Source organism: Stegostoma tigrinum, chromosome 3 (assembly GCF_030684315.1).
Source record: "Stegostoma tigrinum isolate sSteTig4 chromosome 3, sSteTig4.hap1, whole genome shotgun sequence".
Taxonomy (NCBI): domain Eukaryota; kingdom Metazoa; phylum Chordata; class Chondrichthyes; order Orectolobiformes; family Stegostomatidae; genus Stegostoma; species Stegostoma tigrinum.
Genome location: NC_081356.1, coordinates 25,979,445 through 26,051,533, shown reverse-complemented (window position 1 = coordinate 26,051,533; position 72,089 = coordinate 25,979,445).

Genomic DNA, 72,089 nt, shown 5'->3' with positions numbered 1-72,089 from the left:
TGAAGGTTATTAGTGAATCGAATGGGCTTTTCCGACAATTGACACTGATTTCACGGTCCTTGTTAGACCCTTAATTCCAGACTATTTATTGAATTCAAATTCCACCATCTGCAATGATGGGATTTGAAACTGGGACCCCAGGACTTTAGCTGAGTTTCTGGATTAATAGTCTAGCAATAATACCACCAGGCCATTGCCTCCCCACAACTAGGAAGGGTTTCTTCTAGAACAGGAGTACGTAAATCAACTCATAATCGTCAGTCAGTTTGTCTGTTTGTCACTCACAACATGGTCTGTACTAATTGGGAAAAGTTTGGAGTTTTTGAGCTTCTCATGGAGAATTAGTTCATGGAAATTTTTGGAGTAGTTTCTCTCTTAAAGGCCTGTACCTACTGGCAAAATAAACAAGTGCTTAAACCTTTTAAATTCCAGGTATGTCTAGTCAGGCCATTTTGTGAGGATATGTAAATTTTAACGATATGCTCCTGGCACTAACTGGTACACAGATTAGATAGTTCTCTTACAGCCTCGTAATTAGTGACACTCTTCTCAGGCAATAAGGTGTAAACTTACCCCGAAAGCTAATTCCTCTGTAATAAAGACTAATGTTGGACTGGCCACTGTAACAGCTGTGCCACTCATTTGAATGAGATAAAAATATGCTTCTCCCTTTACCTCATCAAACTAGGAATTCAGTGAGAAACCTGAGCTGCCTCTGCTATCAAATCTGAGCCAGTGCTGTCTTAATGGGACATGGTAGAGTTCCTATTCTTCGGCCCAACTGTCTTAGTTCAAATTCCTCTTCCTGCTATTGTTCTAGAAACTCACTTCTCTCCTTGTGCAGTCTTCCCGTTCACATTTCATTCTCTTTCTTTCTTGTTCCATTTATTTTTCTCAAATTTCTAGTTTCTACTGCTCCAATTTTAATCTCCCTTCCACTGCTCTGTCCATTTCGTCATCCTCAAATTCTAAATGTAAAACCGTAAAATTTCAGGTTCTCTTGCTTTCAATTGGAATTCAAATCCTGTGGGCCTCAATAATTCTTTTAACGGTTTCAGAGACAGATGATTTAAAGCTTCAAAGATAACTCCCCTTAATTCTGCTAGGAATGCACTGACAGCCAATTTTTATATTGGCACAAGATAAACTCTAGAAAGCCTTTTGCCACTTTTTAAAAAATTGAATTTACATAAAAATTTACTCACTCTAATTCATTAGTTTTGTCCATGAATTCAAATAATAGCAAGAGACCCTATTTGTTACAACTTGAACTTGGATGAAGTTTCCCAATTCATTATGGGATATCCCAAACTATTAAGCTCCAGGAGAGGAGAGGAACTGACTGCTGTTCGGTATTCACCCACAGTTTCAATTGGTTGCAGCAATGATAAATTTTAAAGAATCCCTTCCCTTGTGGATATCTTTCTCCCAAACTCAAATGAACTTATGTTTTGAAAGGAGACAGTTTAATTAGGTTTTCTCGAATTTTTTAGAATAAAAAGTTCATTCCCACCGCATGTGAGAAGAAATACGAATACAGTACAAATAGACACAGATTGGAATAAGAGCTGAGTTCAAAAAAATGGAAGTAAGGAAAATAGTTTAATGGATCAGTGTCTGAATTGTTTGAGTTGAGTGTATAGTTGAACATTGTGGCCATTGCAACAGAGGCTTTTGTCTCTGGTAATTGAACAGTTAGCTTTGCGCTTATTTGTTTTGCAGATTGGTTGAGATTCTGTAGCACTGATCACTTTCAACCATGATTGAATTCCAGCATTCAGGTGAGAAAGAGCAGTTTTTATTATCCTGTTTTCTTTTTCAATTAGGCTACAACACTCGGAATGAGGGAGGGTAGCTCTACCTACAGTGCAGGTTTGGTTAGTTCATAGTTCTTCAACTGTAACCTTCACAGCATGGTAATGCTATAACCCAGGCTGAAACGCATGAGAACATTCAGCCCTAATAGCATTCTGGTAGAGTTGAAACTGGCTTTTTAATTTCAGTCTTTGTGCTATCTCCAAATGGAAAAGGACAAATTGTGTTTTCAATTCGACACGCAAGGTGCAAGGGACAGTTTTCTGTGGAGCAGGGGCTTGTCAGCCCCTTATTGTTTTTGTAGTTACAAGACATCACAGGGCAGTCTGCTTTGACTTGCCTCCTAATCATTTTTGAAAGGCTGTTTGAAATTCCCTGCACATCCTTAGGTGTGAAGCTTCATGCCTGCGTCTATCTCTCTCCCTCTCTCTCCTCTCTCACCAACACGCCCCCCACCTCCCATCACCAGAAAGCCACTTGATTTACATCTTTAGCCATTTTTGGCAGTATTAGCCCTCTTTTCAAAAACATGCTTTGAAAGTATAAATTAAAAATTTTGATAGTACTTTGGGGTTCTGACCTATGGTTATGAGCAAACGTAGAAAAAAATCTTGTTGAGCATTTTCATTCTGACACATGTATTGTACCTTTAAGAAAGTTTAACTTTATGGAATTTCTGCAGGATTCTTTTTTACATATCAGCTCAGACTGGACATAATTGAATCAAATCACACGAGAAACTCATACAGTTTTCTGTGTAAGTTTATGCTCAAACATCTGTGATCTACATGAATTCAGTAATTCCTTCACCCAGACCAGGCACCAGCCATTATTGGCTTGCAAAGGAAAGTTTCCATTGATTGCACAACTCAGTAGTAACAGACATTCATTACATTACACTCAGATTTTTGGGAGCTCAGTGGACATATAATTTCTGTGTAAATGTCCTGACCAGTAGTAGATTTGTCACTCCCGGAGAAATCATCAATTATCTAAAAAGCTGAAGTCATTCATTTCGTGGCCCTTCAACTCCACCTTAATCATTCAACCACTCCCTCATACTGCTTAGTTTCATTGATTCACAAGCCAGCTTTTGTGCTCCTGAGATGCAGCTTGGCCTGCTGTATTCATCCAGCTTCACACTTTGTTATATTTGATTCACAAGCCATTTTGTTCCTGACTTTTACCAATGAGTTTCCATGAGAATCTTGGGTGAAACTACACTTTACCAAAACCATGTTCGCAGAATTCTGGAAACAATTTGCTTATTGCAGCTAGAGCCTAAACTCCAGGGGAATAAGTACAAAGGTCTATCTAGAGTAGAGAGCAAATACACCAGCAGGAAAATGGTTGTGAGATCAATAAAGAAAAGCAGTTGTGTCTGATCCAGGTGTTCTAAGCAGCTGTACATTAAACAGAAATTAAATTGCATTGTAAACTGCCCTGTTTACATTTGGACCAGTGATGCTGTCAGGAAGATACAGGGCAGACATAGGGCCAACAAGCCTAGCAACAGATGGCATTCATTCGTAATCATAAGTAGTGTTTCTCTACTATCCCAATATGGCTGACAGTAAGTGAAAGACACATATATCACTTACTTCTGAATTTGCTTTATACCATAAAAGAGTCCTTATTTTGCTGTCAGATTAGTGAAAGATAACAGTTATTAAGAGAATTAAAGGATTAGACTCAACAAAAGTCTTTCATATTTTCAGAAAAAATGTTAAATATAATGCTTCAACATGGTAATTCCAATTTTTATTTTAAATACCAAGTTAGAATTCTTTAAACAAATTCTTTGAATTCAAGTCAAGCCAGTTTCACTGCTGAATTATTAATGCAGGCTCTCTTTCCTCTCAACGAGAGTCTCCCTAGGGTTACTTTGTCAAAAAGGATTTGACTGTAACTACAGCCAATGCTAGAGAACTATTACATGGATGATTGAAACAAGCTGAGAAGTCAGAGAACATGTGCTTCCAAGGAAGGAATGTGATTAACAACACTGAAAGTGATGTCAGCACTTTTTAAAAGGTTGGAGGTATTTATGAGGCTGGCTTTGAGATCAGAACTTCAGCACGTATGACCATGGGCAACAGTTTACAATGTTTATTGGCTGTTCTTGGCCACCATCACTTGAAAGCACAACTTCTCAATAATACATGGTCTGCCTGCCTGTACATGTTATGTTTAATGCAAATTCAGCTCGAAATATTTGTATACTTTTAAGAGTTTAAGATGGGATACACTGCTGTTGCTCCCTTTGGGGCGTGTTACTCCAGAATTTCCCAGTTTGGATAGTTTCACTCTCACTGGCGTAGACATTGGTGTAAAATCGGTGTAAACAGCTGAACTTACTGGAAATTCCAGCACAGCCTTAAAGTGGATAGTTCAGCTGTACTGTTCAGCTGCAGACTAGCAGATAAACAGACCAGAGAGGAACAGCATGAGCAAAATACTGCAGTGGCCAGAAAATTTAAATACAAGTGAAAAAAAATGGAATCCTCAGAACTCCAGGTAGCACCAGTACAGAGAGAAAAAGAGTTACTGTGTGAGGTCCTTAAATCACCTTTCATAAAAATCCTTTTGGACAGGAACATACATGCTGCTGTTGTTTCAAAAACAAATAACTTTGCTGCATATTATATCAATATCATCGAATGATACAGCAGAGATGGAGGCCATTTAGTCCATTATGCCTGTGCTGGCTCTGTAGAAAAGTTACCCACCTAGCCCCAGTCTCTGTGTTTACTCCTGACTGCTCTGTGAAATTTACCTTTTTACCTAGTTCATTTCCCTTTTGCAAATTACTACTGACACTTCTTCCATTGACCTTTCAAGCAATTCACTGCAGATTACAAAACTCACCACACAAAATAACTTCTTCTCATCCAGAAATGAGGGTGGGGCATCGGTTTGAGGCCTTGGAGGAACGTAAACACATGGATGAGGATTTTTAATTTTTAAGTGTTGGTGGACCAAGAACCAACATAGATTGGTGAGAAGTGAGTTGAAAGATAAATAGTTATATAACTACCTAATAACAACAACAGAAGTTTATACTTATGAAATACATTTCATGTAATATTCCAAGCCACCTTACAAGAGCTTATCAAAACAAGATATGGTAGAAATGTCATATACAAGAGATTAGTTTAGGAGACCAATGAAATGTTTAAAGAAGCATCTTTAAAGAAAGAAAGAAAGGAAGAAAGGTTACAAGGAGACAATTCCAGCTTTTTGGTGTCTGGGCAACTGAAGTCAAGATGACTATGAAAGGATGACTAAAACTGGGGACATTCAAGAGGCCAGAATTGAGTAAGTGCAGATATTTTGGAGGGTGTACTGGGACAAAGGAACAAGGGCAAGCTTTTAAGTCCATCAAGCTATCAAATATGAGATCAGAAGACTGTCTACTAAAGATCAAAATGTGATACCTAGGCTATAATCTTAATCTTAGACAATGCCAAGGAGATGGATGGATTTGGTAGATAGAATAAAGTTTTGTGTTTGGTACTGAAAACAATTGGGTTGAAAATTATAAAGGGACAGTCTGTTCTTCTCCCACTACAGAAGGAAAGTTGCTTGCAAGTCATTGGATCACAACAGAAAGAACAGAGCTTTACAGTCATAGAGAACAGTGGGTGGTCTACATTGATTCATTGTGGCACTTCTACCCTTCACTTGGGAGGATATCTTGTCTTTGTGAGCTGCCAGCTAATCAGACTGTCCGGCAGCTCTGTCAAACCCAGCAGGAGAGAGCTCAGCACTGTAGACACGAATGACTCAAAGAAGATCATGTCTGATAACCAGAATTGAATCTCAAATGTGGGATAGATCCTAATTTATGGGGTAGGCTGAAGGGGGGAGATGTGTGGGCTTAGTTCTGTTGGGCATGTTTCGTGGACAGAAGAGTGGGGGGAGCATCTTGCAGTGGGTGGGTGTGTGGAGGTTGCACTGATGTTTACAGGGCACTCTGCTGAATGAGGTAACCCCTTCTTTCTCACCTTCAATTCATGCAGACCTTTGAAAATGGCCTGCCCAGTCCCAACCAGCAGCTCTCGCCAGTTGTGTGTTAGTGTGGGCAGCTTATTACCAAGATCCTTTGCTATTGACGATCCATAGTTACTGATTTATATTTGATGGGTGCGTGCCAATTTTGATGTCTGCCCTTGTATTGCAGGTCAACTGTGTCCACGAATGGGAGCATGGTGGGCTAGTCACCTAACTTATTTTACGTGCCCCCACAGGTAAATATACTTGATGGGGGAGCATAAGATCTAGTCTCATGATCTCAAACTATTCAATGTCAGAACTGATGCTTTCGGATGTTGCTGGTGAAGACCAGTACGTTGATGAGAAATTGGAGGAGGTCAAGGAATGATCAATGGGAACGTCTGAGCTAACAGTGCCAGCGTGGGAAGAGAAACCATTGCAAGTGGCCATGAGTGACAGTGGAGCCATTTGCATTGCACATTGTTCACAAACTTGCTTTCTTTCTCAATGGCCAATTGTCATTTTTAAATTGCTGCAGTCATACTCCTGGGATTGTTTCTATCCACCAATGGTTGAGCTGTCAGTCGAGGACTGATCCAAATACACAACACCATGAACAAATCTTAATCTGAGCTGACTTAACACTCATCAATCTTGTCTCACCAGTCACGACTCCCTCAGTCCACACGTAGAAACCAAACACAGAACCCATTAGTTCTTCAGTTTGAAGCCAGAAAATATCATAAAATGTAAGCTGATCATAAATGTAACAGGGCCAGGACAATCTTCAGACAGCTGACTTTGGTTGAATCAATGATTACAGTGCTCCATTGGAGATAACTATGCAGATTTATCTGGCTAAGTCTAAGGGCTGCTTCACTAAATTCTTGGGAGTGTGGATTGACTGGTGATTTTAATGACCTGAACCTCTAACTCACAATTAGAATCTGGAAGCCACTGGCTATAATGAAAAGAGATTAACATCTTGGTTATTTCCTCAGCCACAGGCAGACCGCTGTGTACCATCCCATTAAATGAATAACTTACAGGAATAAACTTTGAAGAAAATTTCTTATTAAAAATGGATCATGTCGAAGAGGACATTAACACATTGCTTGTTTAACAACCCATCAAACCTAGGGGCAATTCTTCCTATTACATATGAGATCAAGGAGCAAAATGAATAGAAAAAGTTCAAACAAACTTTGATAAGATATAACCTCACACTATAGAGTGATAGTTAGATGCTGCAAGTAACAGTTCTTCTTCTATTCTGTGTGATAAGGGAGAGAGAGAATGACAGAAGAGAGGCAGAAAAGGAGAGTGAATTCTCTCTTTAATGAAAACATTTATATTGCTATAACATCTTTTGTGATTTCTGGCTATTCCAGATAGCATTAAAGTCAATAAAATGCCTTTGAGGTGTGGTCATTATTACTGTATTGGAAATGTGCCAGTTAATTTTTGTCGTTGTTAGATCCCACCAACTGTTATGAGATAAGCCCATATAATCTATTCTTGTGTTTTTCATTGAAGGATAAATACTCCCAAGGACGCTAGAGAGAATTCCCTTTTATTCTGTGAAATAGCACCAGGGGATATGTTCCATCCAGCAGAAGAGCAGATGGTTTAGCAGTTTGTCAGGAAAATAGAGGAATATTGGTGGATGAAATATAATACATTTAAACGATGATATGTTGAAAATAGGCAGACAAAATAGTCCTAAATACACACCAGTTAAGGCAAAACTAGAGGAGAGCTAGGGATATTAGCAAACTGGTCATTCAGTTCCAATCAACAATAATTAGCACTGAACAAAACAAATAAAAATTTGAACAGTTTAACCAAAATAAGGCTGAGGAAGTTGTGCTTAACCTGTATAGTGTCCTGGTTAGGGTGGAGCACTTTGCTGGAGCTTGATCATCCATACAGGTCAGAAACATCTAAACTCTAGGGTAATACAGTGAGGAGTCACATGACTAAGCTTTGGTATCAAAATCCTGAATTATGAAGGAAGGCTGGAGAAATCTGGACTATTCAGCACATGGGAGGCAAAGAAAAAGCAACATTTATACTATAAGAGAGGAGAATACTAATTGGTTACAAGTAGTCACATGAGAGAATTGACACTTAGGCTCACTGTGTGTGATGCATTTGTAGGTATTGGAGATTACGTACAATAATGCTCATGAGTCATCCTTTGCAGACAGAAATGACAATAATATATTATATCTGTCACAACGTCACAAAATAGGTGATAGCCATTCTCTAGTGTATTTCCTGGTTAATGTCTCAATCAGAATCAAGCTGCTTTGTTTAAAATTTTACAAAGCTGGGCAATTAACAATCAGTATTAATTGGTGTACATTCACAGCAACACTTAACAATGAGAGTCCACTTGCTAACCAATCATTACTCTCCTCTGACACATTACAAATGTTGTTTTCCATTTCCTTTGGTATTTCTTGGGCTGGTGAGTGCAAGATGGCATGGACAAAATGTCTCTTTCAGCAATAATTAAGAAATTGATGATATTCAAATGATGGGTATCAATTGAGATTTCACCCATGTTCCCTTATTCAGAAGACCAAAAATGTATTTGTTGGCTGACAAGGTTTATACTTTAATACGTATCTCTGTAAACAATATGTAACAAATTGTGTTCCATTCCATCTTTCACTGCCTGCCTATATGGAATAGAAAATTGTATAGCCTTGTGACTTCTTAACAAAAATGTATGATTAAAGATATTGACTCAAATGGTTCCTCGGTGTTTGGCATATAGAAGCATGATTCACTGAATTTAAACTTTACTGATAGTCAAAAAAATCCCTTAAAACTATGTGAAGTTGCAGGATCATTCAATCCACATGATGACATTGAATTATTCACAACTCAAGTCAATGTTGGTGTATGTATTCTGGGCTGATACCATTTGAAGAGATACGTCTAGAGATCTAAATATAATAGTCATTATCTGTACTGGCATGTTTTTCTACGCCATTTCACACCAAGTACAGTATAAAACTGAAATAGGACTTTTATGATGCCTTTGCATAACATGTATGTGCTCTTGTGTCAATTATGTATGATAATATTGGTACAGATCAGTGTTTTGGTTTAAACTTTGTTGTCTTACTCATGAATAAAGAAATAAAGAATCGGCGTAACAATATCACTACTGAGGCTCAACTTCAGGTCAGTATTTGGTGGATGGGAAGTGTCAGCAATTCACTGGAACATGTGAATTTGATGAGCTGTATGTCTGCCCTGCACCATGATACCTGGAGTTTTCTAACCAAGCGCTTCCAATTTCATAATCTCCAACACCATTCATGACCTCATCACCTAAGGGGACCTCCCACCCACAGCCTCCAACCTCATTGTTCCCCAACCCCGCACGGCCCGTTTCTATCTCCTTCCCAAAATCCACAAACCTGCCTGCCCTGGTCGACCCATCGTCTCAGCCTGCTCCTGCCCCACCGAACTCATCTCCACCTATCTGGACTCCATTTTCTCCCCTTTGGTCCAGGAACTCCCTACCTACGTCCGTGACACCACCCACGCCCTCCACCTCCTCCAGGACTTCCAATTCCCTGGCCCCCAACACCTCATCTTCACCATGGACGTCCAGTCCCTATACACCTGCATTCCGCATGCAGATGGCCTCAAGGCCCTCCGCTTCTTCCTGTCCTGCAGGCCCGACCAGTCCCCCTCCACCGACACCCTCATCCACCTAGCCGAACTCGTCCTCACCCTCAACAACTTCTCTTTCGACTCCTCCCACTTCCTACAGACTAAGGGGGTGGCCATGGGCACCCGCATGGGCCCCGGCTATGCCTGCCTCTTTGTAGGTTACGTGGAACAGTCCCTCTTCCGCACCTACACAGGCCCCAAACCCCACCTCTTCCTCCGGTACATTGATGACAGTATCGGCGCCGCCTCTTGCTCCCCAGAGGAGCTCGAACAGTTCATCCACTTCACCAACACCTTCCACCCCAACCTTCAGTTCACCTGGGCCATCTCCAGCACATCCCTCACCTTCCTGGATCTCTCAGTCTCCATCTCAGGCAACCAGCTTGTAACTGATGTCCATTTCAAGACGACCGACTCCCACAGCTACCTAGAATACACCTCCTCCCACCCACCCTCCTGCAAAAATTCCATCCCCTATTCCCAATTCCTCCGCCTCCGCCACATCTGCTCCCACGATAAGACATTCCACTCCCGCACATCCCACATGTCCAAGTTCTTCAAGGACCGCAACTTTCCCCCCACAGTGATCGAGAATGCCCTTGACCGTGTCTCCCGCATTTCCCGCAGCACATCCCTCACACCCCGCCCCCGCCACAACCACCCAAAGAGGATCCCCCTCGTTCTCACACACCACCCCACCAACCTCCGGATACAACGCATCATCCTCCAACACTTCCGCCATCTACAATCCGCCCCCACCACCCAAGACATTTTTCCATCCCCACCCCTGTCTGCTTTCCGGAGAGACCACTCTCTCCGTGACTCCCTTGTTCGCTCTACACTGCCCTCCAACCCCACCACACCCGGCACCTTCTCCTGCAACCGCAGGAAATGCTACACTTGCCCCCACACCTCCTCCCTCACCCCTATCCCAGGCCCCAAGATGACATTCCACATTAAGCAGAGGTTCACCTGCACATCTGCCAATGTGGTATACTGCATCCACTGTACCCGGTGTGACTTCCTCTACATTGGGGAAACCAAGCGGAGGCTTGGGGACCGCTTTGCAGAACTCCTCTGCTCGGTTCGCAACAAACAACTGCACCTCCCAGTCGCAAACCATTTCCACTCCCCCTCCCATTCTTTAGATGACATGTCCATCATCGACCTCCTGCAGTGCCACAATGATGCCACCCGAAGGTTGCAAGAACAGCAACTCATATTCCGCTTGGGAACCCTGCAGCCTAAAGGTATCAATGTGGACTTCACCAGCTTCAAAATCTCCCCTTCCCCCACTGCATCCCTAAACCAGCCTAGTTTGTCCCCTCCCCCCACTGCACCACACAACCAACCCAGCTCTTCCCCTCCACCCACTGCATCCCAAAACCAGTCCAACCTGTCTCTGCCTCCCTAACCTGTTCTTCCTCTCACCCATCCCTTCCTCCCACCCCAAGCCGCACCCCCATCTCCTACCTACTAACCTCGTCCCACCTCCTTGACCTGTCCGTCTTCCCTGGACTGACCTATCCCCTCCCTACCTCCCCACCTATACTCTCTCCACCTATCTTCTTTACTCTCCATCTTCGGTCCGCCTCCCCCTCTCTCCCTATTTATTCCAGAACCCTCACCCCATCCCCCTCTCTGATGAAGGGTCTAGGCCCGAAACGTCAGCTTTTGTGCTCCTGAGATGCTGCTTGGCCTGCTGTGTTCATCCAGCCTCACATTTTATTATCTTGGATTCTCCAGCATCTGCAGTTCCCATTATCTCTGCTTCCCATTTCATTCATGCCTCTCACAGGCAATTGAAATCAGTCCAGGACTCTGGCCGCTTTCTATGCACACTTACCTTCTATAACATGCAATCTGCCTTTGAGAGGTACCAGGATAGCTGTATCTCAACATCTCATTCATAATCTGCCAGTTCACTTCCACCTTTGTTAGATGTATATGATCTGGTTAATGCTGTTATCTAAAACATTGGCCAAAAAGACAAAGAATTAAATAGGAGAACAAACACTGACAATGCAATGTAGGATTTGAACATTACAATCGAAGTGTTATTGTAAAGAGGTCTCAATCACGATCACGTGTAGATTGACAGGTAGCACAAGGACCCAGCGCCATGATGTTTGATTAAGCTCAAGGATATGGATTCACTCTAGCTTAGTCTGAGCTTGGTCAAAGTGCCTGGTAAAGGCAGGATAGGATGTAGGCTGTGGTGGAGAAAGAAAAACATGGAAGATATTCACAGACTATTACTTTTTGAGATCCAGGAATGATTGATTGTCTTTTCACCAGAAACTTGGTAAATGCTAAAAAGAAAATCCTAAAGAGAGACAAAAAGACTAAGAAATCCTTTTGAAAATTTGGGAATGCTTCTTATTGAGATTGATATTGTTGGCACAGGTTTTCTTTGCATTGTTTAGAAGATATCCTTACAGTTGAAGAGCTGGTGCGGATAATCAAACAAGGTTCTTTTTAAGCGAAGGGTGGCTCAAAGCATTCAGCAAACTGATTGCATCTGATTTGGATCAGTCCTTCTCTTTCAGTTAACATCAGATCTGATGGAAATTTCCATTCGATTGAAGCTAGTGGTAATGTGATACTGAAATAAGCTCTGAAACCAAGGATGTCTTGGATGATGGTAGATATGAAAAGGATTAGGCTTATTATAGAGTGTCCAAGCGGGGTTGATATACTCTGGGGAGATAGTTCATAAACCCTCGGTGTTTGGCACATAAATAAAGCATTGAGTGAACTGGATATTGATGTTGGAGCAATTCCTTATAAATACATGTGTGAAGGGGGCAGGGAGAATGGAAGGTGCTCGACTGTTGAACTTTTGCATAATATCTGCTGACAATATAGAATGAATATATACGTCCCTCTGCACTGTTGCAACTGGCACATCCCAACATGACTGTATTTGTACTTAATGCTTTCCAGCACTCACTGATTCATTAATATGACCTTCCATATTCACTGACTTACTTTCAGACATTTCCACAACATTTTTCTTACAATCTTCATTGATTGAGTTGCCCCATTGGTGGAACAGTTTCCTGGTGATGAAGGGAACCAGCCCAAATGTTATGGTTGTTGACTGGTCGACAACTTTTAGTGAGGTTGCAGTTACTGCTGGTTCATATCAAGAGTATGCCTTTAATTCTGTGCTGTAACAATTTCAGATTTAATGACATAGTAATAAAATCATGATGTATGTTGGAATGTGGAATTAAAACATGAAATCATATTGACTCTCAAACTGCCTGGCTAGATTTATACTTAATTCAGCCTTTCTATATTTTCATTTCAGCTCATTAAAATAAATATTTCAGCATTTCTAATCATTTTTCAAACAAACGAAACATTGTTTCATAATGTAGATAAAGATTTCTTTCACAAATTATTTTAGAAAAGGAGTCTAATGAATGAATTAATGAATGATTTTATTGTCACATGTATTTTACAGTAAGAATGCAGTTAAGTAGTGCAAAACTTTCATTTGTCTCCATAATGTCGTGCCATTTTGAATACTATAAGAATAAGGAAAACAAAATCTATAGCTTAAAGAGAGTCCAACAGCCCTGAGCCAGCTTATCACCATCAACGCTACTTGAACCACCATCCCTCTCTATCGCTTTCCTGCCATCTACACTGGACCCTACCAAAGTCAAAGTCACTGATCTTCAGGCGCTGTCTTTCACCACTGAGCCACCACGGCCTCGCTGCCCCCTGTGACAGACCAACCAGAATTGGAGTTGTGTCTCTCGCTGTTGGGCTGCTCTTGTTGATGTTGCTGTGATGCCCTTCTGCCGCCACTTCGCTGCCGCCAGTGCCAGACTCAACCAACATCAAAGTCGCTGCCCCTCAGGTGCGTTCTTTCACTGTTGAGCCTACCTCACTGACAGCACCTCCACTGATGTAGCAGCTGCCACTTCTCGCTCCTGTGCTCAGGAAATGTCAGTAGATGCTCACTTGAGGCCCATGCTAGGCCCACTGTCCTCCGTGCTGGGCCCACTCCAGATCCGTGTATTGGGTCCACAGTAGTTTCGTTCTGAGTCCACACTGGGCTCGTTCAAGGTCTGCGTGCTGATGAGTGAATCTTAATTGAATGAGTATAATTACAGTCATGTTTTAGTGAAGGTGGAAAGCTGAGCAGGTGAATGATAATTCACCTCAGTTACCAATAACAATAGTTGAGGCTGATTAAAACGTATTTAAAATATTAGACTATTAGCATTATGTTACACTGGTTTTGATTTAAGTGCATGGAACTGGATTTGGCCAGATAATCTGAAGTTCTCCTGATAACTCCAATTTGCTCACAAATTATTTGATGCCTTTACAAGCATTGTAATTAAATTCAGAATAACTTTACAAAAACTTCTGACCATACTTCACTCTTCAGAGAGGAAAACTATTTGATAACTTGTACTTGATGAAAACTAGTGGCGTAAAGTGAGTTTTCACAGTGGGATTATGCAATGTGCTCCCTGGGTTATTCTGTCTGCCAAGACTCACCTCTTTTTGAAGTCAGCATTGATGGGGAATAAGGAGAAAGGAGGAGACAGATGTGAGGAGGATAGGATTGGAGATGACTGGGGGAAAGTGAAAGGGATGAGAAATAAGGCACAAAGGGATCCATCAATAAGATTCCTATTAATTTCCTATGAAAGAAACACTTGCATTTCTACTACATTTGTCATGTCTTTAGAGTGATGGTTTGTTATTTAATCATTTGAAGTGTTGAGCTAAATTTTGGAATTCTTCTGTTCTTCCACACAATAATGTTTCTTTCCACATTTTTCACTTTAGAGGACAAGCTCTGCTTCTAAAAGAAGACATGTCAAATGGTATGACATACCCTAGACATTTTCTCCACCATCAGTGCAACTTTTCCTTAGCACTGCCCATCTGACAATGCAGCTTGCCCTCAGTATTGTCCCTCTGCTATTTCAGGACTCCCGCAGTGCAGCTCTTCTGATCAATTCTGAACTACTAATAGTGCAGCGCTCCATCAGTACTGGCTGTCTGACAGCACTCACTCAAAGTTGTCACTCTGATGGAGTAGTGGCTCTTTGGATTTTGATTTTCTAATAGTGCAGTGTTCTCTCAGTACAGCCCCACTGACAGTGCAGAGTCCACTCTGGACTGACCCTGTGTCTAAGCAGCAGTTCCTCAATTCTGATTGCCTGGCAGTGAGGTGCTCCCTCAGATGAAATAGTGCTACCCAATAAGGCAGAAGTGATACCAATGGTGCAGACTGCTGAAACCAACTCTAAATACAGACTTTTTATAAAAGAAATACTGTTTTTTTTTAGATAACAAAGTGTGAAGCTGAATGAACACAGCAGGCTTTAGTCCAGTTGTGTTCACGTTCACTTCACATGATTTTACCTTGTCCAACTGAGAACTAACGTTGAAATGTTGATAGCTTGATGAGCTACAGAAAAGGTTGACCACCACCCATTTAAGCTTGTATGCAAGTAAATTAGGGTTTATTACGTGAATAGCTTGTTTTTTAAAGTTGAACTATGAGCTCTCCCCTCCAATTGGTAATGCTATAATATTCGGGTTTGCGTTGGATACAGCAAAGCGTTACAGTGTGACCAAGCAGATGAAACATGTCCGTGTGACAACTTAGCACGCAGCCTCAGCCTTGATTTAACAAAGTGAGAATAAACTCATTGTGGCATGTCAAGTTTGACCATCTCGTCTATGAATATTGGCTCTCCTTGCTGTGTCAGACTTGCCCAGACTGCTCAACCTCACAAATAAGAGAACACTTTGTAAAAGGCAAGATAATAAAATGTGAGGCTGGATGAACACAGCAGGCCAAGCAGCATCTCAGGAGCACAAAAGCTGACGTTTCGGGCCTAGACCCTTCATCAGAGAGGGGGATGGGGGGAGGGAACTGGAATAAATAGGGAGAGAGGGGGAGGCGGACCGAAGATGGAGAGCAAAGAAGATAGGTGGAGAGGGTGTAGGTGGGGAGGTAGGGAGGGGATAGGTCAGTCCAGGGAAGACGGACAGGTCAAGGAGGTGGGATGAGGTTAGTAGGTAGCTGGGGGTGCGAGGAAGGGATGGGTGAGAGGAAGAACCGGTTAGGGAGGCAGAGACAGGTTGGACTGGTTTTGGGATGCAGTGGGTGGGGGGGAAGAGCTGGGCTGGTTGTGTGGTGCAGTGGGGGGAGGGGATGAACTGGGCTGGTTTAGGGATGCAGTGGGGGCCACCCTTGTCTGCGGGTTTGATGGTGAGGTTGGGGTTGGAGCGGAGGGAGCGGAGGGCTGCCCGTTCTGCGGGGGAGAGGTTGGAGTGGGTGAGAGGGGTGGAGAGGTTGAGGCGGTTAATGTCTCGACGGCAGTTGGAGATGAAGAGGTCGAGGGAGGGTAGGAGGCCTGGGGGTGGTGTCCAGGAGGAGGACTTGTGTTGGAAGCGGGTGAAGGGGAGACAGCCACCCTGAGCCCTGCCGAATCTTCACCATCCCCCCAGACCTCCCACTGACTGAGGACGAACGGTCAGTCCTGAGCAAGGGGCTCACCTTTGTCCCCCTACAACCACACATCAACGAATACCAGTCACGGTCGGACATAGAGCAGTTTTTCCGCCGTCTTCGCCTGCATGCCTACTTCTTCAACCGGGAACCCAACCCTCCTTCCACTGACCCCTTCACCCGCTTCCAACACAAGTCCTCCTCCTGGACACCACCCCCAGGCCTCCTACCCTCCCTCGACCTCTTCATCTCCAACTGCCGTCGAGACATTAACCGCCTCAACCTCTCCACCCCTCTCACCCACTCCAACCTCTCCCCCGCAGAACGGGCAGCCCTCCGCTCCCTCCGCTCCAACCCCAACCTCACCATCAAACCCGCAGACAAGGGTGGCCCCCACTGCATCCCTAAACCAGCCCAGTTCATCCCCTCCCCCCACTGCACCACACAACCAGCCCAGCTCTTCCCCCCCACCCACTGCATCCCAAAACCAGTCCAACCTGTCTCTGCCTCCCTAACCGGTTCTTCCTCTCACCCATCCCTTCCTCGCACCCCCAGCTACCTACTAACCTCATCCCACCTCCTTGACCTGTCCGTCTTCCCTGGACTGACCTATCCCCTCCCTACCTCCCCACCTACACCCTCTCCACCTATCTTCTTTGCTCTCCATCTTCGGTCCGCCTCCCCCTCTCTCCCTATTTATTCCAGTTCCCTCCCCCCATCCCCCTCTCTGATGAAGGGTCTAGGCCCGAAACGTCAGCTTTTGTGCTCCTGAGATGCTGCTTGGCCTGCTGTGTTCATCCAGCCTCACATTTTATTATCTTGGAATCTCCAGCATCTGCAGTTCCCATTATCTCTGATACTTTGTAAAAGGCATTACTTTAGTGTATGAAGTCGTTCCACAGCAGTTCACAGTACAGATTTGTTTCATTACTGTGTGTCTTTGCTGGAGAAAAGTCAAACAAATATCACTGTCTATGCACTACCCATAATCTTGTCTCATCACTCACTTTAGATATTTAACTAAAAGTGTAATTAATAGACAAAAAAGGGTGATCCAAATGTTATTCTCTTTGATTCTGTGGTTGAGAAAATACATAAGAAATAAATGTCAACGCTAGATCTCCTAAAAAAACTGGATTTATTTTAACTAGTGTAAACTTTTAAACTTAACTGAGAGTTACTTTCGTATCGGAGGGGCCTGGAAGAAGCCAATTTAGAAGAAAAGCTTGAAAGTAAATCAACTAGTAATCTATTCCAGATTTTGTGATAAATTAAAAAGTTTCAACTTTATGCAGCTGAATGCTTATAAATAAACACAGCTAACTGGGCTAAAGCTTTCACAGAATTGTGCATTCAGCATGCCAGCTTATCAATTCCTATCTAAGAAAAAAACAGCGACGTCGGAGTTTCTGGTTAATGGATCTATGACTGTGAACGCTATGTTATTGCAATGCATCTATTGACAGAGTCTCAGCTGTTGCTTTACTTCACTTTTAAGACCCTCAGAATATTGCGATATTTGTGCCACAAATATATCTGGATATCACTGAGCCACATCTGAACAAGCCTTATTACCTCTTTATATAAGGTGTCAACAGTCAATTAAGGGCAGCAATGTAGGTACGAGACCTTGCATCGTCCAATCTGAGGTGACTCCAAACTTCCAGTGGGCCGTTTCTTAGAATTTAAGCAAAACATAGCAAAGTAATCAAATATGGAAATCTCAAATTATGCTCATGTCCCAATTATTTTCACGTGTAGCTTTGGTGTGGGACAGAGTTATCCAGAATCATAATATTATACTTAATTTGGTGGATGACTGTATGTGTGTGTGGAGGGTGGAGGAGGTAGATTAGTACACCCACCTCTTAAAGGTCTATTAGCAAAAAGGACCTGAGGCCAGGGAAATGGTCAGGAAAAGGGGATGCTTGAAGCTCAAGCCTTCAATTGACATATCATGGAGTTAATATACAATTTTGAGAAAATCACTTCAAGAAGGATGTGGGGACGTTGGATGGAGGTACAAAAGATAATTAGTGTCAGAGAATTGTTACAGCACAGAGGAAGTTATTCATCCTATCATGACAGTGCTGGCCCTCTGGGAGAACAAACCACTAAATGCTCTTTGCATTGTAGTCATAGCTGAGCAAATTTTCCTATTCAGATTTAATCAATTTCTCATTTGAAACCCATGATTTGAATTTACCTCCACCTCACTGTCAGGCAGCGCATTCCACGTACTAGCTGCTTTCTATGTAAAACAATTCTTCCTCATTGCCGCTCTCCTAAATTTTCAACCTCTTGTACCCATCATTTCCACCAATAGGGAGCAGTTCTATGAATCATTGAATCCCCCACAGTGTGGAAGCAAGCCATTTGGCCCATCAAATCCACATTGACCCCCCAAAGAGCATCCCACCCACTCCACCTCCGATGGCTAATCCACCTAGCTTGCACAATATGGCACAATTTAGCATGGGCAATCTACCCAACCTGCATATCTTTAGATGGTGGGAGGGAACCAGAGCACCCAGTGGAAACCCATGCAGACATTGGCGGTGAGGGTGGGGGGAGGGCGGGTAGGGGAGGGTGGTGGTGTATTAGTAGGTGAGTGTTGAAAAGAGCATGCAAACTCCACACAGAGAGTCACCTGAGGGTGAAATCGAAACTGAGTCCCTGGTGCTGTGAAGCAGCAGTGCTAACCACTGAGCCACCATGCTGCCCAGATAGTCCCAATCTACTACGCCCAGACCCCTCATGATTTTCAAAACTCTATCATATCTCCTGTCAACCTTCTTCAAGGAAATTAGCTTCGGCTTCTCCTAACAATATAACATCCTGGAAACATACTTATGAATCTTTCAGTGCTTTCTCTAATGCCTTCATATCCACCCTAAAGTGTGGTGCACAGAACTGCACACTGTAGGGTGAAGCTTGCACTCTTTTGACTAATTGTGAGTTATTCCAAGATTTTTGGAGGGATTTTCACCATGTAGCTAGCAAGATCTCTCACTGTAGCTTCCTAATTGTACCATGTTATCTACCTACTTTGACCCTTTGATGTCTGTCACAGCTAATTATAGGCCCATTTTTCCATGTATTATTTCCAGAACAGCTCATCACTGAGAGGATATCTGCAGAAAGATTGGCACCCCTTTCGGCATCTTTGAGAAGCTCTGTGCACCCAGACGTGGCAATCTGGGGATGCCCCTCAGTGGCAACATAATGGCACAGCAACCACAGAGCTCTGCTGCAAATGGCATATAACCAACAGGGCTGACACTCCCACCAAACACAGACAACGCCATTGTCTCACTTAAAATACTGCTTAACTACCAGACTACAGAGAGTGCCTGTCCTCACTAAGTACTGTCTGAAGATCCTGTCTGAGCACCCTGATACAATTTCCTCAACACTAGTGGCCACTCATCTTTTAAATGAAATAAGACAAAGCACTGCAGATGCTGGAGTTCTGAATCAGTTGTGATGAAGAGTCACTGGACTTGGAAACGCTGACTGCTGCCTCCTCGCAGATGCTACCATATCTTTTGAGTTTCTCCACCAATTTCTGTTTTTGTTTCACATCTTTTTATTTTTTCAATAGGGAACATCACATACAGGCAAACATTCAGTTAAGTGAGACATTGCATCCAAAAGGGATAACCTGCTGAGCTCTAACTCTATTCCATCCTAGAGCCACTCTCAAGCATCCCACTTTCCATCACATTCATTAGAGTCAATCATCATACTTAGATAATTGACGATGCAGCGATGTTCCCCTAGTCTCACAGTACGTTTTGTAATATCCACAGCTGGTGGAGAGCTTTTGGTCACCATTCTCATCTGTTTTGGTTATTGTTGCTAACTCTTGCACCACTGAGATGAGTTTGATGAGCACCAATGGTCTGATGCAATCCACAACAATCCACCTTTGACCAGTATTTGACTCATAAGCTCACTCTGCATGGTTTGCATATGTGCAGAGAAATCTTTGCAAATGAAATATATATGGAACCTGCAAATGAATGCTTCAGGTATTTGGCTCTTCAATGCCCTAAATTCCAGTAGATGTGGATCCCACCCCTTCCCCCATCAAATTAACACTGACTCCATCACCCTGGGCATGGTCCCAACTATTTCCAAATGCATTTTCCATCTGAAATGATGGAAGAGACACAGCTCATGATTGACACCACCAGGATTGGGTTCCACCTAGTCACTAGGTACCACCTGAGAGCCTCCATGTCCTCTTTTACCTCTCTGTACCCTGGCAGCCCAGTTCAGCCACTACCTGCCCCATATTGGAGACTCACCATATTGAAGCTGTCATCCCTGCCTCCTGAATCCCAGCTTTACACCCTAATGATGCTGACTCCGTTCACTAAGCTCCAACTATGGAGATCCCAGTGGTGATCACTGCCAATGATCCCCTCTCCCTTCATCTATGATGTTGTTCTGCGTACTCCCCATTACTCTTTGAACTTTATCCCATTATCATTCTTGTTCCCACCCACCACAGATGTCTCTGCTTTTCCTCCTCAACCCTTTTGGCAGTAATGCCTTTGCCACTACCCTTGACCGCTTTGTGGACTTGTCCCCACTCAGTTTCCAATATGATCATTTGATTGAATGAATATGCAGTGTGTTTGCAGCGCAGGCTGACGGCATACATTGTATGTGTTAGACTGTTGACAAGCAGGATTCAGCAGCCTGCTTGGGTGCCTGTGCGAAAGAGTAATTTAATACGGCAGTACTAAGAGCATTTGGCTCAGGCTGAAACTCCAACATGTCAACAGGCAGAGCATGGCAAGGCAAGGCATAGATGCTGCAGTACTACAGCTAGGTGCTAGGTGAGTGAGCACCAAGACAACGACAGAGCAGTCTTGAGATGCAGCCTGGCCCAATATGTGAGCTGAATGCCTATCACAATGCGCAAGATATTCCTTCTGCAGCTTTTCAATGCTGGAAATTGGTGGACCCTGCAATGCAAGTCTGTATTTCTTGAATGACATGCAAGTGACTTGCAGGCGTGCCATGAAAGCAGTGTGGGGTTTGTAAATGTGGGATGCCAATGGCTGTGGGTAAGGAGTCAGTGTGTGATTCCCAGGGAATATGCTATGAGATAAAAATTGAAAGAGCTCCGGGTGCTGTAAATCAGAAACAAAAACAGAAGTTGCTGGAAAAGCTCAGCAGTCAGGCAGCATCTGTGGAGAGAAATCAGAGTTAATGTTTCTGGTCAAAATCCTTCCTCAGAATTCTCAATCCAAAATATTAATTCTGATTTTGCACAACGGATGCTGCTAGACTTTTCGATTCATTTGTACGATGTGGGCATCGCTGGCTGGCCAGCATTTATTGCCCATCCCTAGTTGTCCTTGAGAAGGTGGTGGTGAGCTGCCTTCTTGAACACTGTCGTTAGAAAGGGAATTCCAGGATTTTGACACAGCGACAGTGAAGGAACAATGATATGTTTCAAAGTCAGGATGGTGAGTGGCTTCGAGGGCAACTTGAAGACTGTAGTCTTTCTGTATATCTGCTGCCCTTGTCCTTCTAGAGGGAAGTGGTTGTGGGTTTGGAAGATGCTGTCTGAGGATCTTTGGTGAATTTCTGCAATGCATCTTGCAGATGGTACACACAGCTGTTACTGAGCTACCTATATGCTATGACATGCTGTTCTGTCTCAGAAAAGGAGGTACTATGGAACCAGCAATGAGCTGTAATCACCTGATACCCACTCACGACGAACATGATTCCATGTCAATTTCTAGCTTGTTGATGCATTTGTTAAGATAGGAAACTGAATATTTATATATTTGGATGCTAACAAGTAGGTTTATAAGCAAGAATTCCCCTTAACTGGTCATCCACTGCTGCCAAACGAGCAATTCACTGCACTGCTTTTGAAAAGCATTAAAAATGTAGCAAGTTGTAACATTGAGATTGGTCTTGCTACATCTCTTGCCTGATCCTGCCTTAAATCCCTCAGCTGATATCACCCAGTCCCGTGTAAAATTCTGCCCTATACTTGAATTGCGGCTAAATTAGTGTTTTATTTAGCTTTAACATAACATCCTTGCTTTAGTAATCTACAGCCCAATTACTAGTTTGGCTTCAGGAATGAGAGACTACAATTGTATTGTTAGACTAGGGAAGCTAAGGTTGCTGTCCTTACAGCAAGGTAAGTCAAAGGGAGATTTGGTTGGGGTGTTTAATATCAAGTAAATTGAAATAAATAAAGAGGAGCTGCTTCCAGGAAAGGCCAGCGCAAAGCTTTAAGGTAGGACAAATTACTGCAGATGCTGGAATTTGTACTAAAGATGGTAAATGCAGGTGATCATAGAGGACCAGGCAGCATCCATGGAGAGAGACCACACTAACATTTCAAGTCTAGATGACTCTTCATCAGCTTTAAGGTGATTGGCAAAAGAACTAAATGTGGCATGAGAAAAAAAATATCTTTTGTTCTTTGACTGGATGGTGATAGAACAGTGGCTACAAGTTCAATAATGACTTTATGAATGGAACTAAATAATTACCCGAATAAGGCATAAATTGTAAGGATACAAAAGAAGGGAGGAGGGAGAGAGACTAACTAGATTGCTCTTCAAGTGAGCAAGCACAGAATGAATGGGTTGAAAGGCTCCTCTGTCCTGTCTGTAATTCTATGATTATAGAATCATAATGTCATGCAGCATAGAAATGGACACTTCGGTCCAACTAGTCCAGACCAACCATGTTCCCAAACTAAACTAGTCTCACTTGCCTGCACTTGGCCCATTTTCCCCCAAATCTTTCCTATTTCTGTTCTTATCCAAATGCCTTTTAAATGTTGCAACTGTGCCTGCATCCAACACTTCCTCTGGCAATTCATTCCACACATGAAACCACTCTTGTGTTAAAAAAGTTGCCACTCATGTCTCTTCTAAAACTTTCTCCACTTACCTGAAAAATGTGACCCCTAGTTTTGAACTCCCCCACCCTAAGGAAAAGATCTTTGCCATTCTCCTCATCTATACTCCTCATGATTTTATAGAACTCTATAAGGTTACCCCTCAACCTCCTATGCTCCAGTGAAAAATGTCTCAGCCTATTTTTATACCTCAAACCATCCATTCCCGGCAACTTCATGGTAAATCTTTTTTGAACCCTCTCCAATTTAATAATATCTTTCCTATAACAGGGTGACCAGAACTCTGCACAGAATTTCTGAAAAGGCCTCACCAACATCCTGTGCAACCTTAACATGACGTCCCAACTCTGACACTCAAAGGTCTGGGCAATGAAGGCAAGCGTACTAAATACCTTCTTCATCATCCTGTCTGCCTGTGATACAAATTTCAAAGAGTTATGTACCTGAACCCCTGGGTTTTTCTGTTCTACACCACCACCCAGGGCCCTACCATTAATTGTGTAAGTCCAGCCTTTGTTTGTTTTACCAAAGTGCAATGCCTTGCACTTACCCAAATTAAACTCCATTTGCCACTCCTCAGCCCATGACCCCAAATGATCAACATTTGTAATCTTAGATAACTTTCTTCACTGTCCACTTTATTTTGGTGTCATACGCGAACTTACTAACCATGTCTCCTATATTCCCATAATACAGTGGCTCTGGAGAATTCAAGGATTACAGCTAATTAACGGGCAGATGAGTGTTCCATTTCAATCCGGAAAGTTAATTCATCTTCTTGCTTGTTAAAATTTTCCCCTAGTGACTGGGAGCAAATGGATGGCACCTACTGCTTATTCAACTGGGATGAGATGGGAAATTAGAGTACCCAGGTGTGCTTTTAGGCCACTGAAGTTAACTAAAAAGTGAAGTTCCCTTTGGCTTTTCAAACTTTGGCAGTTAGCTGTGAATGTCCGAGGAGGGATATTACAGCGTCTGGAATGCTAGAATGCCACAATGCTGAAGGAGACCATTGTGTCTACTGTACCTGTGCCAGATCTTTGCAAAGTGAATTCAATAGGCTGCGTATTCCTGCTGTTTCCTCACAGCCCTGCAACATTCCCTTACGCATATCTATCTAATTCCCTTTTGAAACTTACAATTAAACCTGCGTCTGTCATCCAGATCATAACAAATCAGTATGTAGAAACATTTCTCCTCATGTTCGTATCTTCATTAACCAAGGATTCAAAGGTTATTGTGCCTGGGCAGGAATGTGGAGGTGGGCCACGATCCGGTCAGCCTTGATTTTAAGAAATGGGAAAGCAAGTTCAAAGAGCCGAATGGCCTAAATACACTTCTAACTCATGTGTTTGGATGTTCATATTTTGATCCATCTCCCTTCTTGATCCTTTTTTAAATTTTGGTAACCATGTAGTAGAATCATGAAAATGTTAATCATATCTAGCTTCCATTCTTACATGTCAAGCCAATTCCATTTCATAGAATCCTTATCATGTGGGAACAGGCCATTTGGCCCAACAAGCCCACACTATGCCTCAGAAGAACATCCCACCCAGGCCTGTTCCCCTACATTTCCCAAGTCTAACCCACCTAACCTATATGTTCATGGGCACTATGGATAATTTAGCATAGCCAATCCACCTATCCTGCTCATCTTTGGACTGTGAGAGGAAACCAGAGCACCTGGAGGAAATCCCCATAGACACATGGAGAATGTACAAGCTCCACACAGACAGTCGCCCGAGGCCGAAATTGAACTTGCGTCCCTGGTGCTGTGAAGCCAGCAGTGCTAACCACTGTGCCACTGTGCTACCCATTTGTTCCCACACCCAGTACTTGTGTCATGTTATAGCAGGTATTCAGTTTTCTATTCATGAGGATTGGAGTCTGAGATAACAAGGTGAGGAGCTGCATGAACACATCAGGCTGAGCAGCGTCAGAGGAGCATTTTGTCCACTGGTAGAGATAAAGAGCAATGAAAATATTAGTCTGAAATGCTGAAGGAATTTGGAACATCCTATATTTGTAAGTGCAGCAGGCAGTGGGAAAACCCCGTAGGTCATATATACAACCCTCCCGCAGAACAAAAGTACCTAATTAAAATAAATAATTTTCCACACTGATTCCCCTGATTACTAGAATATACCATTGAGGTCAATGCTTCTTTTAATTATTGCTAGCACAAAGTGAACAACACTTTTAAAACAACTAAAATCTCCCTTTATGCCTATACAGATTGTAAATACTCTTTTAATATCGCTATATGATTGATAATAAAAATGCAAGAGTTTAGTATGATGCGTTATCTTGACTAACTTTGCTCTCTTCCAAATCCTGATACATGAAATTTTAGTCAGAATGTAAAGTACTGATAATATATCCTGTGCAGTTAGTCATTTACAGTTGTCTATTGGTTATATGTATGCTTGAGTGGGAACTTTGATAGGGAAGTTATGGAAATAAACTCTTGGTCACAATATCTGATATACTAGGTTCTACAAGTTAATGTCATGTGGCAAGGCTGAGTCATCCTGGCTGTTCATGTATCTAGTACTGCTTGTGAAGTGTCTTGTCAAGAATGCAATCAGTCTCATGCCCTGGGTCTCCAACCAAATAATAAGATCTGAGCCAATTAAATCTGGAATTGTGACAGGTCTGAAATTTATATTTTAATTATGCTACATAAGGGGCAAAATAAGTTTTGTTCATATAACTCAAATGACCATGGACCACAGATTTACCTTTTTACGTGAATGCTTATTTTGTCTGAAAGCAACATACTAAAATGAGTAAAAACCAAAAGAACCGCGGATGCTGTAAATCAGGAACAAAAACAAAGTTGCTGGAAAAGCTCAGCAGGTCTGGCAGCATCTTTGGAGGAGAAAACAGAGTTAACGTTTTGCGGCCAGTTTTGAGGAAGGGTCACTGGACCCGAAACGTTAACTTTTTTTTTCTCCTCCACAGATGCCGCCAGACCTGCTGAGCTTTTCCAGCAACTTTGTTTTTGTTCCTGATACTAAAATGAGTGTTCATATATAATTATAATAACAGGCTTCCACTGGACATGTGATGACTACATATATTTTAGAATAAGATCAAAGGTGGCTGGGGCCATCTTTTAAGATTTGAAATCAAATTCAGGAACTTAGGTTAAATCAGGACAATCAATTCAACTTAAGCCAGTTGAATCACAATAATTCAAAATGTGATAACACAGTGTGGAGCTGGATGAACACAGCAGGCCAAGCAGCATCAGCAGAGCAGGGAAGCTGATGTTTCGGGTCTGGACCCTTGTTCAGAAAATGAAGACCCTTTCTGAAGAAGGGTCCAGACCTGAACCATCAGCTTTCCTGCTCCTCTGAAGCTGACTGGCCTGCTGTGTTCATCCAGCTCCACACCTTGTTATCTCAGACTCTAACATTGGCAGTTCCTACTATCTCTGAGTGAATTGTAAACGTGAGCCATTCATTGGTCTCCAGTTAAATCCCTTATAGAATATATTTGGCCTTGGGCATAGATAATACCAGAATTCTGACATTATTTTGCAGACTCTGTTAGTAGTAGATATGAAGAATGCTGCCAGTCACATTCCTAAAAGGTAGCATCCACTGCCAAAGTATTTAAATATTACCTTATTCAGAGGGGAGTTGCCTAGCATTTCAAATGTAAAACCTAATCAAAGTTCTCTTCTGAAAAATGTAACACTTCCTGCATGATTTTATTTTAGTTCCCATTGTTATTCTAACAAGTTAGCTCTATAATTCTTATTTTCCATTGGAGCTGATTATTTTGCCAATATTGATTGACTTCACTGAGGTTTATCAGCAAAGCTGGGAAAGACTGAGAGAAGTGATAATGGGATGAAGGGTCTAGGCCCGAAACGTCAGCTTTTGTGCTCCTGAGATGCTGCTGGGCCTGCTGTGTTCATCCAGCCTCACATTTTATTATCGAAGGCTGAGAGAAATTGTTTTACCTTTTTTTTTAAAGTTATTGGAGAATTCAGTTTTCCAAACCCAGTTTTGCATTGATGAAAGGAAGGTCAGCTCCTATCAATACATAGTCAGGACATACAGTAATAGCAGAGACAAAAAAAAATCATGCATTTATACAATAGCTTGTTTTATCTCATGAAATCCCAAAATGGTTTACGGTCAATGAAGTACTTTTAAAAGTAAAATCACTTGTTGGAATGTAGGAAGGAAGAGCAAGACAAGATAGTGAGGTCCTGAATGCTTACCTTATGTTAATACCTAATGTGGCTGATGCTAATCTGTCAAAATTGGATTGAAAATAGATGGTATGTAATGATTCTCAGAAAGTAGTTGAACTCTGCAATTCCTTTGCACCCAATGAATTGTTACTGCAAGTAATGTAACTTTTCAACAGAGTCCACGGGAAACTTAACTGACTTCATCAGCATTTCCTGATCATACTTTGAGAGATAACACAGTGTAGAGGTGGAGGAACACAGCAGGCCAGGCAGCATCAGATGAGCAGAAAAGCTGATGTTTCGGGCCTGCTGCGTTCCTCCAGCTCCACATTGTGTTATCTCTGACTCCAACGTCGGCAGTTTTTACTATCTCTGATTATACTTTTAATTGTTTTCATGTTAGCAAAAAGCTTACTGTACAATCAGTTACTGTTCAATGTTAAACTTTGACCAGCAGGTATATTGCTAAAAAGCATGCATGAAATCTCACCATTTGCTGAGGAACAATACGCAGGTGACAGTATGAGCTGATTTTAAACCTATTAAAACCCACCCACTTGAACAGAATGAGGCCTGAGGACTCAACAATGCTTGCTTTACAAGTTTTACAGAGTTGAAATCCCTGAGGTTTCCTGCCACCTGTACAATAGTCTCCAGTTAGTAAAATAAAATTCAGCACCTGCAATAACAGCATTTATGTTGCACTTTTAGAACCATGAAAAGTCCCAAGGCCCTTTACAACAGTTTATTAGACAAATTTTGACACCAAATCACATAAAAAAATGTTGGGGCTGCTTAAAGGCTTGTGTGATGTGCAGGTTTAAGGAGTATTTCAAGGGAGGAGAGAGAAGTAAGGAGATTTATAGAGAGAATTCCAGAGTTTAGGACCTAAGCTGCTGAAACCGTGGCCACCAAAGGTACATAATAAAAATTAAGGATGCGCAAGAGGCCAGAATTAGAGGAGTTCAGAGAATGGCCACAAGAATGCGTATAACACTATTCACTGGTGTCCAATTACTTATTAAATTTTAATGCTAACAGCTGGATATTTGTATTCGATGCCTGATCTAAGATAAGTTTAGGAGGTTTATGTGGTTTCAGTCTTTTTTTTATTAAGGCTGTAGTTCAACTTCCAATTGCTTTGGATACATATGCTTGTATTTTGACAGCTTTAAAAAAAATTGGGCAATTAATTTCAATGATGGTTATAATTCATAACAACAAGTCATGTTCTTTGAGGAAAGAAAGTTTTCATATATTTTCATGACAATTCTACGATAAATAGGAACAGAATCTGGATATTTGAGAGCAATACCATTCCAGGAAAATTAACCAGCCTGTCAAATGGGAGCAAGTGATTCAACTTCAGGTTAAATTCAGGTACAGCTCAAATAGTAAAGTGTAAGAGGAAAGGATACCAGAGTCTCTACTAAATAATTAATATTAAATTCATACACGTAACATAGGGCAGAAGAACATTCCTTCTTGGCAGCTCTGGGTAAGCGATGAATTTGGGGGGAAATGGGAAAATTAAACTGAGCAACTGATAATTATTAAATCTAATCCAAATCCATAAATATTTCTGGGTAAAATTCCAATCAAACACAGAGAATGGAACATGATAAAGGAGCATATGCTGATAGGCTGAGATGAAAGAAATTAAGTGGGAGGAAGATAATATGGAGTATAAATAGTTGGACTAAATGCCCTATTGCAGCCATGTGGAAAGCATTTTATCTTTCTTTAAAGGCTACTTTCATTTAACTTCTGTGGGCTCTTCCCTAAGGAAATAACACCACTGATTTGTATTATCTATTGAGGATATGATCTATTCGGAACATATGACAGGACCTCATCAATTTGCTATCAGTTAAATTTAATGGGTTGAACACTGTGGGGTGACATTCCTGAATCAGAGAAGATGTGATGGGCTGAAGGTTCACCTTCTCCACTGTGCCATTCTAAGCTTAAATGCACAGTCATGCTATATGTACAGTCAACTATGGTAAAAAGCTTATGATTTTCTCACTGAGAAAGTTTAGCAAACAGGTCAAATTTAAGCTCAGCACTGTCTTATCATCACATCCCTTATGAAATTATGGGCCAAAAGGTGCATCCAAATAGGATATGCATTGAATCTACAATAGAGACATGGACATTTGAAATTTATTCATTCTAATAATGTTACCAAAAGCTTGTGCTCCATCTTGACCAGAAATTTCAGCCCTCAGACGTAGTCTGCAGACTTTTCACATTCCTATGTAACTGCTAATGATTCCTTGTCTATGGTTGTTTCCCTCAGTTCAACCTCTGTAAAAGCTCTCATTGCAATATCAACCATTTTTCATTTTTCATCAGCTTAGCCTTGGATAGGGACTTCTTCTAGGCCTGTGAAAGATACATCTACACCTACCACAGTGAATATGCCTGTTCAGTAACCTACCAAGATATCACTGGAAAGTAATAGCTCTTTGTTCCTTTCAAAAACTGCAGACTGTTCCTGGCTCCAAACTCATTGCCGACCCATTTTCACACTAAGAATAACTAAGTTGAGGATAAAATTTCCCAATTGATTCCCCATGCCTAAGAAGCACTGCATTCCATTTACACACTCCAGTGCTGGTACTCACTGATGACTTGTATTCCTTGTTTCTCATTTTGTGATATCTGCATTCAATCATGCTTTTAGCATCATCCTTGACACTTTTCTCATGCTCTTTCTTCATTTTACCACGCACTAAGATGTCATTCATATGACAAAGAGATCTGTTTCCCTCTCAGGATTCCAGACATTGCCTTTGAAAAATCTCTGATTCAGAGGAGATACTAGATGGTTGTCACCATGCTCTATTCTGTGTTTTAAGCCAATACTACTGACTACTCATTGAGAAACCTGTCCGGATTATCTTGAGGTTATTGGTGTCCGCACACGCACTATCCCTGTAGCTATTTACCCTTGCCATTAAATAACACTATTCAACTCCTAATGTACAGTATTATGACACTCCTTTATTTACCTCAGTACATAATAGTTTTTCAAATACAGCTGTCAGTGTCATGTCCAAGACATCTCTCTTCATATGCTCATTCTGGAGTAGTTTCTTCTCTTGCACTGATGCCAGTGGCATCTAATCCACCACATCAGTTCTGAGGAAGGGTCACTGGACCTGAAACATGAACTCTGTTTTCTCCTCCACAGGTACTGCTAGACCTGCTGAGCTTTTCCGGCAACTTTGTTTTTAATCCACCACGTCATCCTGATTTACCCGAATTGCATTATAACACAGCGTTAATTCAACAAGTGCAACAACAGAATTTAATAAACACTCCCGAGACTTCTGAGTGAGGCAGACAATCCCGAGTTCAAAGGCTGTATAAAGCACTGTGAGAATTTCCCCAAGTTGCTCATTCATTGAAGTACACTTATGAGATCATTTTATTTTCACACAAGTATAAAATACAATGAAGTAGCAAAACTGATATATCAAAACCATGAACATTATTGATGTGTTTGAGACATGAGCTGATTGTCCTCTGACAGCTAGCTTAACCTTATGGTGCCTTTGTAAAGCAAACCACATTCTTACTGTGGGGGACTTCATGTTTGCTTCGTGTAAATAAACTTTTAGGAATCAGAATGGTATTGACAGATTTGGGCTGGAACTTTGCTTTATGCCTTTTATCACATGTTTGTGTTCCTTGAAGCATTAGTGTAAGGAGCATTTGAATGAACTCCGTAACCCTGACCAGAACTTGTACAGAAGCTTATGACTTGTCTGACATTCTTACAAAATGCTCATTTGGTGTCCGTCCTCGGCACAGAGCAGAGTTCATCAGAGTTCATTGCAAAATGTATGAATTGAGAATTTGATGCAGAGAGGGGATGAGGTACTGGTTTTCCTCCAATAATTGTAAGAGTTAAATAAAGTTTAGGCAGTAAATACTTAAAGCTTTCCCAGTGCTTTGGTTCTTTTGAAAATTAGTGTGTAGAAGATAAAAACCTCACAACAAATGTAAAGCAGATATAAACAATCTAGACTACGTTATAACAGTGTAGGTTATTCTGGACTGTTTGAAGTATGTGTTTGCCTGTAACAAGACTGAACAGAGTGAAAACATCTGCAATACCCATCTTTGCCTCAAATCTCTCAACCTCAGTATCATTGAGTGGGAGGCATTCTGACAGATAAGGGACAGGAGGAAATATCTGGGCTATAGTTATTTCCATAGAGGCAGAGGTTCAGAACAGGAATAGTGAGACCAAAACTCTTCAGAGAGAGGGGACCCCAAGTGAGATAAAGTATTAACATTTGCAGGAAGGGATTCTACCAATGAGGTACTGTGCACTTGTTATCTGTGCTGGTAAGTATAATGACTACCAGTAGGCTAGTCAGAACAAGGACCAGGGCACCTCAGAGTAGGAAGTTATCCAAAGAGGAGAAGGCGAGGAAGCATGTTATGGTTGTTAAATGGGGATTCAATAACTTTGAAGACAGAGATCATTTTAAATAAATAGGATTAAGAATTTTACTAAGTTTGTTGTCTGTCTGTAAACAAGACAAGGGACATCACAAATAAACTTGAAAGGATATTGGGGAGCAATGGATCGGGGGGAACACAGTCACTGTGGTTACGTATTAGGACTAACAAGATAACAGAGAGCAGGCAAGAAGCCTTGTTTGGAAAGTAATTGGAACTAGGAGCTGAACAGAAGGAAAACAATTCAAGAGTTATAAATTGTAGATTTTTACCAAAGTCACATATAAATTGTCCTTAGGGCTAAGAAACTGAGGGATGTTAGGACATGACAGGAGGAGTGGTGTAGATAGGAGGGTTCCCTCGCATCAGTACTGATACAGAAAGGAACTGTGCTTTTAGTATGGACTCAACTTGAACTGGGAGCATATTCATAATATCATCACTGTACCATGGTACTTGCCATTATGGACCCTTCTTCCATTTCTGAAGAAGGGTGCAGACCCAAAACGTCTGCTTTCCTGCTCCTCTGATGCTGCTTGGCTTGCTGTGTTCATCCAGCTCGAAAGCTTGTTATCCCAGATTCTCCAGCATCGGCAGTTCCTACTATCTCTGCCATAATGACATGAAGTTTTCAGCATCCATCTTTGTGAGCTCTGTCCTCTTGTAGCATGATGTGCCGCTGAAGGAATTATGCCACAGTTCTGCTGAAATTTGTAGTTTCAATCCAGACATGCAAATAGTTGTGATTGTAGTGTACTTATGTAGATACCAGGTGCTACTATAGAAGTTCAATGAGTTCTTTGGTACTACATAACCATGTCTTGTTCTTACGTTACTGAACCTAACAAAACTATCATACCATCATAATGGAAAATCACCATTATATCTCACTACCTCGCATCAAATGGCGACAGTCTTTGTGGAATCAGATGTTTGGTGGGTTACTCACCATAGATTTTTCAGTTTCTGACCTACTCTTATCATCACAGTATTTTTTTTGGCTGGTCTAATTAATTTCCTGGTCAATGGCAACCCCAGTGATGTTAAAGCAGATAGTTCTCCTATTATGCAATAGTTGCATTCTTGTTTGAACTAGTGCTATAGAAAATCATGTTAAAGGGAAATCACTATATCTCTATGGCAGAAAGTTTGCGTTGTGCAAAACAGAGTCCACTATTCGTCAGCCGTGTTTCAGCCAATTTACATTAATGAAACAAGCATTAAAACAGAGCTACCTGTAGTGATGACTCAACAATCACAATGCTATTGACTGCCATGGTTAGATTCTGTTTTTTGGGGATAGTCATTGCTCAGACTTGTGCAATTCAAATGTTATTTGTACTGATCAGTCTAAATGTGAATGTCATCCAGGCTTTGCTGCATGCGCTTCAGTATCTGAGGAGATGTTAATGGCACAGAGGTCACTGAACACTGCAATTATCAGTGAACATCCCCAGTTCTGAGGAAAAAACTTGATGTCCCCATTGATGGAGCAGCTGAATGTAGTTGGCTTTCATAAACTCCTGGGATAACTCCCGCACCAATGTTCTTGGACGATACAAGCAGCCTCCAAAACCATTAATGATCTTCTCTTGCATCAGTTATGATTGTAAGAAGTTTCTCCTGATTTCCATTACCTTAAATTTTATGAGGGCTTGCAAATGTTTTATTCATACGATCATTAGTAACTGAATGGAATGGCCCTCTTCCTTGCTGTGTACACACATGAATTTCATACCTGATTACTGCATTCAATAATTCAAAACCATTACTATTCTGGCAGCTTCAGCTCTTCAGAAGATGGAGGAGAGTGCTTCCAGATGCATGTGTGGAAATCCCATATGACACCCTGAGTAGAACTGTAGTGCTTGTGTCACTTGGCACCACACTGATAATCACATAGTAATTGAAATAACCTCTTAAATGAGAATAAAATGGAAGAAACAAAAATATAAAATTGGGTAAAATTAGTCAAAGTTTGATGTATATTAAGCACTTTCTCAATGCTTTGACAATAGGGAAGCTATGACTCTGCATTTATTTATATTAACTACACTGGGAAATGCCAGCTATTTTTATTCTTGAAGACAATTTTAGATGTGCGTAAGAATGACTGCAGCAGTGCTACAAGGGTGAATGTATGCAAAGTGTGCCACTCTGAAACTCTACTCCAATATGTTAGGAAATATAGGCCCAATCTAAGGTGATGGTTGTAGGTGCTCTGAATTGTCTTGGTTTCTTCCATGTTAACTCACATTGCAGTTGTTTAAAGCTGTTTCATTTCTCCTCTTGAATTGCTTCTACTGGCAATGGCAGCAAGGCCTGTGTATCATTTTCATCAATCGTCACTCACTAATGTTGCCAGTATTCAGAATAATAAAACGATTTGACACTGGAATGAAAACAAATCCATTTCCTATAGACTTCAAGAGTGATGGGATGTATCAATGTACGTTGGATGGCAGATGGATTTGCAGGGATATAACTCTACAATTCCTAAAAGGGACAAAATAGATTTACTGGGATTGTCTCAGGGATGTTGCACTTCAGTTATTTGGAAGGACAGGAGAAACTGGGATAATTCTCTTCAGAGCAGAGAAGATTAAGGGAGGTGATAAAAATCATGATGGGTTTTGATAAAATAAATAAGAAGAAATTGTTTCCAGTTGAAGGACGGTTGACAGCTAGAACACACAACTTTAAGCTAATTGGCAAAACAGCCAGAAGGGAGATGAGTTTTTTTTATTGCAATGAATTGTGATCTAGAATGCACTGCCTGAAAGCAGTAGTGACTTTCAAAAGGGAATTGAATATCACTTTGAAAAGAAAAAGAAATTGCGCACAACAGTGAAAGAGCAAAGATATTGCAACTAATTGAATGGTTTTTCATGAGTTGGCACAATGGGCTGAATAGACACATAGCATTTTATATTACCTAATATCAAATGGGCACAAGTCATTTAATATGGCCTGAGACAAGGTAAGGTAAATTCTATCAGACTGTAGAAAAGTATTGATAGAATTTGGTCAGAGCATGTCCTCATACTCCAGTATGTTAAAGGACATATTTTAGCAATTAGCGATAGTAAGAACTACCAGTGCTGGAGTCAGAGATAACACAGTGTGGAGCTGGAGAAACGCAGAAGGCCAGGCAGCATCAGGGGAGTAGGAAAGTTGACGTTAAGAATCCTGACCCAAAATGTCAACTTTCCTATTCCTCTGATGCGGCCTGTGTTCCTTCAGCTCCACACTGTGTTAACTCTATTTAGCAATGAGTTGTCTATCAATATAATGCATAGTTCTATTGACAGCATCATGGAGGAAAGAACAGAGATAATGGGGGATAACTGGATAGTTCTTTCAAAATTTGTACTAGGGCTGACTGACCTCTGTGTTATAAGAATATCTGAATACTTCTTACAGCCTCAAGAATCTCAACTTAAAAGTACTCAATTACGTTGACCCTCTGATCTTTCTGTTATCAATTCTGCACATAAACTGATGTTACATAAACACAGAAGCTGCACAGAGTTTGATCATGAAAGTGCATTCTTCCTACTTTATTGCGATAATCGAAAAGTTGTTTTCAGTGGAGCAGAATAATATTAACTGGGTCAATGCCCCATGTCATGGAATAAAGTGACAATGCTTGTAGGGCGCATCGCAAGGACTCTACCTTTTAAATGGATTCTACACAGGTCAGGAGTGAATTTCAGGTGCATTTTCATAGGAAAAAGAGAGAAAAATGAAAATACAATAATTTGAATTACAGAATTAATTAATGTGTGCAGCACCTCTTGATTTTGCTCATTGAATCAAAAGAGAAAGAGGAACATGAGCTGCATTGTATATCCAATGAAACAAGGTCAACTGAGTTAATAGAATGTGTGCAAAACTGGGATAGCATGCAATAGGAGATCTACATCCAACCACGAGTAGATACTCAAATGGAAAGTAAATTTCAGTTTGCCTGTTTACATGTTGTTTTTCATACATGTTGCTTCTCCTATCAGGACACATAACCCAGCTTAGAAAATATGTAGAAAGGCAAAAATTCAGAAGCTTACCTTGGTCAAGCTTTCTCAAGTGACATATGCTGGTTTATCTAAATGCAAAAAGGCTCCTAAGAGATGGAAACATTGTTTTCAGAGACAACGCACAGTTTTGGAAAGCCATTTACTAATTTTTTTTCAGAGTTCTGAATAATATTAGATCATTAAGCCTAAAGAAATTCCTAGAAATTAATTCCTGGAATGTGGATATCACTGTTAAACCAAATGTTTATTGCTCATTCCTGATCGTCTTTCAGATGACGATGGTGAACTGCATTGTCCAACTCCAAATGAAATGTTTACTAGAAAAACAGAAGGTGCTGGAGAAGCACAGCAGATCTGGAAACATCGCAGAGAGACTAATGGAGTTAAGTTTTGGTCCAATATGACACTTGTTTGCTTTAACAGGCTATTTCAGAGGACAGTTGAGAGTCACTGCTATGATGTATTCTCTGCTTCTGGAGTCACAAATAAGCCAGATGGAGCAACAATGGCAGAGCTCCTTCCCCGAACACACAGGCTTTTACAACAATCCATTTGTCGAAATTGCCACCATTACCAATATGATCATTTTGCTGCGGTGGGACTTAAATTCAGGCCTCTAGATCATTGGTCCATGCCTAGGGGTCATCATTCTAGGAACGTGAGTACTAGAATTATAGACTCCCTACAGTATGGAAGCAGGCTATTTGCCCCAACGAGTCCACACTGACCCTCGAAAGAGTATCCCACCCAAATCTACACTGTCCATGTAACCCTGCATTTCACATAGCTAATCCACCTAGCCTGCATAACTCTGGACACTATGGAGTAATTTAGCATTGCCGATCTAACTGGCACATCTTTGGATGTTGGGAGGAAACTGAAGCACACAGGGAAAACCCAAGCACACACGGGGAGAATATGAAACTCCACACAGACAGTTGCCCAAGACTAGAATCAAACGGAGGCCCCTGGTGCGATAGGCAGCGGTGTTGACCACTGATCCACCATGCTGTCCTGGAGAGGCAGCGGTAAAGTGGTAACGTCACTGAACCAATAACCCAGAGTACTAAGATGTAGCTGACTTCTGTGGATTGTACCATCAGAGATTTATTTTGTATAACCAACTGTATATTAATACATAATCACAAATGTGCATCATAGTCTTTGTATGTTTTGTAAGGAAAGCTATGCTACCCTTAAAATGAGATAAGGGGTCTTACGAAATTGCCCCTGAAAGCCATATGACTTACTTTGGAGATTCAAATGTAGCCAAAAGTAGATCATCAAACCATGTTAATGTCTGAGGCTCAGTCAGAAAAGGTCATTCAATAATTCAAAGATTAAAGGGCTGTCCTTTGAGTTGTCAAAAGGTGTCATGACTCAAAATTTTCTGTTGTGTATAATGGGGTTGGGAGGGACCTCACAAGAAATTCAAGCATAATTGACTTAATGCAGTGGAATAATGATTCATCAGAATTAGCACTTTATTTTGGCTTGATAAATCTGACTGGAAATAGCCATTTTGTGGGCAATAATACAAACAAAATGAGAAAAACTAGTTTTGAAGTAATAATTGCTTCTCAACAGGGAGACATGAGAAGCATCCAGGACTGCTTAAGTAAGATATGAACACATAAATTAAGAGTCAGAATAGGCTATTTAATCCCTTGAGCCTACTCAATCATTCAACAGGATCATGCTGATCTGATTACTCCACATTTCCACCTATCCCCAAATCATATAAAGTCTATCTACCTCTACCTGCAAAATGTTCAAAGACTGCTTTCATCGCTTTTGAAGGAAGAGAGTTCCAAAGAACCAACACACTGGGAAGGAAAATATCTCGTTTGCTGTGTCATAACTGGGCTACCTGTTATCTTTAAACAGTGACCCCTAATCCTACCACAAAAGGAAATATCCTTTCTACATCCATCCTGTTGAGACCCTTCAAGATCTTAGGTGTTTCAATTAAGTCAACTATTACTTTTCTAAACTTTACTGAATAGAAGTCTGGCCTGTCTATTATTTCCTGATAAGACAACTTGTCCTTTTCAGGTATTAGTCTAGTAAACCTTCTGTCAACTTAAACCAATGCTGTACACAATACTTAAGATGTAGTCTCTCTGGTGCCCTGGATTGAACCAATATACCAGGATTTACAATCTGCAGTGTTGCAAAAGGAGAAACAGAAGCGCCTTCCTTGACTCCCAAGTCTTGTTCTGCTCAGTGCACCTATGACAGCAGCTTTCAACTATTTGACTACAGAACCCATCATGCTGTTGAATTTGACTTCAAATTTTCAACCCCTTCAATTAGGTAAGCGACTGTTCAAGTAAGCCTGGCCTGCAACTGTAATAAAGACTGAACTCATTTTATTATTCATTCCTAGCTTTTATCTTTACCTGCTTTAAATCGAAAAAACAGATTTTCTGAGGAGTAGCTGTCACACACGGATTGCCTTTCCACCGTTGCCTTTTTCACAAAAGGAAGAAAAGCTGCATTTCTGAAAGGAGATTTTCATCAGGTCTCCCTCAGAAATGAGGAAACATAAATCCATTCTGACAGTTCCATCATTGTGCAGAGTTGTCGGAGAAAGGTAAACCATGTCTCCTTTTCATATCAGTCAGTTTCGATATTCTGACATTTACAGGTTCAGACAGCCACTTTGAGAGCTTTTGTCAAATGGTAAGTACATAAAGTAAAAGTAAGTTTGGGGACTTGGAGGGTGGGGTGCTAAATAAGTAGAGTGCCAGGTATTTAAGATGCCGAGTAAGTTTCATGCCATCTGTATAGGTTGCCTTCATGTGTACTAGTTAGGATGTGAGCTCGGGGAGAGGGTGAGAGGCCATAGGATGGGATGCCAGGTGAGTTGGAGTTGGGTGCCAGTTGGTTAGGAGGGCAACTGAGTATGGGTATGGGCCAGAGGGGTGGATGCCAGATGGGTGGAGGTAGAGTACTAGGTTAATACAGTGCTAGCTGGTTAGGGTGTCATTGGGTATCATGCCAGGTGGGTGGGATGCCAAGTGGGAAAGTGGCAGCAAGTCAAGTGGGTACAGTGCCAGTCTGCAAGGTAGCAAGGGAATCAGTTAGCTCTGTTTAGGGTAGGTCAGGATGTGTGGGGAGAAAGATCAGATGATCGGTATCAGGTCCGACAATGGGGGAAAAGCAGAGCAGTGGAAGTAGAGAGGGTGTCCAGTGGCAGATTGTGAGTGAAGTGGAGGGGGATCATGTACACTAGTGGAGGACGGGAGGGGTAAACTGCAGATTGTATGAAGCAGGGAGTATGTCCAGTAGTGGGTGAAAGGGGGTTCTGGTCCAGTATCAGAGGAAGCTGGAGCCATTGAGGAAAGGGGGAATGGGGAAAGAGGAGGGTTTGGAAGCAGGAGTTAGGGAATCCGGTATCGAGTAGGTGAAGGAGGGACCATTTCCAGCAGCGATGGAACAAATGAATGACTTTTATTGTCACGTCTATTTTCCAGTGAGAAATACAATAAAATACAATGAACAGCTTCCATTCATTGCCACAATACAGCACCATTTTGATATTTTAAGAATAAAAGAAAAATGAAAAGAAATAGCTTAAAGATAAGTTGATCTATGTATGAGTTCTAAGCCAACCTAGAACCACCACTGCTTTGTCAGACCCAATTAACGTCGAAGTCACCGAACCTCAGGCAGCATCAATTACCACTGGGCCACCTCTGCCACGCCTGTGCTAGACCCACCAACATCAGAGTCTCTCGCCACGGGGCCTACCTCATCAATGTTACTGTGATGTCCTTCCACTGTCACTTTACCATCATCAGTGCTGGACCCAACCAACAACAAAGTTGTTAATACACCGGCACCATCTTTCTTCCCTAGGCCTACCTTGTCAATTTCGCCTCTGGGCTTACTCTTCACATGCTGGGCTTATTCTCCTTGTGCTGGGCTTGCTCCCTCAATGCCGGGCCTGCTCCCCCCCATGCTGGTCTTGCTCTGCCTGCTTTGGGCTCTCCCTACCCATTTTGGGTTCACTCTCCCTGCACTGGGATCTCCCTATCTGCGCTGACCTCTCTCTCCTTGTGCTGGGCTCTCTCTGCCACACTGGGCTCACTCTCCCCTATGCTGCACTCATTTTACCGCAACATTGGGCTCATTTTCCTCCATGTTGAGCTCACTCTCCTCCAACGTGAGTCTGGACCTCCTGCTGCCAACGCCACGCAAACGCTTCACAGTAAGTAAGTAAAGCAGGATGTAAGTAAAGAGAGAAAAAGAAAAACGAGAAAAGGGATAAAGAAGAAAGAAAACAAAAGGAAAAGTGGACAAGCTCAGGAGGCCGACTCCGTCACCATCTTGAGTCAGAGGACAGAAAGGTTCATGTTTCAGAGTGGGAGACGGGGCGTTAGTACTATCTGATGAACTCGGTTTTGTCTTATTGGGTCCAGAGTGGAAAGTGGACAGAGCCCTCGGGGTGAAGGGGAGGTCGGGTCCAGAGCAGGAAAGGGGTTTCAGGTTCTATAGATTTTTGTTCAGGGTCTAAGGGAGAGTAAGGGATGTAAAGAGTCATTTGAATACTTACTCATGAGTTTGACACTATATTTTATTGTCTAACTTTTCCTGAGCAATTTTTAACTTAATTTCATTGGCACACTCTACATTCTCCAATTTAATGAAGACTTCTGTAGAGTTCAAGGCCTAATGGAAATTATCTACTAGAATCTTTACATTTTTGAACAGTATCTTTGGAGTCTGCTGTAATGGTGGTTTCAGAAGATTCTCATGAGCAATTCATATCTATACTGAAAGAATGACTGTCTGGCCAGGCTAATGAATCTGCACTTTAACTACTAATCATTTCTTCAATATTTACATACATAACTTTTAGTAATATTTGTGTAATGAACTTGCTATTTATCTTGCTGAAAACATAAAGTTGTGTTTATTTTAAACAGAAACACTCAATATTTGAAAGGGGTCAACAAACCAGAAGTATACAAATTCTTAATTCATGTATCACTGAGGTCACACCTGGTATGTGGCTTGACACTATCTGCACATTTCGGCATGCTAGGAAATACAGAAGTCAACATGCATATCTTTTGCTATCAGTTTCCTTTTCTTAATGTAACTCACGGGAGGCTAGGTGTGTTTCCAATACTTAGCGATGTATTACAGGCTGTTTAACCAGCTGGTGCCAAATTAGCAATCACATGACTGAATAACCCAATTTTGATGCTCTTCACTGAAGGACCTCCTAATTTTATGAGTGAATCATCAGACAAAGTAAACACAGATGGTGAGGAATTGCTTGAATGCAATTAGGAGAGTGTGACAAAATAAAATTGTGATAATATTTCTGAAGGCAAAGTGAAGATGTATTTACCCAGCTGATCAAACGTCAGTATTTTTGCAAACCACTAGTGATAAGTATAATTGTGAACCCACCCAATGGTACAACAAACATTTGCTATTTTTAGAAAGGCTCATTTATTAAATCGCTGAGTTTGTTCACATATATATGCATTTTTGTCTTAGTATTACCTCAAATAAATGGTCATAAACTGACTTCAACTTTGCCAAGAGTTTGCAATGGCACAGAAGTTAATTTGTTTAAAGTTAGTGTAATTACACAAAGTTTGAATTTCTGTAACTCATTATTCGATACATGGATTCTTTCTCATTGTTATTTTGGGTGTCACTTGTCTCACTTGGGCATATGTCTAGTTTACTTGCATTAAATGGCCATGCATAGCAGGTCAGAAAATGAAACGTAATGAAGTGCCAAAACAAAAAGACACAATTGAAATGGTTAAGAGGGAACAGATTTCAGCACTATCTTAAACTTGATCACAAAGCAAACACAGGTTTAATTCATAAAACCCAATATAATAGATTCCTTTTTGAAATATATTTGTCAATGACATTCACACATGCTGAAAACAGTAAGAAGCAATGGCATGCACAAATCTTTGAAAAATTATTGAATGGACAAATTCGTTTAAATTGGCAGGTTTTCTCTGTTGTTGCCCACAACTATCAGGGGGTCTGCCTCAATGTAGGATCATATAAACTCTTACAAAAGATGCGATTTGTTGTGAAAGGCCTTCGGGACCCTGGGGGCAACCCTGATGCTGATGTTATGGAGTAGCATATCACTGGACCTAAATACCACACTATGGGTGGAGTTCAAATGTGAATACATTAGAGAGTCTGGAGGACACATCAGATTAGACTACAACATGAACATGAACATACAAAGAGGTTAGTCATTTCCTAAAGTAACTATAACTCTGAACATGACAGATCTATCATTACCATTTAGAGCAGTATTTAATATGAAAGTATAAAAAATAGTATTACTTTGAAATCCAAACCTAAGGTCAGTTCTTGACTTTGTCTTCTCCTTGCCCAGTGTGCAAAAACCCAAATTCATAGTGTGGCATCAAACCATACAATGGCTCATTTTATGATTACTCTCTGTGCTTCAGCTTGAGAATGAACTTGCTACAATTTTTTCTTATGGAAAAAATAACAAAGATCCAATAAAAAATTTAGTCCTCAGAATTTATATTTAAAACTTCTTCAGGTTGTCATTGAATATCCAGTAATAAATCTGCAGAATTGTTGATGAGACAACTGGTATTCATTGACTTTGGCAGCGGTCAGTAAATGTGCAGAGATCCAGAAACCAAATAGCTTCAAAATCCAAATCAGTTATTAAGTCAGTATGGAGAGTCTGCTCTGATAATTCTAGCATTATAACAACAATTGTGTGTTTATAGCCTTCTTTAGCCCACCCACACTTTACAATCTAACTTCTCATCCATCATAGTGTTGAGTAAATTAGACAGTAGATATAAATAATCAAACCAAGCACAGTAAGTACTTATAAATAGAATAGTTATTTTCAATGTGGTTTTAGACTACTGTGTTGTACTGCATGTCCTGCTAAGGATGGACCAATTCAGTTGTGCAACTGTTGCTGGCCCACTATATATGGAATACAATTCAAACAAGACCAATGATTTTTCCTCATTAACTTCAGGAATTTTTGAAATTGCTTTTCTTATAGCAGATAAGATTTTTGTACATCTGTTTAAAATCATGAGGGGTTTTGATAGAGTCACAAAGGTTAAACTGTAAATGAGGATGGGAAAGTCAGGAATCAGATTTACCAGTATAGAAATTGACAAAAGCACAAGAAAAAGAAAGGAGGGCAGATTCTTTCTATGCAGGAAGTTCTGATCTGGAATGAACCACCTGTAAGGAGGAGTGGGAAAAGATTTCGTGGTAACTCTCAAAAGGAAAGTAGACAAATAATTTGAAAATGGAAAAATTGCAGCAGCAGTGCAATGAGGAACAGCACATGCAGTAGTATTAATTAGTTAGCTCCTTCAGAAGACCAGAACATGATGGATTGTATTGCCTCCTTCTGCATTGTATGCTTCAATAACAACATTCACACTCTTTATCTATTTTCTAATTAACTGTTCAGACATTTTCTTACATATGTCTGGTACAGGTGGGACTCGAACCAGGGCCTCTTGGTGCAGAGGTAGGTGCGCCAGCACTCCATCACAAGATCCCCACATTCGTACCCTTGAAACTTTTGGGCTAAATGAGAGAAATCTGGTGAGAATATAAATTGGCCTCTATAACACTGATGAGGAGGGCTCCATACTTTTCAACAAAAGAGAACTAAGTTTGTTGAAATTGGCAGAAGGACATTCCTGTTAATCAAGTAATCAGTCCTGTAAATCTGCAGCAACACAATGTCTGAGAGTCATAGAATCCATTTGGCCCGTCAAGTCCACACTGATTCTCCGAATAGCACCCACTCCCATACCCTATTCCCGTAACCCTGTATTTCCTGTGGCTAATCCACTTTGCTTGCACATCCCTGGATACTATGGGCAATTTAGCATTGCCAATGAACCTAACCTGCACATCTTTAGACTGTGGGAGGAAACCAGAGCACCCGAGGAAACCCACGCAGACACAGAGAGAATGTGCAAACTCCACACAGATAGTCACCTGAAGATGGAACCAAACCCCTGGGTCCCTGGCACTGTGGGGTTGCAGTGCTAACCACTGGGCCACCATGCCACCCTAAAATAAGTGGATGTAAGAATATTTTATATCAACAGTATTGTGCTACAATATTGAAAGCACTATCACTGTCAATATATCTGCAACATCATAGATAGGATGCTTATAGTGTGGAAGCAGGCTCTTTGGCCCAACAAGTCCACACTGAACCTCAGAGCATCCCACCCAGATCCACCCCCCTATAACCCACCTCATCTACACAGCCCAGAACACTATGGGCAATTTAGCATGGCCAATCCATCTAGCCTGCACATCTTTGGACTGTGGGAGAAAACTGCAGCATCCAGAGGAAACCCACAAAGAACTGGGGAGAATGTGCAAACTCCACACAAACAGTTACCTAAGGGTGGAATCAAACCTGGGTCCCTGGCGTTGTGAGCCACCATGCCACCCCTATACATGTTGAGGACATTAGCAATATGTGGTTGAAATTTAGCAGTTCGATTTCATTTTAGAATATGTTGCATTTTCTTCCTTTTTCAATTGCCTTGATCTTTGCTTTGTGCTTGATCAGTACTTTCTAACCTGTTAAACAGGAGTCCTGTATCAGGCCCCAGTTTCCCTCCTTTAAAAGACAGATGCTAATATGGTATTTGGCCATGAAGTTTAATTGTCTCAATTTCGTCCCTGTGGTCCAACAGCCAACGTGAAAGCAGTCTGTCAGCAATTGTTGTGATCACTGGTTGCAAAATGGTTCCAGAAATGCATAAGCACTCCAAAGTGACATGAAGTATTGTATCCAACCAGTAACAATCTTCAGTGCTTTACTGATCAAGTTTCCCTGGAGCATGCTGTTGAAAAAAGCCTTTGATCCTAAAGATGCTTGATTAAGCCACCACTGAAGGAACCAATGCATATTTTATTTATATATGAACAAGCACATATGCACACTCATCCTACTGTCATGTAAATTTGTAATGAATTGATCATACTTTGGACAATCTTAGGGACTGCATTGGGTTGGCACACTGAAAAAACTGTTGTGGCATGTATTAGGTACCTTCTCATGGATTGTCACCTTATTGCAATGGAAAGGTTTGCGTACTCTATTGATCCTAGAGCAATACTGTCACGAGCTCTCAAATCCTGGCAGGGCCATCCATCTGGGTAATGTCCAAGAGGAGGAACCAGACAAAGTGCAATCCAAAAGAAGTCCTCAATGGTGACCCAGGCTTAAGATAATCATGTGATATCAATGCAGTAGAGAGTTCCCCAGTCCATTGAGATTTCATTGCCACTGGAACTGGATTGACTTTTTGCCAAGGACCGTGTGTCTGCTGGTGTGCAACACTATTTCTTCGTTAAAGATGCCCACCATAAGGTGTCCGCCTAGAGGAATGTAACCTCTCCACATACAACACTACCTCTGTGACAATCAGCAAGAAGTGACAGAGACAAGATAGTGAGATCTGTGAGTCCCTGGCTTTGGACAGGTACCTAGGCAATAGAGTTTGACTCAGTCAGTTTGCTGTTAGAATAGGAACAGGAGGGCATTCCAGCAACTTTCTTCATAGTTAAGCAACCCTCTTCAAGATCCAGTTTGCTCACCCTGCATCTGGAATGCACTAGAAAAGATGCCTTAAAATAATCAGTTCCATCATTAGTCTGGCTGGAAAATCACACCCAGTGCGTTCATTCACCTGGTCTGAAAGCCAAAGCCAAACTCGATCTTAGAATCTGGAATGTGCAAACACATGGACGGCAAGCAAGACAATCATCCAGAACCAAGAACCTTGTTGCATGTGAACTCAGATACTTCAGCAATGATGTTGCTGCCCTACAGGAGACTCAAAGCATAGGCGAAGGCTAGCTGAGGGATGAAGGTGCTGGTTACACTTTCTTCTGTGGCCAGGGGGTGGGGGGAACCTGAAGATCAATCCAGGATTCATTTTATTGAATTTACTATCAAGAACAATCTAGTCCACTGACTCTCAGAGCTCCCTGTTGGCATCAACAATTGCATCATGAATCTGTCTATAACTTACTAAGAATGAGTAGGCAACAGTCAGGAGTGTCTCTGTCCAACCCTTGATGCCACAGATGAGTCCAAAGAAAGTTTCTACTCCACCCTGGACACTATACACACCAACATCCTGAAGGAATATAAAATTATCCTGCGTGGGGACTTCAACACCTGGGTTGGAAAGGACACCAAGCTCTAGAAAGGAACCATCAGAAAAGAAGGAGTCAAGAAGTGCAACAACAATGGGATTCTCCTGCTCACCAAATGTAGGGAACGCCATAGCTGGTCATCACCAATACAGTCTTCCACCAAAAGTACAAGTTCAAGGCTTCTTGGAGGCATCTAGAATCAAAGCACTGATAAATGATTGACTACACCATTGTTTGATTCTGTGCCCATAAAGATGTCGTCACGATCAAGGCAATAACCAGCGCAGATGCTGGATGGTCCACCAGTTCATCCACTCCTTGGCGTTCATCAATTGCATCAGAAGTGCTGAAGTTGAAGAAATAGTTCAGAAAAATGCTCAATGTTGAGTGGCATCAAGAGTCAAACAGACTAGTAAACTTCCAACAATGTCTTTACAACAATCTCCAAAGAGTTCATTTTAGTGGAGTGGTAGAAAATCTGGAAAGAGCTGAAGATAGCAATCATGTCAAGTTGTGGATATACCATTGACTACAAGGCTAAAAACACCAAGACTGGTTGGACACAAATGACCACATCATCCATGACCTAATCGACAAGAAGAGAAAAGCTCTCCATGCCTGGCAAAACAGCATCATCAGTGAGGCAAAGAGGAGAACTCATTAAAATAGCAAAGGTGGAGTTACAAAGAAGAACTAGGGAAATCAAAAGCCAATAATGAACTGAGAAAGCTAAGGAGCTGCTGCTTCTTGCTGACAAGGATTTTTTCAGTGCCACGAATAAAACATATGGATCCAACAGCCATAGCCTCAAACCAGTGCAGAGTAAAGATGGCACTATTTTGAGAGACAGAAGAAATATCAGCCTCTGATAGAGAGAACACTTCAAAGAACTCCAAAATTGCAATATAAGTTTTGACGAGGATGTGTTCAAGGAAATCCTTCAAACCTCTATTAAACATGATATTGGAGGCCCCACCTAGTGTGGCAAAAAATAGCATTGTGCCTTTCTTGCTCTCCAAAATAATCAATAGAGTTCCTCATCACCTATCACTGATGGTGGTGCCGTGCATTTTTGGATAATGGACCTAGCATTTATAACACTGTAAACAAGCCAGAATCTATAGTCTTTGCTATATATGAAATGTTATCAGGCTATCTTCTAACAGACTGCTGTTATTGGAAGCACTGCATTATCTATACTGTGAGAGAAACAGGTTTGGTCTGTTGCACCTTGCTTTTGTATTTTCAAACTCTGCTGTTCTGTTGTAAAATATACTGCATTGTGCTAATTGCTTTCTCAATTGCCTGAAGTCAAAAGTACACTTTGTTCACATCTCACAAGTTAATATAATTTGTTGCATGGGCCACTGGGGTAGGAATCTGGAAATCAAGACTCGCTACTCCTGGGGTCATCTCAAATGTGAAAAAAAGTCAAACTATCCCCAATTTTCTTGACCGACAAATACAGGTTTAAAGAAAATACTCACTGGGCTTCTGGGCTTAATAAGAGAGTAACTGTTTATTGCAAACAGATTGTCTTATACCAATGACTAAAAGGGAATATGAATTGCAAATGTATAGCTCTCTATAACTTAAACTGTACCCTTCTTAAATCTCCCCATCATTGGCAGACCGACACAAAGATAGACATGACATGGACATTAAGGGTGGAAAAAGTAAAACACAGTTCGATAACATTAGTCTGTAGCACAGAATTTGATTAAATATTTCCCTTCTCTTTCTTTCAATTCTTTGTTGTCCTTTTACTCATTGGTTGAGAATTCATCCTTTCAATATTTCTGATGGTACCTGATGCCTCCTGCCAACGGCAATTTGCTGAGAAAGATGAAAGGAAGCCAGATAGCTATTATCAGTCTTTCAGGTACTTCCACACTTATAAGAGAGAGACAAACACATAAAGAGATTCTTAATGCATTCCCTATCAGGGTAGATGTTTCTGCTGCACCGGTCCCACACATGGTCAACTGGCCAGGAGCCATTCAAAACATTTTTGTCTACCAGTTGTCATCTAGTTCATAACCGGTCAGCTCTGTGTGTGTGCTCTTGATAGCATAGTTCCAGGAAAAGGCAACATTGTATACAATTCTCGTGCTCCAGAAAAAAAGTATTTTTGGAAATGCAGCCATCTCTTTGTACCAACTCCTTGCACTAAGGTACTATTCTTTACGTTTTAGTCCACAGTCCAAAAATAAAGTAATTAATGGGATGTGATCTTTACAAGTCTTATAAAACATTGTTATTACCCTGGACCCACCTGTGAAGCATACATTTCAAGTCCCACCTCAGACACTTAAATCTGGACTGACATTTCTGAGAGGGTGCTGCACTGCTGAACGTGTTGTCTTTCTGCTGAAATCTTAAACTGAGTTGCCCTTTGCCCTCTCAGGTGGATGCATAGCATTCTATGATAATACTTGGAAGAAGTATCCCTATTTGGGGAGTCTTTCTTGGTCTCCTGGCCAACCAACAAAACCAAAACAAATTATCTAGCCAATCTCGATTTGCTTAATGTGTGAGTTTGCTTCATGGTGTCCCCAGCTTTCGTACATTTACTTGTATTTACAAATGGATATTTTATATTGTACTGTCTTGTGTTCTGATAAATTGATTTATAAGCATGCCTGAGAATATAATCTGGGGCTTCCTATATATGCAAATTGCCCAATAGCATTAAACTGGAAGGAAATAATAATGGAGAAACAGCACATCAATTTCTCTACTTGGTACAGAGATTAGCAAATACCAAGTGACTGATTACTCTAAACACAGTCTCACACCTTTGCTAACTTACAACAGGCAATACCTCTCCTGGAATTTGGTGCTTTGTGCAGATAAAGTGGCCATAGTCCTGGAGGGCCATAGAAATGCTCTCTCATTAGAGAGAGATGACTGATGGTGGGTTTAACCAGTGAGTTTCTGAAATTCTGTATGGTAGATGGGCCTTGCTGGCTGGTGGGCATTTATTGCCAATCACGACGTGTCTTTCAGAAGATGGTAGTGAGCTGCCTTCTTGAACCACTATAATCCACATGCTGTAAGTAAACCCCCAATGCCATTAGTTCTGGGATTTTGACCCAGTGACACTGAAGGAATGATGCTATATTTCCAAGTTAAGGAGGTGAGTGGCTTGAAGGGGAACATACAGATGTCAGGTTTCCATGTATCTACTGCCCATGTTCTTTTAGATGGGAGTCCTCGTGGATTTGGAAGGTGAAGTCTAAGGATCTTTGCTGAATTTCTGCAGTGCAACTTGAAGGGTGTATACATTGCTGTTGCTGAGCATTGGTGGCAGAGGGAATGAACGCTTGTGGGCTGCTGGTTGGTGTTCAGCTTCTTTAGTGTTATTGGAGCTGCACATGTCCAGGTAGGTGAGGAATATTCCATCACAATCCTGACTTGTGCTTTGTAGATGGTAGATAGGTTTTGGGGATTCAGAAATTGAATTACTCGCTGCAGTATTTCTAGCCTTTGACCAGCTCTTGTAACTGAAATAACTCCACAAACGTTGGTATCCCATCATAAAGCCACCCTTTATTTACATGTGCATATAGTAGTACATTGCACTGACCTAGTTAGCCAGATTTACCCTTCAGAGTGAACAGAACCCCTGACACTTCTATTTATATCTGTCAGCAGGGGTTCCTGATTGAACCAGGTTAACAGCCCCAAAACAGGGAACTCATATTCCAATCACTACATCCCTGCTGCTCTAAATCTTAGGATGTAGGCTTGTTCTCTTGCCTCTAACTTCTGCTGGTGTGCTTTCATATCGTGTCCAGTTCCTCTGACTCAGCCTTGGATACTGGCCGCATGTACCTGATGGTACCCTGCCTCTTGTGCCTGGAATATCTCGGCAGAAATTCTTCTCCTCCTTCAAGTGGTAATGGTGACAAGGCTGCAACATCTTCCACGTCCATCTCGTCAAGTTTCATCGGCACTAGGCAGAGGGGCTCTGCCAGCCTTGCCAGGAGTTTTGAGGGACTAGGTACAATTTGCTCCTGCCTCGTTTGCACAGCTGCAAATTTCATTTAGTCCACATGCTTGTTCAGGACATCCTGTCCGACCCAAACTTTGTAGGTCACCAGGCCTGTCCTCATGTTAACCAATGCTCCTCATCCACACAGGCCATTTTTGTGGTTTTGACACCACACATCTTCCCTGAAGTGCCTCTCTCCCTTAGAGGACTCGTGTCTGGTATTAGATTCCACGTCACCATCCCTCCAAATCCAGGAAGATCAGGTTTAACCTGTTGTTAGCAACACTGCTGGAGCTGTCCCTTTAGTTGCATGAGGGGTGATCCTATAATCAAATTATAACTGGGACAGTTTTGTACTGAGGGAATCTTTAGGTTGTTTCTTTAAGCCTGCCCTTTAAAGGTTTAACTGCTTTCTGTCAGACCATTGGATGGTGAATGATTTGGAGCTGAAGCTACATGCTGAATGCCATTTGACTTTGAGGAATACTTGAATTCTGTCCTGGTAAATGATGGCCCATTGTCTGTAACCAACACCCCTGGGAGTCAGTGTAATGTAAAAGATGCTCGCAACCTTTCAATCGTCATCCCGTGTTCAATAAATGACCTCGAACAAATCCAGCCACTTTGAATGGCCATTCACAACAACTAAAAGCATAGACCGCATGAAAGGACCTGCATAGTTAGAACATAGAACATAGAACATTACAGCATAGTACAGGCCCTTCAGCCCTCGATGTTGTGCCGACCTGTCATACTGATCTCAAGCCCATCTAACCTACACTATTCCATGTACGTCCATATGCTTATCCAATGACGACTTAAATGTACCTAAAGTTGGCGAATCTACTACCGTTGCAGGCAAAGCGTTCCATTCCCTTACTGCTCTCTGAGTAAAGAAACTACCTGACATCTGTCCTATATCTTTCACCCCTCAATTTAAAGCTATGCCCCCTCGTGTTCGCCGTCACCATCCCAGGAAAAAGGCTCTCCTTATCCACCCTATCTAACGGTGATAACTGAACCAGCTGCTTCTCATAAGAGACCGGAACCGAGGTTGTATGGTCAATCTGTAGGGATTCCCTGGAATAGGTTTTCAGTCTGGCCGAGGTCTTAGACAAACCGAAGGGTTGGAGTCCAGAGTGATTTTTGGTAAAGACCGGCTCTGCAATCACTGATGCGGTTGTGCCGGCATCCAGCTCCATCAGAACCAGGTGACCATTTATCCAGACATTTCTTTTGTTTGGTTTTGATTTGGATGTTGCTAAATAATTGAACTGTTTCAAACCAGCTGTAGACGGACTTTCCAGGATATGCACTCTCCTGCGTACTGGCCTATGAGTTCTCTAATTTACTTTATGCTTAGTGGGACTCTTGTTGTATTCAGTCCATGTACTGGTAGCAACAATAATGGACTGTCAACCCAGATTCTCGAGAAAATTTTAACTGCTTGGCTAAAGCTTCACTTTGTTTTGCGGTTTTTCTGTGGATTGACCTAGAGTCCCTCTGTTCAGGATATGTTCAGAGTGAGGCTATAAAATTGCCTTCACTCAAGTGGTGGCCCCCAAGCTCAGCTGGCCTTGTGAGGGTGTCCACTCCTTCTGGAGACCCCTGTACTCATATGCTCCACTTGCTGCATTTTCTAATGACAAAGTCAGCTGTAATATTTACTTGAAGTCCACTTGGGCTTTAGCTAGTAGGCGCTTTTGCATGGTTAGCTCACTAATCCCACGTACCAAACGGTCTCTCAGCATCTCATTAAGGGTTAAAACAAAATCACATGCCTCTGCCAGTCACCTTAATCTTGCTAAAAATCCTGATACAGATTTCCCTGGTTCTTGAACTGCCAAGTAAATCCGATAGCATCTCAGAACTAGGGAAGGTCTGGGTTAGAAATAATCCTTAGTTAAACCTGTCAACTCTTGAGTGGTTTCAGTTTATAGTGCCTCTGGGAAAGTGAGGCTTCTAATAACCAAAGAAGCTGTGGGTCCATAAGCTGTAAGAAGAATTACACATTGCTTTTCATCTGCCCCAATGTCATTTGTCCAGAAAAAAAATACATTCTTTCCACATACTGTGCCTAGTCTTTGATGGCAGATCAAATGAGGCAAGCTCCCCAAATAGTGACATGATGCCAGAAATGCTTGCCGCAATTCAAAGACAACAGTAGAAACGAATCTCCTCAGGGGCATATTTTTCACTCATTATCACTGAAGTAACTCCATTAAGGCTGGTATAAATAGCCCTTTATTTAGACATGAATAGTACTTTACACTGACCCAGCTAACTCAGAGCTGTCCCCCAGAGTGAACAGAAGCCTTGGCACTCCTATTTGTATCTATTAACAGCCCCAATCAGGGAACTCATATTCTGTGAGGTCTACCTGGCTGACCCCTTTCCATTCACTTCAGAAGCCATTGTATTTATATGCTGAGTTCAGTTGGACTCTGGATGACGGTAACTTCGGGATGTTGTTAGTGGGGGACTCAGTGAAGTTAATGTCATTGAACATCAAGGGGTAGTGGTTAGATCATTGCTTATTGGAGGTGGTCATTGCCTGGTATTTGTACTGCCAAACACTGCTGTGCTAAGCTCTTCCTTCATTGAGGATGGAGATATTTGTGGAGCCTCTTCTAGCGGTCACCACACCACAGGTGAGGAGCAAGGTTCAGAAGACAAGAACATCACGGTGATTTCTGCCTGAGTGGGAGTTGCACTATTGTTATTGGTGTCACTCTATGTTGCAAACTAGCTGTCCAGCTAACAGAGCTAACCAATTCCAGAAACTATGTGATATGGGATTGAAAGCCCTGGGATTCTGCAGAAGAACTTTATTTCCTAACTCTTATCTTCCCATGTAGGAATTCAGGATAAGCAAAAACCCACCTTTGCAGCTGCATAAATAACAGAGATCAGTTGGTTGTGCCATTCCCCTTGGGTGCTGCCAGACACCTGTGAATGTTGTGAGAGATCATTGTCCTGATGTATATCCACACACTATCTTTAAAACTGGTGTCACTTCATCTTATCTGTGATTCATTTTTCCCTCACTTGCAACTTTTTTGACAAAGCTAGAATTTGTTATCTATTTCGAATTGCTCTGGCAGTGAGTTGGATTCTTGAACCTCTGCCAATTCATGCGGAATAGAAGCACTTACAGTGATGTTGAAGGTGCAGTGGTATGCCAGGCTTTTGGTCTAGCTACAATAAAGGAACAGCAATATTGGTTCAGTCAGGATGGCATGTGGCCTAGAGAGATAGTAAAGGTAGAGTTTTCCCATATATCTGCTGCCTTTGTTCTATTAGGAGCAATGGACAGTGGTCCTGCCTCTGATCCCGAAGCTCCAGGTTTGAGTCTCACTCCAGGTATTAATCGCCATGGAAAGTGTGTTCAGAACATGGCCAATGATGATAAAGAGTTAACTATATCTTTACTCTAATATTATTTATAGATCATGTGCTTAAAAGTCCAGGTCAAAATGACATCAGATCATATGGATGGTAGAAACTGCAGATGCTGGAAAATCTGAGATAACAAGGTATAGAGCTGGAGGAACACAGCAGGTCAAGCAGCATCATAGGATCAGGAAAGCTGACATTTCAAGCTGAAGAAGGGTCTAGGCCCGAAATGTCAGCTTTCCTGCTCCTATAATGCTGCTTGACCTGATGTGTTCATCCAGCTCTACAACTTGTTATCTCAGATCATTTGGAACTGTGACTTGAGTGCGTCGGGTTCCAGTGATGACCTCTTTTGTTCTCTCCTGCAGATAATGGATACACATAACAAAGTTTGTTGATGCCTACAGACACGGGTGTGGGCTGCCTTTATCGACAACCCAGACACGATCTTAGTACAACTAAACAAGTCAACTAACAACTTGTAAATTCTTCCAATGTATCCGATGGTAGGCATTAAGAATGGCAGAGCCTCTTAGTCAGCCATACTGGAAAATGCAATAGCAAATACTGCAGCATCTTGTCAATTATAATTACGGACCAGAGTCAATGGTTGTCTTATCCTCTTAGGTTGTGCTAGTAGAATTGCCACATCCATAATCCACAATGGTCTGAACTGACCCATGATGTCCTAACATGAACCAAGTTCAATCAAGCTTGGATATAACATAAATGAAAACAAAATGGTGCAGAGACTAGAAATCTGAAATGAAAATTAAAAGTGTTGGAGAAAATCAGCAGGTCGGGCAGCATTTGTGGAGGTAGAAACAGAGTTAATATTTCAATGAAAGTATGACTTGGAACCAAAGAAGACTCATACTCGACTTGAGACATTAATTCTATTCCTCTTTGCATTTTTTTCGGATATAAAGCCTTTGTAATTAGCTGTATCGATGAAGGATACAAGGTAGGAAATAAGTAGTGATTAAGTATTATGGGGATGGGAGAGATTAGTGAAAGTGAGGCTAAAAGGAAGAAGGTTGGGAAAGAATGAAGGGTGAGAAAGACTCAAGGTAGAGTAAGCAGGCTAGAACAGATACAGCAACTGAGAATGTTAGGAAAGTACAAGAAAAGGCATTGGTCTGAAACTTCCATGTTTCAAGTTCTTGACTCCTGGTTTACAAATGTTACATATGTGATCAGCTAGAATCCAAAGAACATCTGGATTCTGTTCACATCCTGTTTGTTTCAGTGCTATTCCTAAGTAATTACACTTTCTATATAAACTACTCAGATGAAAGATTGTTAAGTAGAGGCCGCATTCCAAATGGAGTTGGATTTGCTAAGACTGCCATGAAACACTTAGAAAGCCAAAGTCAACTTTAAAGTACACATTTCAAAACAAAAGCATTTCACATTAAATGAACTTGTGTAAACCATCACAACATTTATTTTAACTTCACTGTCATGGTTCTGGGACTTTTTTTAAAACAGACAATCTTTTGTTATGAGTTTGCATATATGTGGTATTTTACATATCTGCTTTTAGTGACAGATTGTAACAATTCCCACAGTCTTGTCCTTATTACCTTTCTTTACATTTTTAAATGCTGGTTTTCTCACTCACAGCAGAACTGGTTTCCTTGAGGAACCCTTCCAAACCCAAACTCTTGACAAACAAACAAGAGTGAATTTGTGCTGTCATTTCACAGTGCCTGCAATCTAGCACAAGGTTCTGCTTTGCACATCATCCAGGGCCAAAGCCAAAATATTCTGAAAACTGCTAAATGTATGGGTTGATGCCAACGTAGTTACAAACCCATGGTTTTCAGTTGTGGCTTTTTTTGGGGGCAGCTCAAAACGTCAACAAATGCTTTCAAGAAAATCTCTTAACGGGATCGGATGACCAGTTAATGCAATCCACAGAGCAAAGTGACTCTAGAGCCATAATATAACTGACCAAGCACATTGGGAAGCATCAGCAAGCTTATAAACATTTTGCAATGATGCTGCAGTTTTGGTTTGGCAACCTATTGAGATGTATTTTTACATGATTTTATGCCTTTCAATGTGTGCCAATCGTGGCCCTGAAAAAAAACACAACTTTGCCACTTATCATCCTCAACTGACAGAGTAAACAAGAAGAAAAAAACAAACACCTTTTTCTCTTCTTTTTCTGTGCTGGGTCTAACCTACCTTATTTATCTAATGCAGAATGGCTTTGCTACACGCTATTGAAATTTGGTTGGGTTTTTTCTTTTCATTGGAACTTGGTTTTTTTTCAGAAGTCATGTTAATATAAAATTCCACAACAAAACTAATCCTACAAGACAAAATGACCCAGTTGCATCTAACTTTATACATCAAACTTTATAAGTCACTAAAAATCTCTTTGCAAATTGGTGAATTGTATAAATGCAATTATTGTATAGATGCAATTATTTTGCATTTCATTTGCAGTCAATTTGTAATATAATTTAGTTTGGAAATTATGTGAAGATATAATCAAGAAACACTGTGATCAAAATCATCTGGGCTGCAATAGTGTTTCTGCCTGGTTGCTATTAGGAGCAGTCTAGTTATTTTGGCAGATAGCATACAGTGGCTTAATTATTGCAAGTATGTATTTGTTCAGCGTAATATGTAATTTTTTGCAATCTTTCATGGGATGGAGGCCAGCAATTTGCTGCCCATTATTAATTGCAATTGAGAAGTCGGCCTATTTGAACCACATTTATCTATCTAGAATAGGTACACCCACAGTGCTGTTGGAAAGAGAGTTCCCAGTTTTTGACTTAATAACAGTGAAGGAACGATGATCTATTTCCAAGCCATGACAGCGTCTAGTTTGGCATAATAAGATTCATGTTACATTGAAGTAATTGAGCTTAGTCACAGGGAAAGTCAGTGAAACATTATATAAAATGAGGAATCAGAATAGTTCATTGTTAGGCAGAAATACATGTATTCATCCAGTCTCTCAACAGGCAGGATAGAGATTATCAAAATAGATTGGGAGAGAATTGTAGTAATAAGTCCCAAAGTTATTTAAAAGTTTACGTAAATTGAAGCAGACTATAACATTGCTCTGCAAGAAGATACTAAACTCATCTGCTTGTACAATCACATGAAAGGTCATCATTGTTTGATGGGAAAAGTAATATTTCAATTAGATAACATGCTTGAAAGTGAGGTAATATCACCTATGAGAGAACTGGTACAGAACTGTTTCTAAGACAAATCGGGAACCCAGATGGAGTGTGAATCTCAGTTAAACAAATGGATTAGAAGGCAGATCCATCCTATTACAGTGATAATGGGAACTGCAGATGCTGGAGAATCCAAGATAGTAAAATGTGAGGCTGGATGAACACAGCAGGCCAAGCAGCATCTCAGGAGCACAAAAGCTGACGTTTTGGGCCTAGACCCTTCATCAGAGAGGGGGATGGGGTGAGGGTTCTGGAATAAATAGGGAGAGACGGGGAGGCAGACCGAAGATGGAGAGAAAAGAAGATAGGTGGAGAGAGTATAGGTGGGGAGGTGGGGAGGGGATAGGTCAGTCCAGGGAAGACGGACAGGTCAAGGAGGTGGGATGAGGTTAGTAGGTAGGAGATGGAGGTGCGGCTTGGGGTGGGAGGAAGGGATGGGTGGGAGGAAGAACAGGTTAGGGAGGCAGAGACAGGTTGGACTGGTTTTGGGATGCAGTGGGTGGAGGGGAAGAGCTGGGCTGGTTGTGTGGTGCAGTGGGGGGAGGGGGCGAACTGGGCTGGTTTAGGGATGCGGTGGGGAAAGGGGAGATTTTGAAGCTCGAGAAGTCCACATTGATACCATTAGGCTGCAGGGTTCCCAAGCGGAATATGAGTTGCTGTTCCTGTAACCTTCGGGTGGCATCATTGTGGCACTGCAGGAGGCCGATGATGGACATGTCATCTAAAGAATGGGAGGGGGAGTGGAAATGGTTTGCGACTGGGTCGCAAACCATTTCCACTCAACAAACAACTGCACCTCCCAGTCGCAGTGCCACAATGATGCCACCCGAAGGTTGCAGGAACAGCAACTCATATTTCGCTTGGGAACCCTGCAGCCTAATGGTATCAATGTGGACTTCTCGAGCTTCAAAATCTCCCCTTCCCCCACCGCATCCCTAAACCAGCCCAGTTCGCCCTCTCCCCCCACTGCATCACACAACCAGCCCAGCTCTTCCCCTCCACCCACTGCATCCCAAAACCAATCCAACCTCTCTCTGCCTCCCTAACCTGTTCTTCCTCCCACCCATCCCTTCCTCCCACCCCAAGCCGCACCCCCATCTCCTACCTACTAACCTCATCTCACCTCCTTGTCCTGTCCGTCTTCCCTGGACTGACCTATCCCCTCCCTACCTCCCCACCTATACTCTCTCCACCTATCTTCTTTTCTCTCCATCTTCGGTCCGCCTCCCCCTCTCTCCCTATTTATTCCAGAACCCTCACCCCATCCCCCTCTCTGATGAAGGGTCTAGGCCCAAAACGTCAGCTTTTGTGCTCCTGAGATGCTGCTTGGCCTGCTGTGTTCATCTAGCCTCACATTTTATTATCTCCATCCTATTACATCTGTTTGTGATATTTTGGCCAAATTGGGATCATACAAGTTTTTTCCAAAACTGATAGTCACCAATGATTTCCAGCAGATCTCTACAATTTGGCATTTCTTCCGCACCAGATTTTTCAAAGGGCAATTCTAGAATCCAGGGAATGAAACAGGGATCCATTTGCAAATGGATGCCATTGTAGTGCAAGGCAAAACAATGAGGGGACTTACCAAAGGGTCCTGAGATCTATTAAAGGCATCAAAGAACATAGGTCTTATACAAAATTCTCCAAAGCAATGTTCGTAATTTCTGGACACATTATCCAGGAGCAAAACATCATGGTAGATCTAAGAAAGACATGGACCATCAGTAACTTTCCAGCACTGAAGCATGTACCTGATGTGTAGCACTTGTTAGGCATGGAAAATCAAGTGGAAAAGTTTATTCTCAACTTTGCTAGTCTTAAACAACTCTTAAGAAAGCTACGTAAAAAAAAAAACAGGAATAGTATTGGCATCAGGAACATTCTGCTGCTCCTGGAAAAAGGTCCAGAGAAGTTATTTTTTATTGCTTTTTGCACATAACAACACAGGATTATTTGCTGTTATAGTCACAGATTCTACAGGACTTGGAGCTTTCTTAATTCAAATGTAAACTGATGGAATAGAATAATAATAGGATGTGAAAGTTTCGTAGCCTACTTCTTACTGAAGTAAACCGTAAGCTTTTGCAAACTTTATTGGGGTTGAACTCAGGCTGTTTCATGCCTCTCAAAAATCTGACACAGGGTGCACAAAATTTAGACGACTCTGTCTGCAAGACTGATTGAAATTTGGTCCAGCAGATCAGCAGTGCTGAAAATATATCACAAGTAAAAACAGCACTTGACAAGAGTGAATTTTTTGGCACATGATGCAAAAATGGTTGTACCAGAACTGATCCAAAGTGAAATCCTCCAGGAACTCTGGGCAGGGGTTGGTGGGGAGGGGTGGTGCATGCAGGAGAGATATCTAAGTATGGGATGTAAAATTATTGGTATGGTGGCCAGGCATTTTGAAAGACATACAGGATAGAATTTTTCATCCCAAACATGTACTATACGCAGCTAAGTGCCTTCAAAATCAATGAGTTTTTCAAGTTCCCAGCAAGGTAAAGGGAAAGGCCTCAAATTTAATCAATTTTAAAGGGAGCATATATTTTGCCCTAGTTGACTTTTATTCAAGATGGATTGAAGTGGCAAGACTACATTCAACCAAAGCAGACTGAGTAATCAGCACACCAAAACACATCTATGTAATACATGGCTTTAAGGGGAGGTGATGGCCTAGAGATATTATTGCTAGACTGTTAATCCAGAGACTCAGGTAATGTCCTGGGGACGTGTGTTCAAATTCTACTATGATAGATGGTGGAATTTGAATTCAATAATTGAAACAATCTGGAATTCAGAATCTAATGATGACCATGAATCCATTGTCGATTGCCAGGGAAAACCCATCTGGTTTACGAATGCCCTTTAGGGAAGGGAACTGCCATCCAGATCTGGTCTGGCCTACATGTGACTCCAGGCCCATATCAATGTGATTGACTCTTATTAACTGCCTTCTAGACAGTTAAGGATCGGCAATAAATCCTGCTTTGACCAATGATGCCCTCATCTAGTGAATGAATAGAAAAAAAAGACAATATCAGAGAGCTATACTTGAGAGCTTATTACATACAGATGTAAATGAAGAAATGTTACAGTGCATAAGGAGTTGAAGAACCTTACTAATTGATAAGAAGCACACCGTCTCAGGTATATGCGCAAAATGACAGTTCATTAGTTACGAATCAGGAGTTGAAATAATAGCACAACACATACACACACATTAGAAATGAAAAGTGAGCCCGCCAAAAAATGCCTTTAAAAGATATAGAGTTCAGTCTTTGGGTCATTTGTGAAAAGTAAGTGGAAGGACGCTGCAGCTGTTACAGTAGCAATGTTACTAGTCCCAGTAGCTGTGATATTGGTAGTGGAAAAGGTGGTTTCAAAATTCTTAGTTTTGCAGGTTGATTGAAACTCTTCTCTCCTCATTTCTTTGAAGGAGTGTGTAATGACTGTTTTCAAAGCTATGATATTCATAACACACTAGCCTGTGCAGTAGAATGTCAAGCCATTAATGGACAGACCAGGTTGAATCTTGACTTAACTCCTGTTCCTGTGTTTGCTTAAAAACTGAAAACACAAGTAAGTCTCTCACCAAGACTACTGCCTTACTTTTTAACCATCATGCTCACAGTTTGTGATACTCATAGGAAATTGTAGTTTAATCTACATTGCATTTTCTCCCTTGAATCTTCTTTGACACTTGCAGGTGTGACATTCTAGCTTGTATCCACAGTCATGTTAGCTGTATGACCCCTCTTCTAGTCTGGGATTTGCAGTCAGTTAGTTGGGGAGATGCATACAGATCAGTTAGGGATCTGATCAGTTATCAGTTGGTGCTGTCAGTTGAAATCATGCAGGAAGGTGGGTAACAGTCGGTCTTGGGGGGGTTCAGCTCAATGGATATCAGGGTTGTTATCAGGGCCATGTTGTTGTAGGCAAGTGGAAGGGCCCAATACTGGGGAATGGAAGTAGCATGCCTGGGTACAGCAGGAACAATAATTGAGAAGGGGTAATTTGAGGTATAAGGAGAAGTGACAACTGTGCTTTGGAGGACATTAGATACTGCAGGAGTGGGGATATCGATAGCAGGACTGTGCAGTAACAAGGCAAGTAATTCTAGGTAACATGTGGGAACACATGGAGTGCCAGGAAGAAAGGAACATGGAGGTTCAGGAGGATTCTTGCATTATCATGACGATCCAATGACTCACTGTGCCAGGCAGGATCAGCATTGTCTTCCATACTCACGCCACTTGAAAATGTGCACTGGAAGTAGAAAATGGCTGCAACAATACCCAGAGAGGACAGAGTCAGTGTTCTTCCCCCTCCCTGAGCCTGCAAGTTCTACTTGTGAATACGTGAGACCCTTCAAGGGGCATTGTATTAATCAGGCTCTTCTGCAGAAGTGTGCAATCGTGACGCCCTGCATATGAAATGCATGAAGTGTCCAATTGTATGAGATGCAATGCTGGCCGTAAGCAATCTTGACCCTGTCATTGGCCATTCCAGATTGATCACAATTATCTCTGTAAAGCAGAAGTAGTCACAAATGAGCTTAACAGTGGCACCTGTGGGCCCCAGTTCACAAAGACAATGAAAGATCTCATAAGCTGCACAGGAGAATGGAACTATTTTCCTCTCACTTTGAACTGTAAGTATTTGCCGACATGCCCTTGTATGCAATGCTGCCTTTCTTGGATGATGTGTGACAAGGAGAATAAAGTCTCCTTACTCGTAGACCACAGACAACCTCCTACTGTGACTTCATGACATGACAGGGAGGGCTTCAGATATGTAGACAATTGGGATGCCTTTCTGGGGAAGATGGGGCCTGTACAAGAAGGACAGGTTGCATCTGAAGTGGAAGGGGACCAATGTCCTGGGTGGAAGGTTTGCTCGAGTAGTTCGAGAGGGTTTAAACTAGTATGGCAGGGGGGGTGGGAACCTGAGCTGTATACCGGAGGTGAGAGTTGATGCAGGTGAGGCAGTAGCAAGAGGTAGACTAGCTAGTGGGAAGGAACCAAGGGATCAGTTAAAGTGTGTTTGCTTTAATGCAAGGAGTATCAGGAATAAAAGTGATGAACTTAGAGCATGGATCAGTACCTGGTGCTATGATGTTGTGGCCATAACAGAGACATGGGTTTCTCATGGGCAGGAATGGTTGCTGGATGTTCCAGGGTTTAGAGCATTTAAAAAGAATAGGAAGGGGAGAAAAAGAGGAGGGGATGTAGCACTACTAATCAGAGAGGGTATCACAGCTAAGAAGCTTCCATTGTCAAGGAAGATCTGCCTACCGAGTCAGTGTGGGTGGAAATTAGGAACAGCAAGGGAGCAGCCACCTCGTTAGGGGTTTACTACAGGCCCCCCAATAGCAGCAGGGAGATTGAAGAAAACATAGGTCGGCAGATTATGGAAAAGTGCGGACGTAGTCGGGTTGTTGTAATGGGTGACTTTAACTTTCCCAATATTGATTGGAACCTCCTTCGAGCAGAAGATTTGAATGGAGCTGTTTTTGTAAGGTGTGTTCAGGAGGGTTTCCTAACTCAGTACGTTGACAGGCCGACGAGGGGAGAGGCCATTCTAGACTTGGTGCTCGGAAACGAGCCGGGGCAGATATCAGATCTTGTGGTGGGAGAGCATTTTGGTGATAGTGACCATAACTGCCTCACATTCTACATAGCTATGGAGAAGGAGAGGATTAGGCAAAATGGGAGGATATTTAATTGGGGAAGAGGAAATTATGATGCGATTAGACATGAGTTAGGAAGCATGGACTGGGAGCAATTGTTCCATGGTAAAGGCACTACAGACATGTGGAGACTGTTTAAGGAACAGTTGTTGCGAGTGATGAGTAAATATGTCCCTCTTTGACAGGCAAGAAAGGGTAAGATAAAGGAACCTTGGATGACGAGAGCAGTGGAGCTTCTTGTCAAAAGGAAGAAGGTAGCTTACATAAGGTGGAGGAAGCTAGGGTCAAGCTCAGCTCTAGACGATTACAGGCAGGTGAGGAAAGAGCTCAAAAATGGTCTGAGGAGAGCCAGGAGGGGGCACGAGAAAGGCTTGGCAGAACGGATTAGGGAGAACACAAAGTAATGAGAGGAATGAGGAATAAAAGAATGGTCAAAGAAAGAGTAGGGCTGATCAGGGATAGCATAGGGAACTTGTGTGTGGAGTCATTTAGGGCTTCCCCCTAAATGAATTTTTTGCTTCTGTCTTTACGAAAGAAACGAACTTTGTAGTGAATGAGACCTTTGAAGAGCAGGTGTGCATGCTGGAATGGATAGAGATAGAGGAAGCTGATGTGCTGAAAATTTTGTCAAACATTAAGATTGACAAGTCACCAGGCCCGGACCAGATTTGTCCTCGGCTGCTTTGGGAAACGAGAAATGCAATTGCTTCGCCACTTGCAAAGATTTTTGCATCCTCGCTCTCCACTGGAGTCGTACCTGAGGACTGGAGAGAGGCAAATGTAATTCCTCTCTTCAAGAAAGGAAATAGGGAAATCCCCGGCAATTACAGACCAGTAAGTCTCACGTCTGTCGTCTGCAAGGTGTTAGAAAGGATTCTGACGGATAGGATTTATGACCATCTGGAAGAGCATGGCTTGATTAAATGCAGTCAACACAGCTTTGTGAGGGGCAGGTCATGCCTCACAAACCTTATCGAGTTCTTTGAGGATGTGACTAGAAAAGTTGATGAGGGTCGAGCTGTGGATGTGGTGTATATGAACTTCAGCAAGGCATTTGATAAGGTTCCCCATGGTAGGCTCATTCAGAAGGTCAGGAGGAATGGGATACAGGAGAACTTAGCTGTCTGGATACAGAATTGGCTGGCCAACAGAAGACAGCGAGTGATGGTAGAAGGAAAATATTCTGCCTGAAGTCAGTGGTGAGTGGTGTTCCACAGGGCTCTGTCCTTGGGCCTCTACTATTTGTAATTTTTATTAATGACTTGGATGAGAGGATTGAAGGATGGGTCAGCAAGTTTGCAGACGACACGAAGGTTGGAGGTGTCGTTGACAGTATAGAGGGCTGTTGTAGGCTGCAGCGGGACATTGACAGGATGCAGAGATGGGCTGAGAGGTGGCAGATGGAGTTCAACTTGGATAAATGTGAGGTGATGCATTTTGGAAGGTCGAATTTGAAAGCTGAGTACAGGATTAAGGATAGGATTCTTGGCAGTGTGGAGGAACAGAGGGATCTTGGTGTGCAGATACATAGAACCCTTAAAATGGCCAACCAAGTGGACAGGGTTGTCAAGAAAGCATATGGTGTTTTGGCTTTCATTAACAGGGGGATTGAGTTTAAGAGTCGTGAGATCTTGTTGCAGCTCTATAAAACTTTGGTTAGACCGCACTTGGAATACTGTGTCCAGTTCTGGTCGCCCTATTATAGGGAAGATGTGGATGCTTTGGAGAGGGTTCAGAGGAGGTTTACCAGGATGCTGCCTGGACTGGAGGGCTTATCTTATGAAGAGAGGTTGACTGAGCTTGGACTCTATTCATTGGAGAAAAGGAGGAGGAGAGGGGGCCTAATTGAAGTATACAAGATAATGAGAGGCATAGATAGAGTTGATAGCCAGAGACTATTTCTCAGGGCAGAAAAGGCTAACATGAGGGGTCATAGTTTTAAGCTGATTGGAGGGAAGTATAGAGGGGATGTCAGAGGCGGGTTCTTTACACAGAGAGTTGTGAGAGCATGGAATGCGTTGCCAGCAGCAGTTGTGGAAGCAAGGTCATTGGAGTCATTTAAAAGACTGCTGGACATGCATATGGTCACAGAAATTTGAGGGTGCTTACATGAGGATCAATGGTTGGCACAACATCGTGGGCTGAAGGGCCTGTTCTGTGCTGTACTGTTCTATGTTCCATGTTCTATGTTCTATTTGTACTATCTTCATTGGAATAAGACCCCGTGTCATAGTTCCATGTCGAAGCATTCCATGCAAAATGCAATCCCTAATTGAGGCTGATTGTAGATAAATTCGAGATGATTCAGTTATCAGAATCATCTTGAAGCAGATGGTAGGCCTCCTAGAGATAAGTTTCAATTGGACTGGATGGGGTGGGAGGGTGCCTTACAATACACTCCAGACACTCTGGATTGTGTTGTATCATTTAAGTTATGCCGTGTATATACACCTGGAGCAGGCAACAGGGGCATTGTGATGGATGTTGAAGAACTATCAGAATGGCAGCTGTCTTCTGAAGAGGAAGAAAAAGATATTGAAGACATGACTTTCTGCAGGATACTCTCATTCCTGTAGCTTGAAGATTGTGGATTCAAATTTCACTTGAGCATTCAACCTCGGCTGACACTCCCAGTTCAGTACTGTCAGAGGTGCTATCTTTTAGATCACATGTTAAAGTGAGGCCCCTTCTGCCGTCTCAGGTGAATGCCTAGGATCAAACGAGCACTATTTTGAGGAAGAGGAGGAGAGTTTTCCCTGGTATCTGGCCAATGGTTATACATGAAGCAATAATGTAGTCACATTGCTAATTGTCAAAGCTTGTTGTCCACACATTAGTTGTTTTATTTCCTCCAATACAACAGCATTCATGCTTTAAAAGCAGTTCATTGGCTCTAAAGCATTTTAGGATGTATAAATGTAAGTCTTTCTGTTATTCATGTATTTGGAAACATTTAGAATTGACATTTCATTTTGTTATTTGCAAATGCTATTTTACTGGAGGTTTTGATAAATGAACCTTGAATACCCTAGAACTTTATGACTAACCAGGGAAGTCATTTCTGGGCCTCTTGCTGGGATATTTGTATCATCAATAGCCACAGGCAAGGTACCAGAAGATTGGAGGTTGGCTCACATGGTACCATTATATAAGAAAAGTGGTAAGGAAAAGCCAGTGAACTACAGCCAGGTGAGCCTGACATCATGGTGAGTCACATGCAGGATGCTGGAGGGGATTCTGAGGGACAGGATTTACATGTATTTGGAAAGCCAAGGACTGATTATGGATAGCCAACTTGGCTTTGTGTGTGACAAATTGTGTCTCACTAACTTGACTGAGTTTTTTTGAAGAAGTGGCGAGGAGGATTGATGAAGGCAGAATGGTGAATGTGGTCAATATGGGCTTCAGTAAGGTGTTCTACAAGTTTTTGTTTGGTAGACTGGTTAACAAGGTTAGATCATATGGAATACAGGGAGAACTAGCCATTTGCATACAGAACTGGCGAGAAAGCAGGAGATCCAGGGTGCTGGTGGAGGATTACTTTTCAGACTGGAGACCTGTGACCAGCAGTGTGTCGCAAGGATCAATGCTAGGTCTAATGATATTTGTCATTGATACAAATGATTTGGATGTGAACATAGGAGTAATTTTGCAGATGGCACCAAAATTGACGGTGCAGTGGACAGCCAAGAAGGTTACCTCAGAGTACAATGGGGTCTTGATCAGATGGGCCAAGCAGTTGCAGATGGACTTTAATTTAGATAAATGTGAGGTGCTTTGTTTTGGAAAGGCAAATCAGGACAGGACTTATGCGCTTCATGGTAAGTTCCTGAGGTGTGTTGCCGAACAAAGAGATTTCAGGGTGCAGATTCATAGTTCCTTGAGAGTAGAGTCACAGGTAGACAGGACAGTGAAGAAGACATTTGGTATGCTTGTCTTTATTGGTCAGTGCATTGAATACTGGAGTTGGGACATCATGTTGTGTCTGTACAGGACATTGGTTAGGCCACTTTTGGAATGCTGTGTTCAATTCTAGTTTCACTGCTATTAGAATGATGTTGTAAAACATGAAAGGGCTCAGCAATGATTTAGAAGGATGTTGCTAGGGTTGGAGGGTTTGAGCTATAGGAGGAGGCTGAATGGCCTGGGGCTATCTTCACTAGAGCGTTGGAGGGTGAGGGGTGGCCATATAGAGGTTTATAAAATCATGAGGGGCAAGGATAGAGTGAATAGCCAAAGTCTTTTCCTCAGGGTAGGGGAGTCCAAAACTAAAGGTTTAATGTGAGAAGGAAAAGATTTAAAAGAGACCTAAGAGGCAACTTTTTCACACAGGGGGCAGTGCATGTATAGAATGAGCTGCCAAAGGAAGTGGTGCAGGTTAGTACAATCACAACATTTAAAAGACATCTGGATGTGTATATAAATAGGAAGGGTTTAGAGGAATATGGGCCAAATGCTGGCAAATGGGACTTGATGCATTTAGAATATCTGGTCAGCCTGGATGATTTGGACTGAAGGTTCTGATTCCATGTGGTACATCTTTATGACTCTATAAGTATTTTTTCCAGAAATTCAGGATATATTTAGTTCCAATCTCAAATTACAGAAGTGGTCAGTTATGTTAACAAATTCACTTCTCAATTAGGGACGCACTACTTCAATTTTAGCTTCACAAGTCTTTGTGACATTTTTCAGATTTGTTAGGCATTCTCAAAATCTTGCCATCCTTTAGGCTGTTGTAATTTCAATGCTTCTATTCCTGAACCCTGAGTTTTCTGGCAAGCATCTTGAAACATACAGTGCACTTGTTGTGTGAGTCATTTCCAGAGCTGGCACTCAAAAATGTTAAAATGTAGATTATATAAATAAGGTGGGCACAGCATAAGAGTCATGTGAAATTGTGAAGCACGTCTGTGCTGAAGTGAAACCTAACATTTATTAGATTTTTATTTTATCTATGAGATACGAAAGAATGCTGAAAGAGCTGGTTGGAGATATTCACACAATAGATTGCACTGGGAAGGGTTTTTTCACTGCATTCAATGCTCGGCCAACTTTTATAAGACAAGCTGAGCGCTCAAACTCATCATTGCCCGTTCTCAACACAATTATCTTTAAACACTGCAAACTAGGATGGGAATCTACAATTATAAGCACCTTACAAAGTTAGTTCCACTCAGACATAAATCTCTGTTGCTTGGTTGGTAATTAATTATCAAGCGTCATGTTGGAAAATATATGTCAACTAAATAGCTAGAAAAACAGAGCTGGAAATCTTGAAATTGTTAGAAGTTCGAGACCTGAACTTGATTCTTATCTTTACAGTAATGTTGTCGTTTATGGGTGTTTTGTGTTTTCTCATCGTGGGTGACTAGGGGAAAGGTCTTCTTTGGTTTGGCTCTTATTGACTGCAGAATCAGCAAGTATCACCCACAAAAGCACACACAAACACACACACACACACATTCTGTCTCTCTCTGTCTCTCTCACATACACACATACACACACACACACACACACACACACACACACACACACACGTGCACACACACAGACAGATATTTAGTTTGTTAATCTCATGGGTTAAAAAATGTAGAAATTGCACCACTGCCCCAAGATTTCCTTTGATGTTAGAGCTATGGAGTAATGTGGAGTCGTTCAGTCACATGGGAGGAGATTGGAAGTTTAGCATGTCTTAGTCAGGCTTTACTGAAAACAAAAAAATGCTGGAGATCACAGTGGGTCAGGCAGCATCCATGGAGAGTTTCAAGTCTAGGTGACTCCTCCCCAATTGTCATCTTGAAATCTATGATTGAAAATACGTGCAGAAACAGAAACCGCTGAAGATACTCAGCAGGTCTGGCAGCAAATGTGGAGAGAAAACAGAGTTAACATTTTGAGTGCAGTGACCCTTCTTCACAATGTGGAGGTGCTAGCGTTGGACTGTGGTGGGCAAAGTCAGAAGTCACACGGTACCATGCTATAGTCCAACAGGTTTATTTAAAATCACAAGCTTTCAGATTGAAGCCCCTTTGTCAGGTGAAGCCACCTGACAAAGGGGCTGTGCTCCAAAAGCTTGCGTTTTCAAATAAACCTGTTGATCTATAACCTGGTGTTATGTGACTTCCTTCTTCAGACGTTCTTCGGTCACCTCTGCTTTCTCTCCACAGATGTTGCCAGACCAGCTGAGTTTCTCCAGCAATTTCTGCTTTTGTATCAGATTTCCAGTATCCACAATTCTTTGTTTTATATTACTGGAGATACACAATTGTCAGGAAATTGATTCATTTTAAAAATCCTATTACCTTGTAGATTATTGCTAACCTGAATAGTTTAGAGCTATGTAAATAAAGACCACAAAAACAAGGTTACAGCTCTTCGATCTTCAGCTTATCTACACAATCAGAAGTTTTGCTCCAAGCAGATGTACCTTGGGTTTAAGAATTAAAGCAGAAAATGCTGGAAAACATTCTGGAAATTTCTTTTTCTCTAACATTTCTTTTCCTTCTTGCGTCTCGGTGATGTCCCGCTCTCCCAACCTCAGCACGGACTTGGTGTGGTAACTCCTTGGCTCAGCATGGTTCCCTCTCAGTTCGGCATGGCGGTCTCCCGGTCTGGTGTGACAGTGCCTCAATGGCCCAGCATGATGGTTTCTTGATGCCCCAGCTTGGTCGTCTCTCAATGGCCTGGCGTGGCGATCTTTTGGCCCTCGTGTGGTGGACTTGCGGCCCAGCATGACATCAGCGTGGACTTCTGGCCTCAAGATGAATCCAGAATGGTCTCCCAGTCTTGACAGCCTCGAGGTGAAGTGCAGCGTGATCTGGCGTCAAGGCCTGGGGGAGATTAGAGGCTAGGTGCCAGCGTGGACTAGATTGGAAGGAATGTTACTCTGAAATTTTCCTCTTCATTGATCTAATTTACTCCTATGAGCTGTAATGCTGGACTTTCTATTCCTGTATTTTCCTAGTCTTTCTTCCCCTAAAAAATTGGGCTTAAGAATCTGTACCGAGGGACTTTTGTACTAAAATGGTGCTATATGTGGCAACTTGTAAACTTTTCACTTTACAGTTTGAGTACATGTAACAATACAGCTAATTCTCAGATTTTAAGATTGTAAGTTATACAGCAATAATGAGAACCAGTATTTCAGCTGGAAGGAAGCATTGTAATTCTGACAAAAACCAGGAAGACTTCTTTGGGAATGTAGGGGCAGAAAGGTGGGAAAATCTGAGTAGGGCAGAAATATAAGGGGGATTTTTGATGCACAAGCCAAATGGCCATCACATTCACAAAGTAAATGTGGCTCAAAACAGCCAGGCATGGAATGCCATCTTGGGCAGTGGGCTAAAATGGGCAAAGTACATCTGTAACATCACTTGCGCTAAGTTGTCATCATGTGAAAATGACAACAACACTTACACTGATATAGCATTTTTAATATAGTAAGGCATACCAAAGTGCTTCACCACAGCATTATCAAACAAAAATTAACAATGAAGCACGATGTATATATTAAGACAGATGACTAAACGTTTATTCAAAGTGATTGTTGAAAGGGACATCTTAGAGATGGAACGTGGAGTTTTGAAGTTTAGGAAGGAAATTTCATAATTTAGGGTCCAGACAATGAAGGCATAACCAGTAAAATATTAAAATTGGGAACGTGCACTTGGAGCATTGTAGGACTGGCAGAGGTTCCAAAGGTTGCATATCTCATGTATGTCATTGCACCAGCCCCCACTACCCCAACTGCCAACTCAAAATATTGCTGGGGATCTTGTCATGAAGGTAATTACACCTTAAAACAAACAGTAAGGCAGATCAGCAGAGATCGTAAACCAATTAAATCATGCCACGATCACTCTGTCATCGTACTTTCTCAGAAGGAAGTTCACATCTGCAATTTATTTCAGCTGACAGCAGCAATGGGATATAAAGCCCACTGCAGATTGACCCTTGAAAACAGACAGCATTGTTTGAGGAACACTTGGGCTTGAAAGAGTCCATTTCAGTCTATGTTGAACCTCTGTGTCATCCAGATGTGGTTTCAGTGGTCAGCCACAGAGGTTTAAGCTGCAGGAAGAGCAACGTCCATTTCTGGTAAGAAGAGGAATCGATGACAATGTTTACTTCCATAGATTAATCATGCCAGCGGTGAGAAGATTACACAGATGACATGAGTGAGTGTAGCAATTTCTCTAACAATTGGAAGGAACCAGAAATACTGGGGAACTGTTACAGATGGAGTCATTTCTCTGAGACTGATCAGTTATGTTTCTGACAGTCCGCTTTCTTGTTTGACAGGTCCTACTTTAGATTTTAGAGCGGTCACCAAATGAAATGGGCTCTCTCTCAGACAGTAGTATGTCTTTAGAACCCTATTCCCCAGACAGAGGTGGAGGGGAGGTCATTGAATAACTTTAAGACAGACGTAGACACATTCTTGACAAATAAGGGAGTCAAAGATTTTCAGCGGTGGGCAGGAATGTGGACTTGAGGCAACAATAAAACCAACCATCATGTTATTGAATGGTGGCGCTGTAACATGGGCTGAACATTCTGCTCCTGCTCCTAATTCATATAGACATCTATGTAAACTCGGCCACACTCTTGATAAATTCCCAGTCTGACATCCAAAGAATGAACTGAACACTTTCAGGTCTCAATTCAAAGCATATCAAAGAGCCATTGGGATGGAAACTTAAGAAGTAGTTATGTGAGCAGGCCATTTGCCCTTTTGAGCCTGTTTCATCATTCATCATGATCTAAGTAACCATCTGCTTATTGACTACAGGTCTGCCTTCAGCACCAAAGTACTAAACAAACTCACCTCTAAACTCTGAGATCTAGGTCCTGTCTGCACACCTCCCCAATCTCCTGCCCCTGTAACTGGATTCTTGACTTCCTAATAGACAGCATAGATTGCATAGACAGCAACCAGTAAGAACTTCTCCTCCGCCATAATCCTCAAAATTGATGACCCTGCTTCCTCGGGAAAGCAACCAACATAATTGAAGACCCCTCCCACCCGGGTTATACTCTCTTGCACCCTCTTCTGACAGGCAGAAAATATAAAACTTTGTATTACTCATAAGAATAGATTCAAGAACAGCTTTTTCCCCGCTGTTATTAGACTTCTGAATGGACTTCTCACACTTTAAATTTACTGAATCTTGCTCTTTTTGTACCTTCTTTGCAGCTTAACTTTGTAGCTTTTGCTCTGTTCTGTTACCCTAATGCACGTTGTAGGGTATGATCTGCCTATATTACATGCAAAACAAAACTTTTCACCGTACCTAGGTACATGAGACAATAATAAATCAAATTAAATCAAATCAAATCAAATCAAAACCAATTCAACAGCCTGTTCTTGCCTTGGCATTGGGGTAGTGATATAGAACAGAGAGACCTAGGAGCTCAGGTATATGTTTTAAAATTCATGTCACAGGTAGACAGGTACTTAAGAAGGTATTTAGCACATTTGCCTTCTTTGCTCAGATGTTTGACCGTCAGAGTTGGGAGGTCAAGTGGAGTTAGTGGACATCAGGATGTTGATGAAGCCTCTTCAGGAGTACTGTATGCCATTCTGGTTGCCCTGTTATAGGAAGTGTATTATTAAAATGGAGAGGGTTCAGAAAAGATTTATCCAGATGTTAATGGGTTTGAGTTGTAAGGATAGGTCGGATAGGCTAGGATTTTTTTCACTAGCTCATAGGAGGTTGAAGGATGACCTTATGGATGTTAATAAAATTATGAGGGACACTGATAAGGTGAATAACAAAGGTCTTTTCCTGAGTGTGGGGGAGTTTAAAACTATGGAGCATATTTTTAAGGTTAGTGGAGAAAGGTTTAAAAAGGACATGAGGGGAAACATTTTTATGTTGAGAATTAGTAGTGTGTGAAATGAACTGCCAGAGGAAATAATGGATGCAGGTGCAGTTACAACA